Source organism: Ixodes scapularis, unplaced genomic scaffold (genome assembly GCF_016920785.2).
Source record: "Ixodes scapularis isolate PalLabHiFi unplaced genomic scaffold, ASM1692078v2 PGA_scaffold1__304_contigs__length_218370807, whole genome shotgun sequence".
In the NCBI taxonomy this organism is placed as follows: Eukaryota; Metazoa; Arthropoda; class Arachnida; order Ixodida; family Ixodidae; genus Ixodes; species Ixodes scapularis.
In genome coordinates this window covers 63,808,673-63,880,761 of record NW_024609846.1, presented here as the reverse complement: position 1 = coordinate 63,880,761, position 72,089 = coordinate 63,808,673, and the positions used below count along the sequence as shown (strand labels likewise).

Sequence of the window (72,089 nt, the reverse complement as noted above, 5' to 3'; positions counted from 1 at the left end):
TGCCTTGACGGTTTCGAATGTGTTCGGTCCACATAGCGTCAGCAAGATAGCGCGCTTCTTGCCGCCGTCGGCGATACCGTTGACTTGGAAGTAGAAATCCAGTCGCTCTGCCCAGGACGACCATCCCTTGCCGGAGAATTCCTCCACGGAGCCGTGAGTCGCCATGCTTCCCTGGCTTTACCGTCGTAGAGTTCGTGCCGTTTCCTCGTCGCCAATTATTATATTCATCACGTTCTTTATTGCTACGGAACGGACAGGACCGGTATGGGCCTCCTGCGCTGCCCAGAGGGTGCTGAGAATGGGACTTGTTAGGACTTGTTTTGGGTAGTACAAATTTTAGCGTCTCAAACTGGCACGCATGCAGAAGCGTGCCTGCTCTGGTGCGGAGCGCGAGATCACGATGAAAATACAAACACAGAACAAAAATTCGAACGCCGTCAAAGCTAAGACGCTGAGAGCGTGAGCCAAGAGAGGCCGTTTCACGCGTTCCAAAGTAGACATCAAAAAGAAAAAAAAAATTAAAGCGTCGTGACACAGGTGTTGTGACGTCACCACCCAGAGATAAGAGACGCGTGCCCTAGCGGTGGTGTCATGAATTAGGCACTTTCGATTCTCTTGCAACATTGAGTTTGGCCGATTTCTGTCGTCCAAAGGTGTTTTTTCGTTCTTTAGCACCACATAGAACTGAAAAAGCTCGACAAATGTGCCATGAGTAGTGCTATGCTTAATCAGGTGAGCTTGTACTACCCAAAATGAGGGCGCTACGGTTTGTTCAAAGCTTCAGCGCAGGAGGCCTATGGCGCCCAGATCAGTTCCCAGTAGCTCGCTGCCTCGCGCATGCCCTTGCTCGAGAGCATGGCTCGCGCTGCCCGGTTTGTGTGGGCGACAGCTTGGTTGCTAGGTACGCAACAGTATGTCAGGATAGCGTCGGCACGACCCATCCCATTTTTCACAGATATTGGCTAGACCAAAATAATATCGGCACAATCTTTCCGATTTAATTCCATAACAGCGCGATACTGTGTGATGCCTAGCAGTGTTGCGGAATGGGCACCCCCCGATTCCATTCCAATTCGATTCCAGGTAAATAGGATTGGGGACACTGGGCCCATTCCCACTCCTGGATTGGCTGAATCGTTCCATTCGATTCCTCTAATTCCTAAACGTACAAATTGGGACTTGACAGCTATATTTCGCAATGTTTCCGGCATAGGCAGCATAAAGCTGACATTTTCAAGCGAATAAACAATTGCAAAAAAAAAAAAAAAAAAACGCTAAATGCCTCGAAAAAGCACTAATTTTTCTAAGCTCACGGTGCTGGATTGCCTGGAGCGAAGCGACCGCAGCGGTCCATCGCAGGTGAAACAAAGTATGCAGAGACTAAAGTCAAAGGAAATGAGCGGGCATCCGCTAGCTTGTTTGTAACCGCAACCCACTTGAATGTAAAAGATATAACACAGAAAACAAGCATTGGAACAAACACCAAGTAAAAGGTAGACTTACACGTAAAAATGCAGTATAAAAAAACAAGCGTCGGAGCAAAGCGCAAGAGGAGAAGTGAGAAATGAATCTCGCTTTTTTCGCACTTCAAAGGAGTGCGCGCTAATGAACGTGGAAGGCAGCAAGGTTGGCCACCTGCTAAACAACGCTCCTCGAACTACAAGAAAACTACAGTGTTAAGAAAACAATAACTGATCATCTTTCTGCGGCGGCGTGCGAGTCAACGAGTTATCAGAGCTCTGCGAGTTATGAGTGGCCCCCCGCTCCCAGATCTCTGTCTGTGCGCGCGCGTGCACACTCCATGCCGTCGCAAAAAAAAAAAAAAAGAAAAAAAAAAGAAAGTAATACAAGAAGCACGATGAGGAGCTGCGCATGGCGGCTTCTTTCTTTGCCGCTTCCTTCGCTTGGTGCTTGTTTTCTTGTTTCGTTCACATGTAACACCAGTAAAGCCCGCCGCCTATGCGTCTGTGAAAGGCGCCTCCGCCACCCCCTCTCCCCTCCCCCCCTCCCCCCTTTGGTCTTTGCTCTGACGCTTGTTTCTTGTATTGCTAGTCGTTTCCCGCACATTTTTTTTTCTGAGCAACTGACTCGCTGACTGGCTCCGTTTAGCTGAACGTAACCCTCCCCCCCCCCCCCCCCCAAAAAAAAAAAAAAAATAATAATACAGAACCGGGCCCCATTCTATTCCCATTCCATTCCGGGCAAATGACATCTAATTCCATTCCCATTCCATTCCGGGGTCGCGAAAATGCGGAATGATTCCGGAATCATTCCAACTTCGGAGTGGCAACTCCGCAACACTGCTGCCTGGGTTGTATATTTACACGTCTTCATTCAATTTTTTTTTGCGAGCGGAGATGATTTTTTTTGGGTCAAGGTTGAACCGATAAAACTGATGCACGCGCGAAACGTAATCTTAGACTTGTGTCGAATGAAGAGTTCAATAGGATTTGCAAAAACTATTCTCTAGCACTTCCTAATCATACGCGACTCCGTGTGGAGATTAATTATACTCGATGTTTGTACCGCCGTATACATCAACAAGAGTTTCACAAAAGAAATAAATATGAACGGCTATGAAATCATGGGTGTATTTGATAGCATCACCATTACGCCCCTTTCACGCCGTGTGGATGAAGGACGTAAAATTCGCCCATACACCCTTTTTACGCGATTTCATACACCATCGCTGCATGTGGGGCGTAAAGAGGGCGTGTAAAGAGTGTAAAACGTCAGCACACCCTTTTTGCACCCACCGATATTCAGAAATCGTGTAAAAAGCGTGTAAAAAGGGTGTTTTTTCTAACCTACACCCTTTTTACACGATTATGGGTGTTACAATGTTTAGTGTGTACTTACAAATGAAACAGCGATCTCATGTAGTCCGTGATAGATGCATAATCCGATTCGGGCAGCACAGAACTATCCACAAACACAATGTCGAGGATGAAGGCGGTCGCTCACATTCAGCGGAAGTTTCGCGGTCACCGATGAGCACCTCTCTGTCGTGATAGATGCGTAATCCGATTCGGGCAGCACAAAACAACGCAAACACAATGCCAAGGTTGAAGGCGGTCGATCACATTTAATGGAAGTCTCGCGGCCACCGATGAGCAGCTCTTTGTCAAAACGCGTCGAACAAATACAGCACAATAATTCCATGGACTCCTACGAAATAAACGGCCATTTCCGAAAAGTTGGCATGGATGTATTCCGGCCGTTCACGACGCAAAATCACGGCCGCGACTGTAACGCACGAAAAACAGGAATACACTGACGGGCGCCCCCCTTTTTGTAAACCGGACCTACGTGGCCCCTACAACTCACCATAACTTGGAATACGGCAAAGACTACGGCCTCAGTAGCCCATCAGCGCGTCAGAGCGAGTCACGTGACAAATTTTCGTCCTAGCGTCCTTGTCCTACGGAGTGCGGTCACGGGTTTCGCGCCACCCCTCTGATTTGTTAGAAGCGGCCTTCGCACTCACTCACAGCAACACGAAGACACAAAAGAATGTTTGGAGGCTTATCAGAAGACGAGGTCAAAGGGGGTTGGACAAAGCCGCTAATCTCCCTCTGCTGCTCTGTATTGCCACCTGCCCTGCCCGAGGAAGGTCGCTAAATCGGACTCGTCAGGACTTGCCTTGCGTATTCGCAACTCCAGCGCGCCGCTCGCCCTCCCGCGGACGAACGGACAACCAGAGGAGCGGGGACGGCAGCGGCGGCGGCGGCGCGGAAACGGTGCTCCACTTTGCAACAGCCTTGCACGAAGGACCGGGATGTCTAGTTTCATTAGGGACGTTTTGTATACCGCATATACGCTGCGGATTTCTGGTATTGTGCATGGCCGCCAGCTCAATCTGTGCGCAACGTGACGGCAAACGCTCCCGCTAATAATAAAGAACTCTATAGTACGGTCTACGGAAAGTCTATTCTTTGCCATAAGTAGGAGAAAACTCGTCGCGCAACGGTATGTCGAAAAATACAAATCGGGAATGGGTACTCGCTTTCAAGTAATTACAAAGCAAATGAAAAAAAAAAATGCTCGAAACATTTTAAGCGCGTATGTGTTAGCCAGTCGTTCGTGACGAGAGCTTGGAACGAGAAGTTTTGGCCAGAGAGACCGCAATGTTGCAAATAACACGGTACAAAAAATGTACGGTATATTAAAATATTTATTTTTGATAGAGCAATAAATAAAACCCCTAAACACGCCAATTATGTCAACAGGCAGATCTTTGCATAGGGCGCGACACCCCTAAACTTTAGTTGAACGTATACAGCGCACTGACGTTCAACCGGCTCTACCAACTTTCACGAGCGGCTTGATTGTGCAACTTATTAAAATAGCTTAAATAAGTGTAAATGACTGTAAAACAAAAAAGTAATCGGGGTTTTCTAGGCTTTACTGCAAAAGCTCAGCGTTTTTTTTTGTTTTTTTTTTGTACTCTTTAATGCGTATTTTAGCTTTTTAATATATTATATTGCGCCGTCATCAAGCCTCGCATAAAAGTTGGGGCCGTCAGTTTGACGTCAGTGGGCTGCACGGCGAACTGAAGTTTTGGAGTGTCGTATGTGTGACAAGGGGTGTAAGAACTACAACATTTTTTTTTTTTTTAGAGTGACGAGCACGGCAACGCTCCAGGAGCGCACTGAAAATTGTGCTTCAGAGACGCAACGCGAGCTTGAGGTTGTAATGCTACACCGCACGGTAGCCTGCGGTAACAAACTTTCTATCAATAACCATAGAGCAGTTTGATGACGTGTTGCAATACACAAAAACCGAGACAGTCGACAGCAGCGAGTTGTGAGGCTGTGACGCGAAGACACCAATACTGTGAACGCTGCTCTTCCAAAGCTTGACGCGGTCAACGTTCGCGGCTCTCTTTTTAGAGAACCAATGGCCATGCAAAGCGCAAACATATCTTCATCACCCTCAAAAATATTCTGCCACAAACAGTAACGTGGCCGGTGTCTAAAACGCGCTCGCTTACCACAAAACTTCGCAATTTGAGGTTTCTGCAACTTTTAAATAATAGCATGCTCGTTTTCCTAACGTGCATCAACATATCCGTCACCTGTAATATGATCCCTCCCTAACCGCTTCGCATTTGTAGACAAATAAATCATTTCTAGCGCGCTGAACAGTGTCAGCGAGCGGGCGCACGGGATATCCTGGAGAATCTATCCCCGTCTCTTCCGCCATCTTGGAACTACCGTCCCGCCACCTATAGGGCGTCGGAGTTGCGAATAGTACAACCTTGAGCGTCTCAAACTGCCACTCATGTAGACGCGCATGCTCTGGTGCGGACCGCGAGATCACAAAATAAATACGAAAAACAATTTTGAACGCCGTCGAAGACGCGGTTTCACGTGTACCAAAGAAAAACCGGAAAAACAAATGCGTCGGGAAGCTAGATATTTTGGTGTCATTACGTTGAGATAAGAGTAGCGTCCCTGGGGGTGTCATTAACCCGGCACTTTCGATTGTCTTGCGACATTGTTTCTTCAGAGCTACACTCCAAAATAAAGTCTCAGAGAAGGTGCTATAAGTAGTGCGAAATCGAGTCAGGTGAGTTTGTAATATCCGAAATGAGGGCGCCACAGTTTGTTGAAGTCTTCAGCTTAAAAGGTCTTTCTTAGGTTGAAAGTAAGCAGATTCTATTTCGCTTAGTCTTGCTTTGTTTTGTTTTTTAACATCGCATTTTAGGCAGTCAAGAAACAGAAATACCTCGCCGGCATAGCCGATTCACGCAGGACACTCTTGACAGTTAACCAAAAACGGCGCCACGTACGGTATGTCAGGATAGCGTCGGCGCGACCGATCCCATTTTTTCACAGATATTGGATAGACCAAAATAATATCGGCACAATCTTTCCGATTTAATTCCATAACAGCGCAATACCCTGTGCTGCCTAGGTTTTATATTTATACGTCTTCGTTAATTTTTTTTTTTTTTTTGGCGAGCGGAGACGATTTTCTTTAAAATCAAGGTTGAACCGATAAAACGGATGCACGCGCGAAACGTAATTTTAGGCTGGTGTCGGACGAAGAGTTCAATAGGAGTTGCAAAAACTATTCTCTAGCACTTCCTAATCATTCGCGACTCCGTGTGGCGATTAATTATACTCGATGTTTGTACCGTCGTACATCAACAACAGTTTCACCAAAGCAATAAATATGGGGTAGAAGCTGAGCTAGTTGGTGGTACATATTACAACGGTTAAACCAGCTGAACTACGAAATTAGGGAGAAAGGAGTAAAGACAAGTGATCGCTGGACTACCAACTATTAATAGTTGGTAGTCCAGCGATCACTTGTCTTTACTCCTTTCTCCCTAATTTCGTAGTTCAGCTGGTTTAACCGTTACAATAAATATGAACGGCTATGAAATCATGGGTGTATTTGACAGCATAACCATTACGCTCCTTTCACACCGTGTGGATGAAGGGCGTAAAATTCGCGCACACACCCTTTTTACACGATTTCAGACACCATTGCTGCAAGCGGGGCGTAAAGAGGGCGTGTAAAGGGTGCAAAACGTCAGCACACCCTTTTTACACCCACCGATATTCAGAAATCGTGTAAAAAGCGTGTAAAAAGGGTGTTTTTCTTAACCTACACCCTTCTTACACCCTTTTTACACGAGTATCGGTGTTACAATGTTCATTGTGCACCCAAACTAGATTCCAAACACGACTTTTGATTGGGCTAGTCGGTTCATGCTTAATATTATTAAAACATCTCAACGTTAACAAGGACGAAGAGGCACACACGACTGGACTGCCGCGGTGAGCAGGCAGCTCCAGTCCTTTCCTTCTTCAGTTTCGGCCATTTCATTAATGATAGATGTTAGAAACAAAGTAAGTTAAAAATAAATATCACGTTTAAGAAAGGTGATATTTATATCACCTTTCTTAAATACTATAAAGAACTCGCGCAAAGGTCTGTCCTTTTTCAGCGTAGAACACTTAAAAACATATCTGCGAATGGGTAATTATGCTTAAATTACATTATGTTAAAATTATCTGGGAGGCCACCAGTAATCTTTTTCATTTTTTCTTCAGTTGAATATTTTCCGGGATACTGCGTCATGGTGAGACAAATCCCAACATAGAAAAACAACGGCGGTTTATTACCTTGGTAGCGGCAGTCGGCGAACGTTCCGGTACATCGCGTGCCTGGGTAGCAAGTCGTCTTCTTCGAGCTACGCAGTCTGCTTTTATAGTTTCATACCACCGGAGACGGAACATGCGTCAGCGGCAGTAGACGATGACACTGTGGTGGCTGTGTGTCTTATCGGCCACGCAGTGTAGCGCGCGGTCGCACTTCGCCGGAGTAGGCGACGACGAGGCGAAGGCTGCGCCGAAACGGTGGGGATAGTACGTCGCCACATTAACCCGAAAAACGAGTGGGAAGGGCTGTAGGTCAAGAGTCAGCAGCCGATTGCTGCAGCGGGACAAATTTCGACAACGCGTAGACAGAGTGTGCCACATGAAGAAATGGAGATTCTTGGTTGGGAGGGGGGCGGGGGGGTTGTTTAGAAAAGAAAGGAAACAAAACAAAAAATGTCACACACTAAAAATGATATGCAAAGATTATCTCGTGATTCAGGCACACTTAACGTAAGATTGCTCGAGCTCACACCCTATAAAAGTTCGGGGGTTTCAAGATTACTGCTCTGATGCGAGAAAAACATATCAGATGGTTGTCGTCTGTCCCTCGCAAGACCCATGTTTGACTTCACAGCCTTCATCTAAAAAAAGTATGTTGGCAGATTTGTATGTACATTGGTGAAAACTTAAATGAAGGTCAATTTGGGAGTTTGTAGATTTGAAAACGTTTATTCAGAAAGGCAACCGGAGTAGTTCGCGAAGTCTTTTGTTGCAAAGGGATTTTTCAGAATAAATAGCCTGTTTTGGGGAACCAGGTGACCAACAAACTTCATCGGGCAATTCTCTCGAACTTGTTTATAGGTAATATATCTGATTAGATTGGGTTTGCCACCGAACATACCCCTTGTGCGTGTCTGGGTACTTTTTGTATTTTGAGGGGGGGAGGGGGGGAGGAATTCATAGTTTGTGGCGTCCAGACGGCCGCAGAATTTTACCTCGCGGGCTGGATGTCGCCCGCGGGCCGACGATCCGCTTAAAAGCTCCTGAAAATAAAATAAAAATGTTTACTTTTTAAAGCAGTTAGGTTGGGACACGCGTTTCAAAAAATAAAGTTTTGGAATGTCATTCGGTCACGGAATGGTCATTCGCGCTTTCGAGCTCAACGAGATGGTCATTCGCCCTTTCCACCTCACCGTGAAGGCGAAGCCGATCCGCCTCTTTTGCACGCGCCCGAAATGCCCAGAAAGTAACCAAGTGGAAATGACGTGACAACCGAATAAATCGCGTCTCGCACCTTCAATATTGCTCTAATTTTTTTTTTTTCGCGGAAGATTTAGTTTTTAGTAGGGTACGTTGTGGGGCTAGTTCGTTGATCTTAGTTAAACATGTAAAATAGCGCGAAAAAGACAAGGACATGAAGTATATACTTCTTGTCCTTGTCTTTTTTGCGCTATTTTATATGTTTAACTAAATTTATATTTTGACACGAAAATTCCGCCAGACTGTTTAAAAACTTTCTTTTTTTCTTTTCATGGGCCTTATAAGGTGATAATTTGAATAGGTCATAGATAAGATGTCAATATCTTTTTGTACAACTGTCAGGGCATCAAATGTTTTAAAAACAAACTTGCGCCACTTATTGATACTCACTTGAGACATTTTCGCTGTAATGGTATAAATATTCACTTCAGAAGTTCTGCTTGTGTTTATAGTACACGAAACTGTCAAATATATGTTCGCTTTTAACATTCGGCATCTTTGAAGATAACCACAAAATAATTGCTAGTTTGGAGGTTAGTCGCCATTACCCAAAAAATATAATTAAAAAGCTGTTGACGCTGGCTTGATGGTGTTCCGAAAAGGATTTCCAAATGGCGATGCTAACTCGAGATACATGTATTCTTCATAAAAACGCGACCTGTTAAAACGGCGGATCAGTAATTTTTTAGAGCGCAGCTCTGAGGTGCCCGTGTCCGCCTACTGCAGCGTCACCGTCGCCGTCGCCGTCGCCGTCGGCGTCACCACGCGCGTTGCATTATGTGACATCACGTACCTATACACCAGTTCAATTCCCCGCTATATCTAGCGAAGAAACTGAATTGGTGTGTAGGTGTGTGTTGTTCCATAATGCAACACTGCGCATTGAGTGACATCACATACCTATACATCAGTTCAAGTCACCGCTAAATTTAGCGAAGAAACTGAATTGGTGTGTAGGTGTGTGTTGTTCCATAATGTAACACTGCGCATTGAGTTTCTCCGCTAAATTAATAGGTAAAACTGACGTCACATGACCTCAACAACAATTCAGTTTCCCCGCTAAATTTAGCGGGAAATAGAATTGGCGTGGAGGCCACGTGACGTCAATTTTCCCGCTAAATCTAGCGGAGAAACTGAATTCGTTCATGGGGGACGTGAGACGAAGTCTTGTGACGCCGTTTTGCCTGCTAAATCTAGCGGAGAAACGGAATTGGTGTTGAGGTCATGTGGCGTCAATTTTACAGCAAAATTTAGCGGCGTAGGAGATGGGAAGAAGGAGGGGGAGGAGGTATGTCGCAAAATAAAATACCTAAAAAAGTGCGCTCTAACTTCTCATTGCAAGGATTTGTAAACTTCTTTTATTTTTTCTTGTTTTTAATGGCGAAGCTCAAATAAAAGCAAAAATTTTAGTACAGAGTTGTATAGAAAAACTCGTACTTTGAAATGTTGTAAAAGTTATTTCCAGTTCGTTCCGAGGCGGCCGCACGCAGACACCTTTCTGTGTCTACGTTGAAATAAAGTTTGGAGCGACTTGATCATAAGGCACGCATGCCAAGTACTCGAATTTCGCACAAAAGCTCCCCAGAAATAAGCTTACCGGACAGAAGCTCACCGGAGAAAAACTCACCCATTCTTTCACAGACCCGGACAAAAGCTCACCAAAAAAAGAAAAAATGTATGTTGTTCTTTACACGAGTGCGGACAACTTAGGTGCATGCGTGCGACACTAAAATGCAACGATAAATTAAATCTGACAGGCGCGCGGTTTCATGATTAGAGTAGAAAGAAGTTTATTTTTCGATTGGTTAGAAGCGAATGCAGTCTCTTACTAGCTCCAGCAGTCTTCGTAGATCTGGAGGTGCCTGGAACTCCTCGAAACTATTTTTCAGACGATTCTGCAGGCGCAGGGTGGTTTTTCGCACCCGCTTTTCTGGGGGTTCACCCTTACGGGCTTGTGTCAATGCCGTGGCATCGAGCGCCTGATTTTGCTGTAGGCATTGAATCATTCTCCAGACGCTTGGATAGGCGTGGCAGACAAACTTCAGGAACCCAGTATTCCATCCTTCGCAGGTGTTGTTCTTTTGGTCTTTATCTTGAAGAGTGGCGTCGCACATATTCCACCGTTCCGGAGGAAACTCCGGTCGTCGTCGGCGCATAGTCAGGTAAATGGAAGAATTCGCTTTCGGTGCCGCCGCAGAAGCAGAAGCATAACGGAAGGGGCCGTTGACATGCGTGCAATGAAAGTAGTTCAGCAGGTCGCCGATGTCACCGGTATAGACTTTTCCCTGCTGTAAGTTAGTCCTTCAGGCACAAGCTGTGATGAAAGGAACGCCAGCATTTTCCGAAATCCCACACAGCTTTTCTAAATTGGTCATCTGTCTTGTACTTGTGTAAAAGGCCCAACTCCCGTTCGGTCAAAAATATTTTTAAAAATTCGCAAATCGACGGTTTGTATATTACTGTGTTGCTTGAGTTTCCCTTTCACATTACCCTGAGATAATTCTTGCTTTCAAATACATCTACGACGCTCAATGACGGAAAAAAATTTAATTTTTCTTTCCATTCACTTTAAATATTACCCTGATCCCCCCAAAAAAACAATGCATTAGTAATTAACAGACATTGTGCCTAACCTTCGCGCGTTTAGCGTGACATAAGCACCATAAAAAAAGCGAGGCCATCGAGGTAGACTTCGCTTCTTCGGTCACTCTTCGGGTTCAAAAACTTCGGTTCACGAAGTTTGTTGGGCGTGACACAAGGGTGCTGCGGCATAGCTTGAGTCAAGCAGGCTTGATCTTATCAGCTCCACTCAGTTTCAGTGACCTAAATTTTGGTCCAAAATCGTTGCTTCCCTGCCTGCCATGGCTTATATGTCGACACCTTTCCATGGGATTGGATGCCAGTTCTCCTAAGGATGGTGCAAAGTCCATCGCGTCCGCACCTAATCCCAACTCGTGTTTCACACGGATACTAGAAAAAAAAAGTGAGCTTTTGTTCTTGTTTTTGAAGAAAAAAAACGGGTGAGCTTTTGTCCGGTGAGCTTTTGTCCGGTCAGCTTTCGTCTGGTTACCGAAGTACTCGAACTACGTTTTTTCTTTCTTTTTGCTTTTTTTTCCTTGTTCTGTACTTTTAACCGAGGTACAGTAGACTCATGTGGGGCCGGTCGCTAAAACGCGATCTAATGCAACGGGTTTTTGTGCGCGCGTAGGCCGTGCGCGTCACGGAAATGCGTATTTCGTGACGTCGCGCTGATTCCTTGTTAGAGGAATCAGCGCGGCGTTAGAGGATTTCTACTTCTTCTGAACGCGCACGAAACCGCGCTGTGACGTAGTACACTCTAAGAAAAAATGGAGGAAAAAAGTAGCAACGGCGCGTCTTGCTCCCTTCTAGTGACGCGCCCCCAAGCGGACACTAGAAAAGGGGAGGAACGAAACGTTTTCCTCCTCCTCCAGGCAGACGGGAGAAAGCTTTCGCCCTCCCGACTCATCTTCTTTCGATTTCGTTTTTCGAGCAGGTCGCGCACGTTGTTTAATAAATAGCTGTTGAGTTGATTGAGCTTCAGCGGCAGCGAAGGCCGCCTGTAATTCCGTCTTCTAGTCTAAACGTGCAGAACATTTCGGTTGCATTGACGTTTTTATCACTAATTTTATCAAACGAGCAAACGAAGCCGCTAGAAACAGCGAAGTTCCGGAGCACTGCCAGCAGCGCCACGTACACTGGGTAAGATGGCCGTCTCCGGATTGCGGGACTCACGCGGCACGGAACTACAGTAGCGAAACCACGCGGAACTGTGTCGACGTTTTCGAAGTTATGGAAATCGCAGGAACTGCGTCCAAGACAGGCAGGTTTTGCTGCCGGGTGCCTGGGTGCCTTCCGTGCTGGGTTCGGTTCTGTTTTCCGATGCCGAGTGCAACCGGCGTTTAACGTGGTTCTGTATTTGTGCGTTTCAGCAACATAGCTGCAACATCGTGATGGCAGTGTTGTGGGTTGTGAACAGAAGCCTGGAATTATCGCCGATGTGACCGTGTGTTCGCGTATCACTGGTGTAACAAGAAGATGAGATCGTAAACTGTTGGGCATTGATGCCGCTGGTCGGGCCGTGATCGGAGGGGGCGGGGTGTCGCAGGTTGACATTCCGCTTTACATTAAAAAGTTCAATACCACTTGAAGGATTACGTGCAATCGATCAACGTGCGGATAGTCATGTTGGAACGCTGGTCTGAAGAGTAGAAGCCCCTATCGCTATCGTACAGTGGCCAATCTGACTGTCGGAATTGTCTCGTGCCCGAGTGCGATTGCGCTCTGGGGCAAGGACTGAACAGTACGAAATCGTGACGGAAAGCACGTATATTTACAGTATGAAATTTCGGCATTAAAAAACAATAGTAAGTAAAATCGAAAAAAAAAAGGTACCCTTTATTTTGCTGTTTAAATATACTACGGTTCCTGGAGAAATTTCCCTCCAAGTGGCGCGTTGGGATGAGCGCTAGAGGCGCTAGAAGTTTTCGGGCACGCCACGGCGTAGCTCCGTACACTTAACACCTGCCGCAAGTCGCTGCTTTGACTGCTTTCAAGTTGATCGAAAAGCGATTTCTCAGCCCGTGAAGCATCACTTCCAGCTGAGTCCGCTCTACAGAGATTAATTCAAGACGACAATTGCAGCTTTGCGCGAACAGCACAAATAGAAAAACCGATAGAAATACAGGCTACGACGTGCAGTGTGGGGAAACAAACTCATGGCTTCGAACCGCATTGGAGCAGCTTGATTTATTGGCTTTCAGATAATTACGGCATGATCGAGCGTTTACTTTTTAATAAGAGGTTCATCCCCTGACCCATTCAAAATACTCTCAGAGGTATGACATTGCTGGGAAAAAATCAACATGCTGGGAATATTTTTTATTGCTTAGGGAGTCACCGAAAAGGTCCGTACGTTCAAAACGACCAGTATAAAAGACGGAAACGCAGAGTGCTGGTGTAGTGTTCGGGTTAGCGTGGTGTTCCATTGTATTGATATTTGTGTGTGCCGTGCATGTGCTCAATGTATGTTCAGCTGATGCTTGTAATAAGCGTAATGTATGTATAGTAGAGGATCCCTAAGGCGCAGTTATGGCCTCAGGAAAGAAAATTATTTTTTGTAGAACATGAATTGGGCGGTACCTAGCGCCGCCTAGCCTAGCTACTTGCAATTACTCTGCTTCTCCCCGTCCTCTGGTGGCTAGCGATTTAAACTTCTTTCACACTACGCGACAAACAGCGGCTTCAAGTTTCTTTTTTCGAGAGCGGCTTTTGGTTTCGCGGATTGAGTTTGCCATTCTCCGTGATGTGCGGTTGACGAAGGAATTGTGACTCGAGGAACACCAAAGGTAAGACGCAAAGTGCGCGAAGTAACTGGGTGTCGGTTGTCTCCGTTTAACATCGCAGTGCTGTCGACGAGAAGACTGAGGAACTGCTTTCGAAACGCAAGTTTCTGTACCTGTGGGGGGAACCTGGCTTCGGAAATAAACACAGTTCGCGGAAAGCTCGTGTTACGCTTTTATTTGCTGCTTCTCTCGTCCCGTGCAAGAGACGTAAGGTCCTCGTTACGCCTTATTGAGCTCGATTTGCTCGATTCAGGGCCGCCATAATGAGATGCAGGCGACGGAGGAACTAGTTGCTCCCCTGCTTCATAGACGAAAGTTTTTCCCTTTCTAAAGTAACATAGGTTACAAGACCGTTCCTCCCCCCTAAGGGAGGACTATCCATACCCTTTATTTCTAAGAGTGTACGACGCTCCTATCCCGGCCAATCGGTAAAGGGCACCAGTTCCGGCTCCGCGTTTGTTCGCCGTCGGGCGCAGATGCTCTCCGCTCGCCCGAAAGCCCACCGCCCTAACCAACGCGCACGGTTGTGACTCAGAGAGCGCACCAGAAACAGCAAAAACGTAACAAAATATGCAATTTCCTTGAAGCGCATCAACTACCCGTGCACAAGAGCGCGTTGGCTTGGATCACGCTTAACAGGGCAGGCGTCGGTGTCGCCGCTACTTTTGCAGCAGACAACGTTAATGGTGCCCATCAGAGTTGTCCAATGAAAAAAGTCGGCGAAAAATAAATTTAGCGTATCTAAATAATAAAAAAAAATTATGTTATCGCCGAAAGTAGTCACCCCTGCAACTGTCACAATAAGCCAAGCTGCAACCTATCGCGCAAGATCGATGACTATTTGAGTTTTTTTTTTATGTTTTATTCGTACTTTTCGCGTCGGTATTCTGTGCCCAGAGGCAACTAGTGCCAATATGCCTCCTGCTCCCCTCTCCCCCCCCCCCTCCCCCGGTTTTTAGTTACTTCCCTTTCTCGCCCCTCATTACAATCTACATGGATATATATTTTGCCCTCTGTGTATGTTCTTATGTTTTCTTTATTTTCTCTCGCCTATTAAAAATCGCTACCTGATTGGGCGAGATAAAAAACTTTCCCAGCCATGCGAGTCCAAATATTATTTTCGTTCTTTTACGAACCCACGCTCTAAACAGATTTCTTTTTTCTTTTTTTTTTTACAGCGATGTTGTATATGGTTAGGGTTCCATGCATTTTTGGTATCCCCGTGCAGGAAGTAAATTGTACGTAAAAGCGCCCCATTGTATAGAAATGCATATACACCCCGTCATCACTTCGATATGCATTTTGATTAGGAAAGACGCCGAAACGTGTGATAAAGGAATTACATCGGAAAACAACGGGCCTTCTCCCGCTCGAGTCGGGCGACGTCACCGCTTGACATATATAAAAGCGGCAGCTTTTATATATGTAAATAATTATATGTATAGATTTAAGTTTAGGAAAGACTCTCAGCAAAGTTGAAAGGGAACCCATTAGTGTATATCACAGTGATCGCACAGCAATCATCATTATCGTTTCAAAATTATATATATATATATACTGTAAATAAACATTTGGTGAAGTGCTTTTGTGTGTCTCTTGGTGAATCTTATTTGATGATGCTCTCCAAGTTCGCTGGCCAACCACCTTCACAAAGTGGAATGGCTCACAATTTTTAACGGATCGTTTTATTTGCCGCGAAAATGCCTTTTTTAAACAGTTCCTTTCATATGATGGGTTATTTCTTGGAGAAATAAGTCGTTTCTACTCGTTTTGGGCTTTTTCGTTGATGTGGGTGTAAAATAAAGTTTGTTACCTAATAAATTACTCCGCTAAATAGGCGCAACAGTCATATAAAACTCACAGCTGCGTTAGAAAGCAACGTATGAAGCGGCTTGGCAAGCCGAAGAACCTGCGGGTTCAATGCAACCGATTCCGTCACAAATAACCATGATGCTGGCTAAAAAAGGATAAAAGAAAATTGGCACCAAACTTTACCTTCAGAGTCCTCTAATGCATTAAATACATATTGGAATTTTGAATATTGAAGTTTACAAGTGAATTTAGCGCAGAAACTAAATTGCTGTATAGCTTACGTGACATCAGGCTACGGGATATAAATTTACCCTCCAAATTTAGCGTGGAAAATGAATTGGTGTATAGATCACGTGACCTCAAATTTCCCGCCAAATATAATGGGGATTCTGAATTTGTGTATATTTCATGTTACATTAATTTTTTTAGCGGGGAAGCTGAATTAGTGTCTAGGTTATGAGTAGGGTTCCGCGTTTTCGGTTTCTATTTTTTCAAAATTCGGCGTACTTTTTTCGGTGTTTATTTTAAAATTAAGTTTTCGGTTTTTTGTCGGCGTATATTTATGCGCACAAACTTTTATCGGCTTTTTTCGGTAAATATAAAACAAACACCAACGGACACCGAATGGGATGATCCTTGTAGCTCTGATATTTCTGATCACTCAAAGAATAAAGGCACAGATACATTGAAAAAGAAATGGACACTCTATTTGGCAAATGTGTGCAATTGTAAAAAAAACAAGAAAAACAAAACACAGAAGTACAGACAGGTCAGATATGAAGCTTAGACCAAAAAAAACATGGAACTTCATCCTCTGTACATCAGGATTACGTGATATTATTATAGTACACACACATGTACTTTCTCATGTTCTCCTCGTTGATCAGCACTCTTTCTTTCCTGTTAATATGACCCTGAGTTTCGACAATGCCCCCTCAACGCTAGCACTGGACACTGGCAGGCTGAGGAGATTAAGCGCTGCCTGAGCCAAAATCGGCCAATCAACCAATTGTGACCGCCGAAAGAGACACGGTGCGACGTTTTGAAGCACAACCCAAGCAGCACCAGAAAGTGAATTTCGATCGGCCGACGGTTGGCCAGTGTCTGGACAGCTTGGCCACTTTAAGTGCTTGGCCACCGGAGACATAAACAAGGCCGGCAAGGGTCCGGCCACAAACTAGCTGTTTTTAGCTTGTCCGCCGGAGACATAAACACTGCCGGCAAGCGCCTGGCCAGAAGTGCTCATTTTCAGCTTGGATGCCGGAGACATAAACACGGCCGGCAAGTGTTCGGCCAGCAGTGGTGATTTTCAGCTTGGCCGCCGGGGACATAAACACGGTCGGCAAGTGTTTGGCCAGCAGTGGTGATTTTGAGCTTGGCCGCCGGGGACATAAACACGCCCGGCAAGTGTTTGGCCACAAGTGCTGATTTTCAGCTTGGCCGCCGGAGATATAAACACGGCCGGGAAGTGTTTGGCCAGTAGTGCTGATTTTCAGCTTGGCCGCCGGAAACATAAACACGGCCGGCGAGTGTTTGGCCAGCAGTGCTGATTTTCAGCTTGGCCGCCGGAGACATAAACACGGCCGGCAAGTGTTTGGCCAGCAGTGCTGATTTCCACCTTGGCCGCCAGAAACATAAACACGGCCGGCGAGTGTTTAGTCAGAAGTGCTGATTCTAAGCTTGGCCGCCGTGGACATAAACATGGCCGACAAGTGTTCTGCCAAAAGTGCTGATTTTCAGTTTCGCCCCAGGGACACCCATAATCTAAACGTTCATCGCGTTGACGAAACTTTGGCATAACGACGGGCAGCGAGAGAAGCATCACGAGTGAGTGGTTGGCAGAATATTAGTGCGTGCATCGCGCGAACACTGTTAGCGCAAGCAAACGATCACCGTTTTATTCAGTTTTTTTTTTCGTTAGACTTAAAAGGCTATTGTCTTAACTAGCACTGTCGTGTGATATGTTCATTTGGAACATTATACTAGAAGTGGGAAAATATTGTGCCCGTCGTTGTTCTATGAAAATAAAATACGAAAGCAGCGCCGACGTCATCTTCGCGTTAACTATACCGCTCTGTCGCCGCGCGGCACTCTTAGCGCGAATGCCACATCCGCGATTTTTCGGTTACTGCTCCACATATTTACATCCCAACTGCACTCGAAGAAAAAAAAGTTGTAGTCGGGTGCATCGGGCGCAGATGCTCCCCTTTCCTGGAAGACGCACCCACCGTTACCCAGCCAGTGTACTTGTATACCGACCATAAGCCCCCTTCTCTACCTTAAAAACCTATAGGTGTATCAATGCACTCAGCTTAGTAAACCGCCACGCTAGCCATGCACCCCGATCAGCTTGTGCTTGAATCGGATAAGATTGGATATTTCAGACTTCGTGTTTTGGAAGAGCCTAAACAAGACGTCTCTCATATATTGATTAAACTTAAGCTAGTCTCAGTAATGTTTTAATTAGGTGCTAGGATACTGATTTCCTGAGCCAAAGAAAGCTAACAGCTTCGGTTAAAACCGCAACGCAAACGTTGAAAATCGAGCCACACGTAAAAGGAAAAGAAAATGAACATCTCGACCTAGATGTGCAGAACGCTGGTTTTGTTGTTAACAACGTGATTGTTGGCGGGTGGTGGGCAACGCCGTGACGCTATTGACGCTATCGTGGTGATTGACCCCAGTGATGCTCGGCCGTACTACACAGTAAAAGTTTTACACCTTTAAGGGTGTAAAAGGGGTGTTGTAGCAACTTACACCCTCGGCTACACCTTTTTAACAACCTAAAACTAGGAATACAACCTCATAATTTTACCGAAAAAGGTGCTGTTTCGTGTTACACCCTACATTTAGTGAAGAATGTGAGAAGGGTGTAGAAGAGGGTGCTAAATAAATAATGTGAAATGGTTTTGGAAAGCTTATATATGGCTCTGTACATAATGTACAGGTAAGATTTCTGCTTGAAAAGCAACAGTTGTTAGCAGTCTAGTTTCTTATAATGTCAGTTGTAATTCATGCAAATAGCTGATAATTAAGTGCCTCTTTTGCATACAACTTTTATGTTTGAGAACAAAATTTTATATATGAGTTCATATTTAATTTTCTTACAAATCACTCCATGCTCAGAAATCGGAAAGTAGGGTGAAATGCTCTACACTAGCATTTTTTACAAATATTGATCGATGGAAGTGTACAGTAAGAAAATCAGTTAGTCTCGAGTTTATATCTGGCAACATGATATCAAAATATTGTGAAAATGTTTGACAAATATTCATGACATGCTGCTAGAACCTGTCTCATGACCATGTCAACCCGAGTAAAATATTCCTTTGAGAATATGGTGACATGCACAAAAACTCACACACATAAAGAGGCAAATCCCATAATAAACCAGTCCGAGACATCCCATAAAAAATGGCCTATGGTCGTCTATGGGAAATTCAATGGGAGGCTATCACCCCCTGTAGCTTCGCATGGTCGGCCTTAAAAATCTATAGATACAGCTACAGCCAGCTACAGAAAAGTTTAGGGCCCTGTGTCTAAAGTCTCAGGGCTATGTTTCAATAACAACAATAATAATAATAATAATAATCAATAAGTTAGTGTTTTAACAGTGTCCAGGGACATCCAATTGTTCGTCTTGCGGGCACAGTGCAATAGAACGAACAAACAGACGCTTGCGCGCTCGCAGTCGCACACATACACGCGCGCACGCACGTACACACGCATGCACACGCGCAAACCCACGCCCGCGCGCAGACGCACACGCACGCACAACCAGAAACGCACACGCGCATGCACGCGGGCGCATCCACACGCGTGCGCACAAACACACGCACGCGCATGCACACACGCACACGCAAACAATTACGACGAAGGAAACGTTGCTTGAGTTAGTTTCGGTTTCGGTTTACACAAAAAAGAAACAACCTAAAGTTTAAATAAAACCTAAGATTTACTCACTTTTTGTAATGTTTTACATTATTATTTTAGTGAAATTCTTATTGTTACTAATATAATTTATTTTGCTTAGTATAGTTCTAAAAAAAATAACAATAAATAAAAAGGAAAAGAGACTCTTGAAGACTGCGCAAGACCATCGCTATCGCAATCAGCTTCCGTTGGGCTCGTTTGAATGGTTGTTGAAGTTCCAGAAGCTTCGGAAATCTCCTTTTCTTTACGTTTTAGCCGTTTTAGTGGATATTTTAAATATCTTCCTTACGAATACCGTGTTCAAGAATAACAATCGATGACTGAGAGCTGGGAGACGCTGCGTCTTGGCAACGCCCGTAAGTTCAGAACCGCCCATGCACGACTCGTGAAACGCCGGTTAGCAACTTTCTTTTGTTTCTGCGAAGTGGGCTGCTGTTTCAAACTTTGTCGTGTACCGTGTGCTTGCTAAGCTATGCTTGATTCTAACTATGCTTCTGCCCTGTGTTATTTCGTTATTTGAAAAGAGCGTATCTTCTTCAAAACCTGTGGCACGCTCCGCAGTGTGAGAAAGATTCCCGCGCGGCGGAACCTTGGGCATGTTCTTTGCGCCGTTGTGCGGCGCTCGTCCGACGACGCTTGTGCGGAGCGTTCAAGTGTCGTCTGACGGCAGTTCAAGCATTCAGTCGCCGTCCCAAAGCAGGGGGGGGGGGGGGGGGGGGGAGGAGGGAAAGGGAACGCGGCGCAAAGCGGAGGCTGCCATATTAAAACCGCTTACGTTGCCAGCATAGGTTTTGCAGCGGAGAAGTTGCTGCCATATACGGCGGACTGAGTTTTACTTTCTTTTTCGTTTTGGAACGAGAATGTATTGTTGTGTTACATAAGTCCTCCTGCATACAGACAACGAAGTTGAATTATATTTGTCTTGTTCACTTGGTTTGAAACCCTAGAAACGGGTTTTTGACGACTTATTGCTTTCATCATTTTGGAGTACGCAAGGCAGTTATCTCACTGTTCTGGTTTTGGTTACGAAAGCAAGGCAAAACGCTCGTAGTTCCCGCCCTCAATACACGTTGGACACCTTCCATACTTTGACACCGGATAACTGTATGAACAAGGATTTACATTTACTTCAGAGGTAACTTTCGTCGCTTCCCCACCGTCGAGCAGCCGGATCAGCTGGCGGCGAGCCGCAGATGAAAGGCTTGAGCATCAACAGCCTAGAGCCACTACAACAGCCCAAGTGCACTCAGTGCCGATGCGGGCGACGCGGGCTTCTGTCAACCCAGCGGCGGACCCAAGAGGGGGGCGACCCCCCCCCCCCCCCCCTGCCCCCTTCTTGGAGGGCGATTTGACATGGGTGGATCCCCCGAAATAACACCAACTACCGGCCTGCCAGGTGGTAGGAGGCTCGGTACTCAAGGACGAGGGTTCGAAATAGGGTAGGCCGCACCCTAGCAGGCACACTTGTACTCTGAACTTGGAGAACCACTCCGTCGCTTCAACCGAGACTGAAGTCCGCGGCGGCGGTTTCAAAGCACGGCTTAGAACCAAAAGTCGGCGCAGCGGCGGACATCTAGGGGCCGTCGGTGCACTGTGGTTCTACGGCGGTTAAAACAAAAGGCGCAACCCGAGTCCTGTCTATCTTGCTTTAGATTTTCCCTCCCCCCCCCCCCCCCCTCCTCCCTAAAGAAAAAAAAAACGGAGTTCTGGATCCGCCTTTGGGTCAACCGGTAGCCCAGCACAATCCGTGAACGTTCCAGCTCTTCGCCATGACACGGTGTTGCAGAAAGCAGGGTAAAATACAACTACACGGACCACCGAATCAAATGCACTGTTATCGTAAATATTGGCTTGTGACTGCGCCTTTGTAGATCATCTTATTCGTTTTGCTGGAGAGACGCAACCGACGGGCGTAACAAAATTGTTTGTGTATTCCGCATACCTCGCAAAAGCGCTTACCCAGCCACCTTGCGAAAAGCGCGAAACACGGAGTCCGCACCGCCCCGACTTAGCAGTCTTTTACCTGCTTTAGAGCAGTTTTTACCTGCTAGTAGGCATGTCTACTGAAACTTCAACTTGAAACTAGGGGCACTGCCAGAGAGAAAAGAAAAGGGAAAGCATGCTCGCTCTCTCCAATTTTTGAACTCTCAAGTGATTGTACCATAATAAATTCCCCAACACCTTTTTCCAAAATAAAGAAAAAACGCTATGTTCACTACGTAAAAAATGGTCTCAGTTCATGCATCTGCAGGCAGGTAGGAAACGTTGCCCTAATTTATTCACACCACATGACGAGCCCAACAAACTCACACGAGATTTAAAAGAAAATATCGGTGAATTAAGTTTCCATGAAATTCTGTATGACCGGTCGTTTGCAGGACCAAATCATCTACTCGGGCGGTGTGCGTCGCTGTGCAAACGCTTACAACACGAAGCATAAAAACGGCAGGTCTAGGACAACAATCCGTAGTCCATTGTTCAATTAAAACGACGTAATTTTGTTGAAAACGCCCGCAGCTTTTTACTCGCGGTATGCGTCGAGAATCTTCCACATTTTGAAACGGAACGAAGGAAGATTTACTTTTAAAAGCGCTCACTGCGTCCTCCCGGACCAGCTGGACCGGATCAGCTGACGACGACGAGACTGAACCCGTCGAATTTCAACCCCACAATAACCAATTTGCGCTTCGTGTTAGTATGGGCTTCTACCTCCAAGCACCGCACCACACACCACGAACGTTTCCACTCTTTGTCGCCATCGCCGTGTTGCGCCAAACCTATCTCTATGCACCAAACAGAACGGGATCGCCGAAGTCAACGGAGCGCTGTCGTGAACCTTGGCTTGTGGTTGCGCACTCCTGGACCCTGTGACTCCCTTCGCTTTCAAAGCACACACGACGATTACGAATGATACTTTCCGTCTTCCGGGACCATCACAGGGGCACTTCTCCGGTCACGTCTTCGCTACATGCGCTCGAAAACCGCGTCAAACGTGGTCAAACCGAAGCTGCCGAAGCAATACCGGTGCCATGTTGAACGTGGGTTGTTGCTAGATTTTCTCCGACCAAACAAAAACAACGAAAGCAAACCGGCTCTAGCTTCCAGCGTACATCGGCGTTGCGCCGTGGCCAGATTTTCTTCGTCAGCTCTAACTTAAAGATGACTTACAGATGCAGCAACACTGGTATCAAGTTTTAACATGGCGGCCTCCACGGAGCGCCGTAAATTCTGAGGAGGGTGCATTGGAAGCGGCGGCACCTTCCCCCCCCTGTTCCAAAGTGTTAATCACAGGTCATGCTAGATCTGACATCTTGTCCTAACAGCCGCTCGCCACCGATTTGTTTGATAAAGCGGGAGCGAGAAAAACGTTAGAAGAGCGAGCATGCAGCATTATTTTTTGCATAAGCTAATGCCTGTGCGTAGAGACGCGCGGTCGCTTCGTCATTATTCTGAGGGTAAAAGCGCTAAGAACAACGGACAAACAACGCCCTGTGTTTGTTTCTTTTACTTGTCCGTTGTTTTTAGAGGTTTCACCCTCGGAAATTAGGTCTCTTCGCGTTTACCGAACCGGCACACTTTTTAAGTTTACGATTGTGTGATGCAAAAAATAAAAGGAGTTTAGATGTCACGTTTTTTAGTAGTGGCGAAAGCCCTTACAAAAATCAGAGCAGCTAGAAAAAACAAAAACATGAAAAAAGGCGGAAAAAATTAAAGGGGCCCTCCGGAGCTTTCTGCGATCGTCTGTTTATGTTGTTATATTGCATAGTAGGTGCAAGTTAATATGTATACAAAGTTTTAGATTACAAAACCGTTTATTAAGCAGATGGCAGAAAAAATATATCGGGACTATTTTCTCTTGGAAGACAATCCCCCCCATTCCCTGCCCATCGCTAAAACTTGACCAATAGAAATGCTGCATCTCGCGGTGAATGCAAACGTTATTATTGCAACACTTTTTAAGCTTGTTGCAAATTAGAGTTTGAGAAAAACGTAAACTGATTGTGGTGCGGGAAACATAGTCCGCAATTATCGCTCCAATACCAGCGAACTATGTTTTCTCCCCGCAAGCTTGTTGCTAGTGGGCGATGCGGCGGCCCGTCGGCTCGTCTGCTTCCCGGGGCGTCTGCAGGCGTGCGTTTGCGGGACACATGTTCCTCCTTCCCGTGGATCCTGACTCCGAAGCCAGCTTTGCGATCCTTCCACGTCAACGAGTCAAACTTTTCCTTGTCATCTGTGGAATGCGACTGCGTATTGCAGTAGCAGCGCGACGGTGCGGTGCGACGAACGACGACTGCCGAGCACGAAGTCCGGGTTCCTTGACGACGGTCCGCGCGTGTTCGAGAGATTCCTCCGCGGGTCGGCGGTCGGCCGCGTTGGTGACGCGCAGTGACGCCGGAATCCTTCGCTTGCTATTGGCTGACGCGTAAAGAGATGCCCCTCCCTTTTTCCGGGCTCATCTCAGAAAGGGGGGCGTGCCGTGGACTTTGATAGCAATTTTAGTAGGGAAATCCGCCGCGCATGAGCGTAATTTTACGATTTTTAGGATCCTTAGGGCCTGTAGATTGAGTTACCGCCATAAATAGATCATTGCATAACGATCCGGAGGGCCCCTTTAACTAATGTCAAACCTGAATATTTGATGGAGTTCAAAGACTACCACCGTACCAACGCGCCCGGTTATTCTTTCTGTCAAAGAATAATAGCCAATAGTAATAAACAAATAAATGCCAACTATTAATTGGTTACAAAGACGTAATTGGTGCAGTGCAGCCCTACCCTACTCTACTCTTTTGGTGATATCAGGTAATGTGTAAAGGTATAGGGCAGTTCATAGCAACCGTTTATGCCCGACCCATTATATTGAGATTTTTCTTTATATAAAAGTTATATGAAAAAAGTGCTATTCCTAAATTAAGCCGCAGCACTGAATGTACAATATCGTGTAACGTTTATGTATGTTCTCAGCAAAGGAAAAGGATGCATTAAAAAAAGGCCAATCATTTTGTTTCCTCTCTGTTGGAGCTTCTTTCACGTACACGCAAAATGTGGGTGTCTACGTCTAAAAGAGTGGAATTGACATTTCCTGCAGGGCTGGAAGGCCTGACTCAGTTTGGCTAGCAGCTTGAAACCTATGGGAACCTGGGGAACTGAACCACAAGAGTGAGAGTGACACCCGCCTTGCACTTCCTGAACGATGGCACCATGAGGAAGGGGGAGCTGCCCTAAAGTGAATGCAATAGCACATGGGTCGTTCCAGCGAACCCCTATACAGATGATACCAAGCAGAAAATTATTAATAAATGTGTTATTAAAAACATGGAATGTGAATGGCACGGACAAGAAGGAGGAGATCAACACAGCGCTGTGTTGTGTTCATATCCTCTGTTCCCATATTCTTCATGATTTCTTTTCAATAATTGGCTACTAACTAGTCTAATCATCAGCACTAGTCAATAGAAGTATGCTGCTATTTATTAGTATGCATTAACACGGTGCTTGAATCCTACAGTCATCCTACAGTTGAATCCTACAGTCATTTATTAATAAACAAAAACGAGGGTGCAAGCTAGCCAAACAGGCAAAAATAATTTATTAAAGACGGGTTCTCTGAAGGATGACACAAACGCAGAGAAGTATCAAACACAGATGAGTATCAATGGGCAAAACATGAATAGGCGACTCAAAAAAGAAAACGTAGGGGAAGACATGAAGTCATGTCTTTACAATTTCTCTTCTGCTTGCCACCACTTTACAAAGGGAATTCCTTCCTGTGCCTTACAGCGTTTTACTGTTCACAACCCCTGACATACCCAAGGACAGTAAACATAAAAAAGCAACCTACTAACATTTGGGTAAATGTGATTGAACAAACAACAAGGAATGCCTTCAGCTTTCAGCCTAGGAAATAAAAAATATGCACAACATCAAGATTTAAAAAGAGGGACGCATCACACCTGTTTCTAACAAAAATATAGGCCAAGAAACTTCTTCCACTCAATGGCAAAACACAGGGAAGGCACTAATAGATTTCTAGGTTTCATCATTGTTAGTGATTCTTTCAGTATACCCTTGTGGTCACTCTCTTTAGTCAAAATTATTTCATCATCATCATTCATTAAATCATCATCACAGTTGTGTTCTTTAAAGGGGTACGGAAACAAAAATTGAAATATTCAAATTTCGTTCGGAAGTGAATCAAGTATGAGGGATAATAACCGTAAATGATAATCGCACGTTTGTATTTTGAACGACTGGTTATATTTTTCGTTCCAAACGGTGCACTCGAGCAAGCGCTCGAAGAAAAGCGAACGGAGAGCGCGATGCGTCATGGGATATCCGGCGCAAACAAAACCAGAAAGAAAAGATTCCCCGCGTTCGTGGAGTAGCAAGGCAGGCGTGGTTATCAGCTTTGCCCTTGGTGGCGCTGGCAGCGTTGTGGTGGTGTCAATAGCGTCAGCGCGTTACAACCGAGCCGTTCAAAGTACCCGTGGCCTGACGAGCGTGTGGCTGGACCACGTGGGCTGGCCCAAAGAGCACGTAGCTTCCACAACACTGTCAGCTTAGGGCTGAACGGGGTGGGGAAAGCAACTTTTGTTCGAGTTTTGAGCGACGGGCTAATCTTCTACACAGTAAACTTTTTTACACCCTTAAGGGTGTTTGTGAGTGTCTATAACTCACACCCCTACACCTTCAGAAAAAGGTGCACAGTAAACTTTTTACACCCTTAAGGGTTATTTTGAGTGTCTATAACTCACACCCCTACACCCTCCCAAAAAGGTGTGTTGGACTCTCGAGCACCTTTTTGATGGGTTTTATTGTCACCATTACACCCTTGCACCCCCAGAAACGTGAGTAAGGGTGTAAGGGAGTAACATGCACATCACAGGCACCACACATGCATGCACTGAGAAAAAAAGTCAGATTAACTTGGCTGTATACAGCCAAGTTAGTCTGGCTTTTTTCTCAGTGCATGTGCGCTGTTCATGATGTGCATGGGCTGTATACAGCCAAGTTAATCTGACTACATGTTCATACTTTTAGATACATTCCATAACATCCAATGTCTGGCCGTATGATGTTTATGTTACTTGTAATGTTTACAGTGTCACAATTAAAACATGTTTGTGCTGCTGAAAACCTTCGAAAGCACTTCATGTATTCTTGCTTAACTAAGTGGTTGCCTCATGCATGCATCCACTAAGGAATAAAGACAAAAAAAGTGTATATGAAAGTTGAATACTCTTTTAATTTGAGCGTCTTGCATATACAACCTTTCAGTATGCTAAAACTCCCAGCGTCGAGTGTTTGTAGCTTACCACGCGTAGCTTCCTCGGCGTATACAAGCACGAGCTCATTCAATGTCCATGCTCCCTATAGAGCGTGGTGTTCGCACTCGCGCCAGAGGGACAATTAATTAATAATTAATAGTTAATTAGTTATATGTCATGAAGTACCGCACTAATTAGTAAGTATCGCATATTTTCTGACGTCTGCCACCATGAGTAATGCTGTCCCGAGGAAATTACACTTTTACCTTGATTACACTAATTTTAGGAATTTTTGTCAGTCTTTGCTGAAACACCCGCTATATGTATCGCTCACCCAATCTTTAAAGAAAGATCTGCTCAAATTAAAATGAAACATCCTGAAACAAAGTTAGGCAGTTAACGACGACTTGTTTTTCGCAATAAAGCGTTGGGCGATGCTCCTCGGCCTTGAAATCGGAACCCCTTAAAATAGGTGTTCCCAAACACAAGAAATATTAAACGCTTTTCTGTTGTACCTTAAACATCCACTGGGCTTTCATGATTGCTGTGGTCCCTTCTACTGCATCTATGACGCGCAACAGTCGACTTTTCTCGATGTAGAGGAAGAGCGCTTCGGCCTCTGAAACTCGGGCCCGCAAATACGATGCAAGGGGTAAGTGGCTTCTCTGCCTCCTAAAAAAGAAATGAAACACAGAATTTTAGATATACAGTTCGCAGTCGCATGGTGTAGACCTGTATATCTATTTATAAAGGCAGAATTTTCTAGCTGACTCAAGTTCGTTTGTAATGTGAACACAAGTCGGCCACATAAAGGAGCTTTGACTAGTACTCAATACTTAAATATCGGCTGTTATTTCTGTTGAGATGAGTGAATGCTTTTTGTTTTCTTTCATGGGTATGTCTGTTGAAAAATAATTGCAGTTGTAGTATGATGAAGTATCTATGCTGAAATCCCAATTATGAAAATATATTCGCATTTTAAAATATTATTTTGGCTCACTGTAAAGGACTGTTAGACATCTGATTTCCTGTTAGAAATATTTCATTATAAGCCTGTAGGCTTTTTTTTTTTTTGCTGCAAAAACTTTGTGAGATATTCTTGAGGATGGTAAAAATGGCCTTTGCATGGGGTGCCGCTAGACCTAACAATGTCAAAAAGGATTTTCAGTAGTTACACCACAATCAAGCAAAATTAGAGTCTGTTCATTTTCTTTTTTTTCCTTTTTTTATGTGACCACGGGAAACTGGAAACTGCATGGGGGCCTTACACATACTTACAATTTTGTTCTAATGACCGAAATATTACCACTTATATATCATTTTGTGCAACACATACAATGTTCTAGAATGACGGCTTTTAAGTAAAAGCTTACCGAAGGCAAAAACATCATGTGAGTTGCACTAGGCTGCTTAAGTCTTGCCAGGAGTTCCACAGCACGTACGACCTGAACGTCTGCAACAGAAACACATAATAAAACTAAGCCATATGTCATTCGTGCTAAATTGGAAACAAATACATTGCACGTCCAAAACACGATAATAAAGGAGAGCAAGGTTTTAAAAAGCCCATGGCATGCAAGTGAAACCGACGCATTCATCATTATTGTAAGAGTGCATTTTTCAATGAATGACCTTAAAAATAAGATTTCTTTTCCTCAAACCTTCCGAAAGACGATTGCAGGCGTGGCATCCAGCTGGTGCCCCATGAGTGCAAGCGCATCCAGGGTGTGAGTGAAGGTAACTTAGACAGGCATCTAATTGCAAAACCTGCTCACATGTGCAGACATGGTGGTGACTAAGTGCCTTGCTTGCAACTATTTATGGGGAATCAGTTTCTTCGCTTTGACTAATGTACATAAGGCTGAGAAAGGTACAAAATCTTGCATCTGCTCTAAAAGATAAACAAATGTGTTGGACGAAGACAGGCACTGCTGTCCTTCAGAAATGACAATCTGTAAAACATTGAGCAAGCGTCCATTTAATATTCGGTGATTTTCTTGAAAAACGGGAGGATATGCGTTTGTTAGTACATGACATGGCGGTCTTCAACCACTTTGCAGCGACGTATTTGGAGAAGCTGATAACACAAAGGAGCGTCTCATGTACTTAGCTTCGAAACATTTCAGATGTAGCTGGTGGGCGCTTATTGTGAAATGAATGCATGCTTGGTGCTCCATGGTACGTTTAAGATTCAAGAACTTAACAAGCTGACTTTGATATTATACATTTTTGTAAGAAAAATATATCTTCCAGGTACGCTTCGTCCAAACATTTATATGCTGCATAAATTATTGTGCCCAAATATGGAATATTTTTAAATTAAGGGAACTCTTCTTTCTGTCCTCGGAGCTTTCTCTTTTTTTTTTAACTGAAGTACTTACATTTACACTTAGCTTGCACCATTCGAGAAATGCATGTGCAGCAGCACCTGTGATGTAGCTCAATGCACATTACTCGCATACTGTTACAAAACCTTGCTTGATCTTAATTCTTTTGAAGGAGCACTGAAATTAAATAGATACATAGAAACCAGAACAAGCATGTGAAATGACTATAACAGAAGAGGTACCTTCATTCCAAACTTTCTCTTCGAATAAATTTAAGCCCTGAATCCAGGAAAGCATTTCCCGTGACAGAAATATACTGCACTATTCACAAATCTTTAAGCACCTGCCTGCTCTTTGCACACAACACTCCTATTTTATGGAAATAAAAAAAAATGCTTCGCACTTCCATCTGTGTCTAAGGGAACGATTAGTCCGCAATGCACATAAAAAAGTTATATTAAATACAACCATTCGTACCGTAGCACTGTTGTTTTTTGTTTGACTATTCAGATTAAATCGATGGCACACTATTTAATTTAAACAATTAATACGTAAATTAAGCTGCATCCATTTAATTTGCACAATAATTTACACTATACAAGCTAACAGTAAAATAGGCAACATTTTAAAAGAAGTGCACAATAAAAACTGATGAGAAAAACGGTGTGTTGAAAATAGTATCCCAACAGATGGTGCGTTTTACAAAAACACACATCGATTAACCTTAATAGCAAAGATATCCAATAGAGAAGGCACATCATGTCAACACTAATCTGAATATCTGCGCATTTTTAAACATACACGGTAACATACCATCCTTCTGTTCGTATATGTTATGCTCAAAGCGGTATAGTACTGCTTTGAGCAGATCATAGCTATGCCCTTTATTCCTATACACGAATCATCACTTACGTTTCTTGCGTCTTGCACCGGTTCCTGGCGGATCAACTTCAAGTAAAGGCTTCAGGTCTTTTTTTGTAGCCCCCTTGGTCTCCTCTTAGAGCAAGTTTCACAATCTTATTAAACGCCGCCTCGACCGCTTCATTCCCATCTTTCTTCAGAAGTTGCTTGAAATCCTCAAGGAACTGAAACATTATGAGCGTTTGAATAAAACACATGCATCTGTAAGAACAGTGAAATTCTTAATGTTTTTTTTTCACCTCGTTATTAAATGTCTTTTATTAGCCCACTAACACATTTGAAGCATTCTGTTGTGTAGCACAACTACTGTAAAGTCCTTTACTTCGTGCCCTCAATTTTTTTTACAAATGTGATGACAGACATAATCATGACCGCTAACCTATGAGTATAAAAGTTGGAATTTGAAAATTAGACTGAAGACATGCATGTACCTTCAAATTACGCAAATTATTGGCTTCGTGAATATTTCGGCAATATGGAACTTGCGGACGTTAAAGGGATACTACAACGAAATTTCGGCGCTTATTTTATGGTCTATATGTGTTCATAGGAGCAGTATCACATCAAACACACCAATATCTCGTTAAAAAAGTCACGAAAAGTAATTTTAAAACGAATGAAACGATTTGCATAAAGTCCCTGGTGGATGTTGCTAACGCATCGTTTGTAATGCCCGTCCAGGAACCTTGACAGCTAGTAACGGTGAGTGTCTCGCCTCCGGCCACGACGAGAGAACAGGTGAAGGAAGAACTCACGTCTTTCCGGGAATTCCTTTTGTGTGTTCCAGATGTACCTTTTGTCCCCTACAAGATTACAGAAGATTAACCCGTCACTCAAAATTCGTACAAAAGCAGCCGCTTCAGTGGCGGGGATGACTAGGCCATCCCCTCGACGTCAGCCTCGCCGCAGCTTTAATCGTCCCAAGACGACCTACGTCACGATTCCATCAGACGTCACGTGCTCGAAGCTGAGCCTTCTCCGAGCGTTTGCTAGAGTGGGGCATTTATAACAAAAAATACAGTCACCGGGCTCAAAATACAATTGTGCAATTGTCATTTACGGATATTAAGGATCGTATTCAACCTATTTTTGAATACGACGGATATATTTCAGATTTCGTTGAAGTATTCCTTTAAAGGTTGCACTGTACTACTGAAGTAGATTGCTAATAGATATAGTGCAGCTCCGAAATGTAAAAAATGATCAACCTTGGTTCAGGCTAGTTACTTTCGGTAATATTAAAGACAGAAACGTCATAATTAAAATGGTGTTTGACTGAACAAATTATGCAAAGCATTAATTCTGAGGAGTAATTTCGTAGTATGTCAGAAACCGTTAAGCGACAGCTTGTGCCAATATTAACCTAAAAGAAATTTGCTGAAGCACTCTGTGCCCCTGATTTAAAGTTTTCACAAATGTTTTATAAACAAAGAGATAGGACACAAACTAGCTGGTGACGGTTGAACATATTTTAGGACAAAACTGAGAGACTGGGGAAAAAAGAAGGACGGCACAACACAGCCCTTGAGTATTGCCATCCTTGTTTTTTTTTTCAGTTTTGGGGTTAAATTTTAAATTATCTTATGTATGCTAAATTGTTTCAGTGAAAAAAAAATGTCTATGGTTTTCAGAGAACACGTTCGTAAAATTACAGCTTACAAAAAGAGCAGCTTTGTCTAAGCTGGTTCTTCTAAGTACAGCCCTTCTACAAATTGCATACAAAAGAAACTACTCACCCATTCAATGTCCCTGAGATAGGGATACTTGTCTATAGCTCCAGCAATTTTTAACTTGCACAAGCTTGACCCTTGCGGAATGCGACAACTCAAGCCTGCAGCACATTTGCTGTCTGTCGGGGTTCGGTTTGGTCCACTTCGTGACTAACAAGGCCTCACGCTGTGTGAGACTGTATTCGTCTTCTCCGCTGAGAGCCAAGCCTTGGGATTGCATATGGATTAAACAAGGACGATTATTGTAATTTTATTAAAAAAACACATGTGCGTTACACTGAGCTCTGAATCACCGACCAGTGTTGCGCCAACTTTGCCCCGCTATAACTCCATTGATGCGGCGTCGACTGCCGCCCTTGCTTGTTTCCCACTGCTGCCGAACTTTGATCGGTTTGCGCCCACACGGTCAGTCTCCAGCTTCCGTCTCTCATTTTTGAACTTTTGGCGGATGAGCATGACCCATGAATTCTGGAGTATTAAGATTTATTTATTTATTTATTTAAAATATCTGAAAGGCCTGTCCGGCATTAAATCATCCATACACTTTTCAATGCAATTAATACTGTTATAAAAAAAAACTCAAAAAGTGCCAAATAACAAATGATTTTTTATTCAAATTGTGAAGTTTACTTTCATCAACATTAACAATAGCCCAGTGCAGCAGCTATAGCATTTTCTTCTGAATTTTTTTTTTTTAATTCCAATAACATTTGTATATAATGAATAATAAAAATTTCGCATACAGCAATCAACACACTAAATGAATTTACAAGACTTAATGCCCGTTAGTCAGCCATTTGAGCTTTCGAACAATCCTAACAGCCACATTTACAGCAGATAGACTCGGTCCATAGCGAAACGAAAAAGAGGCAAGATCAGCTATATTCAGTGCAAAACATTGAATATAGCTGATCACTGAATATAGCTGATCCGAAAACTATTCGGTTCTTGTAACAAATGCATGCCTTTACTTGGGTTAGTGCTCTAAACTGGTCTAGATCTTCTAATTAATACTTTATACTTCATAGCAATCACAGTAGCAAAAGAAAGGCCCAGGTACTTGTTCGATTTTTTTATTTGTTTTCCAATTATGTAACATGATAAGAGCTGAAAACACGAGACTGGCGTATAATCACGACTCTGCGAAAAATTACGAAGTATGCACAGTTCGCCATACCTACTGCAGGGTAACATTTGCCCCGCACATCAAATCAAGAAACACCGTGCCGAGAAACACATATCATACCATGAAACACATGTCAAGAAACACAAAATCTTATGTTCAAAATAAAATTATAGAAATTATAGGGCTTGGAGCGAAGGGCTAATAATTGCGCTAGTCAGTAATTCATGACCTCATCGGATGAGGTCAAGAGAGGGACACAAACACTTCGCCGTGTCTCCGTCCCACTCTTGTCCTCGTTTTTGCGCCGAATTTGTTGTCAAGTAGACAATTTAAGAACTGGTGCTGAGAACATTAACTAATCGTTAAACAGCGACGACGCGAAAGCGGTACACAGATTCGGATGGATGCATAAACTTATGACGCAGAAAATAAAAAAAAGACACCTCCGCTTCAGCTTCCCACCGATGAAGCGATCATGTTTCCAGACTGTTTAGTTTCGACAGTTCGTGAGAAAAGAAGCGACGGCGTAAATGCGAAAAAGAAAACAGGAGCACTTTCGTCACTCCAAGGTAGTTTTAGCGATTATGGCTCAAAAGAGAAAACCGAAGCCAGCCAGCCGGTACATAACACTCGCTACCACCGCATTTAAGCGTTGAACAAGTCGAATACTGTGTAAGCGGTATCAATAGTCACTTACTGAACACCTGGACACATCAAGAATGTTCTACAAGCATGCTGCATAAATATTCTCACCTTTAATTGCGTCCACACGTGGAAGTGTCTCCGGTAGCAGTTCCGGCGGTTCCAGCAATAACCGAAAGCAGCCATCTTTAATGAGAACGGGGATTGGCTACGACTTACGCCTGCCCTTTCTAAAAAGATTTGCTGTAGTTTCGGTTTCGATATCTTGGGTGGGGGCTCGTTTGCATTTTTCTTAATTCGCGTTTCAACAAATTTGTTTTTAATATATTATTTTAGGTTAAAACTTAGTTAAAGTTAAAGCGAAAGCTAAAAGAAAGGAGTGTCTGTATGGCTATTCCACTTAAACTTTTAGTTTGAGAGAGGTTTTCGTTTTTTGTTTTTTTTTAAATGCTGCATTTTCATTGTTTAATTGGGGTAACACTCGTAGGCTAAACCGACGGCTTGCATTGAGGTTTTTTTTACGCTTTCGCCTGCGTTGTTTAATAACCAAGTTCATGTAAGGGATTGTACCAGTCTATATTCAATAATCCAAACGATTTTTATTTTCTGCGCTAAAAACGATTTCACAGTGTTGGCAAGTGCCTCAAATCGCTTTGTTTAGTATAAAAAAAAATCATAATAAACAGAGAACCCCAAATATTTGTGATATATCTGTTCTCTAAAATATAATAGAGAGATGCTCCGAAATATTATTTAGATCCTATTATCTCTCCGACACTTTCCGATATAAGTACACCGAAGAACGCATCACAAAGGTACACGCCTGAACATATAAGCCACGCCCTTTGTTTCAGAAGCTGTGAGTGCTTTCACAAGGTTCATGTGCACTACCCAAATAGATACATATTTGTGTTATTTTATTGAACCATATTTTTGTTTCTTTAATATATTTAATCGTATTCATTGCTTTAGTTGTGTGTTTTTTTGTTTTTTTGTTTCTTTTGCTTTTTTTTTGTCCTAAAACAGCACGCCGTAGAAAAGTTACCTCGAAATATTTGCTCCCAATCATACTGAAATGTTCGCTGTTTTTTTACGTAAATCAGATTTTAGTTAATGTTGTAATATACAAATTAGTTTTCGGAAAAAGACAATTATTTTTACAAGTTAATATTCCATTGTTCGGTTTTAGGAGTCGCGTTAAAATTTAAAATTTGTAAACATGAATCTGCATTTCTTATCAGACCAAAAAAGCGAGGCTTTTTTTTTTTATCTCAGAAACAAGGAACAGGACATTTCAGCAATGGGAATGTATACCAAATCCTATAAGCACGCATCGTAACTAAGTGAACTTGCATTACTCATTTATTTTATTTATTACTCAAGCTGTATATGTATATACACAATCCGGCGGTTCTGGCGTCACGCCGCTGCGGCGGCGCTGCTGACCACAAAGCGGATAAGCGGAAAATTTACCTTGAGCGAAGATTGTTTTTGCGAATGCGCAGTGACCTCACCTGGTGTGAGCAAACGCGGGCATGTTTGTAAAGAGGCGTGTTGGCTCACATAGTACATTTACATGTGTGTCATCCTGACTAGCTCTTATGCCCGTGAAATGCAGCATACACGTAACCTTGGCATTTCAGGTTTCGAGTATGTCTATACTTATGTCAATATTAAGTACGACCACAGCCACCTGTGAGGTTAGCTTGGGCCGAGTAGACCCGGAAGGAATGCAACCTCTCCAGTTGGCCACAAGTGCCCGCACGGAACAACAGAGCGGCGCCACCGAGTTCTTGAGACTTGGTCTCGCCGCCCTCGCCTTGTGGCGTTTCCTGCCGAACGACCGGAGCTTGGAGTCCAAAGGTATACAGCGGCGTAGCGGGACTACGGAGAGAACGCATGGGAAGGGTGAGAGCTAACCATTGAGGCCTTCGCTTTCTGGGGATGTAAGAGAAAAGAGGTACAGTCGAGTACCGAAGAGGATGCGGATGTATCGAATACGCGAAACCCCCGAAGGGAGTAATGGCAGTCAAGAACACGGAAAGGAGACCGGCTGGGGACACCTGCTGACACCTGCGAGTCAGCAGCCAACGACGGGACCACTCATCGCTTGCTCATCCTTCGAGGCAACGAATGCAATCGTGAGCGAGCACACCGACGAACATATGAATATAATATGATGCTCAAAACAGCAGCCTGGTCTGTGTGCTCCGAACTCCTAAACTCAGGGTGAACCCACAGAACCAGTTATCTGTTACACAACGCCACGATCCCACTGAGTCAATCAAGCAGAACCAAAGGTGCATCGTCATGGCACTCGTCGCCTTCGTGCATTTGCTCCTGCCGGCTAGACCAATCAAGCACAGAAAGGATCACTGTGCCTGATTGGTCTAGCCGGTGATTGCAAACTCACAAAGGCGACGAGCGCCATGACCGTACTGTTATTTATTGGCTTCATCGAATCGTAGTGTTTCAGATTAATGCCGCAGTCGGCATTAATCTGAAACTGCTCGGCATTGTTTTCAATGATCAAACTCCAAACACCCTTACACCCCTGGCGGCATCATGGGGTGTACCTTCATTACTTAATCCCTTTCTTGCAACCTCCTAACACCCTTCTTACCCCCTTTCATTATTTAAAGGTGTAAGAAGGGTGTTCCAGTAAGGTGGATACCCTTCTAACACCCTTCACGTTGAAAATCAGGGTGTTAAAAGGGTGTTTTGAGTGACACTACACCTTTAAGGGTGTAAAAAAGTTTACAGTGTAGGGGGAGAATGACTGTTTCCGGTTGCACGAACGAGGGTCCGAGAATGAGGGGAGTCCTTCCTTTCCGTCTTCTTGGACCGTTTGGTACAATGCGTGATTTGTGTGTTGAGCCAGATGCGCGTAGGAGACAAGTGATAAGCGAAGCGTGGGTTGCCTGCAATCCTCTGAGACAAACAAAACATGTCACTTGATCTCCAAACAGGAAAGCTCTACATGCTTCGTTTGTGGCAGACCATGATGTTCACAATGGTTCAGCCATGCAGTGCGATGCTTGGGGCCATTGCTTGCTCACTTAGAGTTCGAGAAAGGGGGGTGCCGTAGCACTTCCCAATTGCCCACGGGGTTATGATGTGGCTTGGAAGGAGCTCTTTTGTATTACTTCATGAAGTGAGTTGTGTTTAGTGTGACTAAATATTTCTTCATCACATGCCTCGTATGTGGTGATCTGGCAATCCCTCTAAGTGAAAAAAGTGTAAATGTGTTCAGTAAACATGATAAGCTGTAAATCACGTAATAATAATATAAGAATATGCAATACCATATATGATTTTTGGACAATTTACAAGTTCTGATATGTGTATTGGACACATTCCAATGAAATGTTCACTGGGTTTCACCCTTCGTCCGAGCGCGGCGGACGCTACCAGCCAATCCAGCGTCGAGAGAGCGTCATGTGACCTTGTACTCCACATAACCAAAACGTCGCATGACACCCTCCCGGCGCCAGATTGGCTGGTGTGGCCCAGCATCCACTGGGCCACCCCAGCAGGTGCTCATTTCATGCCAAGCACCCTTTACCAAGGGTGTTAGCAAGCACCCTTCATGAAGGGTGCTTGCCTGAACGCCATAAGGGTGTTAGCCGTGGGACAAACTGATTTACACCCTTAAGTGTGTAAGAACTTTTACTGTGTACTCAAGGCTTCTCTTTCCCATTAGTGCCAGTAAGCTTGTGTAAAGTGAAAAGTATTGTAACCGAACAGTAGAGAGTTTTAGTAGATCGCTCCCATGACTCCGATAACGATACCCGATACTCCGCTACCGCCTCCCTTGCGCATCCATAGTACCGTTATCGGGGCTATCGGAGGTATCGGACCGATCTACTAAAACTCTCTATTGTTGCACTGTCCCTTCACCTAAAGTTACTTCTTTTTATTTATTTTTTTACTGCTGCACTACCGGGGGATCTTAATGGTGGGACAACATACCATCCCTAAACCCACGACGACTGGAATGGTGGTCGCAACCAGCGTCGTAAGACTTAGTACTCAAAAAGTCCAATAAATATTGAGCAGCCTTGCATCAGCTTCGCGTGTCATTACCATGTAAAAGTTTCTGGGGTTGAGTTCTCAAACTTGACCTCCCGAAACTCTTGACAGTCTTCTGAGCAACACCCAAATTTTCTGGCGGTCTGTGATAAATTATGTATTAAGTGTATAACTACAGCCACTTTCGGCCAGTGACTGGCCGGAAGTCAATGGCTAGTGGCTGGCCAAACGTGAATGGCCAGTGGCTGGCCGAAAGTGACTGGCCTTAGGTGAATGGCAAGTCACTGGCCTAAAGTGAATGGCCAGTCACTGGCCAAATATGAATGGCCAGTCATGGCCAAAGGTGAATGGCCAGTCTCTGGCCTAAAGTGAATGGCCAGCCACTGGACAAAGGTGAATGGCCAGTCACTGGCCTAAAATGAATGGCCAGTCACTGGCCTAAAGTGAATGGCCAGCGACTGGCATAAAGTGAATGGCAAGTCACCAGACGAGGACGAAAACACTGCTATTGCCGAGCACTTTGGCCAAGCTTGGGCCATCGAAAATCTGGTTGGCCATAGTACACTTGCCAGCGATGGTCCATTCACAACGTGCTGCTTGGGAACACAACATGCAGAGCTTGCATCATGTCAATCTTCCTTACAACGAGTTTGAAAACACGCTCGTACATGGCGAAGTCATGGGCTATTTCGGACTTCACGTTCCGATCGATGATGCCCACATTAAACCAAAACGTCGTGATGGCATCCTTGTATCCCAGTTGATTCGGACACGTTTCGATAGACACTGTCGTTCCACTTTTTCGCCACGGGTCTGCGGTACGCCTGGAAGGTCAAAGTGACCTTTTCCAATTAAAAATGAATTTGAGAAAATGGATTCGATGTACTTTTATCGGTTTTTATCGGTTCAAATCGAAAATGCCGAAGCTAAAAACTGACCTTTTTCGATTAAAACCGAATTTCTGAAAATGGATTCGGCGTACTTTTATCGGTTTTTATCGGTTTAAACCGAAAACTTCGAACCCTCGTTATGAGGCATAAATTTACCGCAAAATTTAGCGGGGAAACTTAATTCATTTATAGATCTCGTTACATCACATCACCTGACATCAAATAACCCGCTATATTTAACGCGGAAATTGAATTCGTGTATTGGTCACGTGTAAACCAAAATCCCCTCTAAATTTAGCGGGAAATGCACGGACGCGCGGACGGACAAAAGTTGTGGGGGAGGGGGGTGGGTTGGGGGGGGGGGAGAGGGGGTGGAGGTGGGTAGCTTCAAAAAGCATTCCATGCTTTAAGAAAAAAAAATTGTAGTTTACGCACTTCGCCACTAGCTAAAATGAGTCGATCGCGCCTTCTCAGTACAATTGTCCTGCTGATGTAGACAGAATATAAGCGTAAATATATTCCCCAAACCAGTGACGTAGAATATTTTGCTACGCTCCGAGTCCATAGAGCGGCAGCTCAGTCTGTGCATTGGTACTGAAATGGAATATTTGCTTTTATACACTCTCACTGCGCCCGGTCCACATACTATTTGGGTAAACGAGAGACAACTTTTCAAGTAAGTTGCGGAACATAAATAAAATAATTTATTTATTTATTTATTTATTTATACATACTGCAGCCCCACTGGGGCTATGGCAGGAGTGGGAGGTAAACACAGACGGTCCGGACATCACTGTGGACCACTGTCAACGGCACACAGAAATTCATCTGGTTGTAGTGATCAATTAAAACTAATTAATTAAAACTAAACGCTAATTGACCTCCATAGAGCAGTTTCTTCATAGTAAGATTTTGAATCGTTCAGGAGAGACTTTGGCGGTAGGAAAACACATATGACAACGTCATTGTTATTTGAACCTTGAATATGGAAATAAATTACTTTTTCTCGTTGCAGCAAACTAAAGTTAGGGCAATCATATAAGATGTGTACACAATTTTGATGCCGTAGTTTTAAATCTTCAACTTATTCTTAAAGAAGCACTAATGGTTATTTCGAGATGATCCTCTCACCTCGCAGCCGAGTGGAGGTATGCCACGCATCCTATGTATACAAATCTTATGTCCTATTACGTAGTTCTAAATTCTGTCTGGGATTTCGCCGTTGAAGTTTGGTGGAGAACTTTATGATCTTCAAGTCATTTTCAAAAGATGTGGCAGACCTTAGTTAAACTGTTCGTAAACAACAGCATCATGATGGTTTTAATTATATTGCCATTCTAATAAAAACAGCGAACAGCTTGTCAAATTCGAGTTCAAATATTTGGAATTCCTTTGTACAAAAAGGCGCTTGTCCATCACTTGAGAATTGAGAAGGGTGTTCTGGGCGACTAAGTTTATATCCTAACTCGTTACGTGAACATGTGTAAGTCCCATACTGGAGGGGAAAATGCGACCCTCGCTATCATGTTTTTTTCTTCTTCAATTTGTGAGTTTATGAGCATGTTGCTCTTTCTGGTAGGCAGAATATCAAAAGGCATCTTATAATCAGTAAAATATATTTAAATTTATTGTTTTTCGAGAGTGCAAGTCACCAGTCATAATGTGGGACTTGCAATTTGTTTTAATGGCCGGATCAAAGGAAAGAAACGCACGATGATGTCGTAATATTGTTCATTGTGGCGACTTAGTAGTTTTTGGTTCTCAGTAACAAAGCATTCCTAAATTCTTGAAGAACTCAGCAATTGATTGACGCTTTCTTCGTTTACGAGAGCGGTATGAATGAAAACATCTATGCAGACTGATTCACTCAACAAATTGTTTTACAGGAACTTCCTATCAGCAAACAAAAAGAACTAAATCGTTACGACCTACAAAAGCTACGAAATAAAAAAACAATCGACGAGGAAACACCGAACGAGAAAACCATATGAAATTGCACTTCAGTAGTGCCAAAGAAGTCTGTAACGTAACTTTATAATTTTGGGGTTTAGGGGTGATGTTGGACCTGCAGTATTGACGATAATTTTTATTAGAGGTTAGACAAACAGAATACTTGCGAAAATGTAATATTCTTTTAGATATTATTTGATCTACTTCGGCGTTTTTCAGTCCGATTTAAAATTTGCGCTCAAAAAGAACACAATGAAGCTTGGAAGAGTGACGTAGTTGTTTCAGTCACGTCGTCACTTGCGTGGTCGGCGCAACCACCAAGATTGCGGTGCCGAGAATGTGACAACATGATTCAAACGTCAACGTCACTCTTAGTTCCAAGCGTTATTTTGGGCGGGGCTTGAAACGCTCTCTTAGAGCGCTATTTTTAAATCGAGCGAAAAATCGCGAAAATTGATCGATCATAGTTAGAAAAAAAATGCACCCCCTTTTTGCAAGGCACTTTAATTGGTCTCGACTGCAGTTTCAGTATGAACCCTAAGATTAATAATTAAAATGCCAGTTAATTTTTTTAGTTAATTACTCAACTCACCGTTAAGTTTATCATCTCAGGAAATCTCCGCCAGCCCAATAAGTACAATGTGAAGACACATCTTGAGTAACCCTCACCTCCTATTTTCATTTTTAGTCTGTTTGAACTAACATTTTGTTACTGCAGGGCCTGGTCGCTCACGTCCAGTCGATACAGCAGAGACCCGAATGATGACCACCAGACCATTTTCTTAGCGCCGGACGCCCTTTCGACAATAAAGTTTTGGCAAACACACACAATTAAAATCAGACACCCTGTTTATGAGCAGCACTATCATAAGGATTTCAAGAACGGTGGTACGAGAATATCATTTGTCTCTTGAACAAGTACGCCGACTAGGGCGGTTAAAAATGCATTCTTCATAACATGTTTTATTTGAACAATACAAACAAGAAGCAAGCAGTGACACACCTCATTTTGTGCTGTCGGTTGAGTGATCCACAGCAAAACCGTATAAAATATTCTAGGCGAAGAATTAAAATCCTCTGGAGACATATCAACATCATTGATTCATCCAAATTATTATCTGGAAAGAATTCGAACCTTTCCTTTTTGGCATTGTTTCTATTCTTGCCTACTCCGGCTCATCGTCCATGCATTCGTGTGCCTTCTTTCTACGCACACAACTCCGAGGATGAGGGCGGCAACTACCAGTTGTATTCCGCCATGAAGCCTATACAGACCATCGTAACTTTCACGGGAGTCTCGGAAGAACCCTGCAATGATTAAAGTATCAACACTTTTTAATCCTTTGTAAAAAAAAGTCAAAGTTAAGCAGAATGCTTCTTTGCTCAGATCTTATTATACGTTCTTATGCGCATATGTTGGTTAGCTCTGGAATTACCTTGTTTCCAAATACACCCATGTATGCGGACTAAACCGTGTATAATGTATTCTCCGCTAAAGTTAGCGTTTATTGGTTTAACTTTTTTTTTTTTAACGAACATAGTAATTAAAAGGCCGAGAATAATGCAAAAATCCACATAAGGGGAGGTGTGAAAATTCAAGGAAAAAAAGAGGAGTTAAAGTCAATATCTATTTTTCAAATTACCGCCATTCAAAACATTATGCCGTTCCACATATAGTGTCCCAAAGTGAACACAAGATTTACTTTTTGCAGGGAACGTATCATTTATTCTAATAAGGCTGTTAGTGTTGTTTTACTGCAAAGTGCGCACTGTGTTATAACTAGACTCGTTTCAAAAGTACGCTCCCTCAAGTAGCCGCTCCGAGTCTGCAATATTTAGGCATGCACCTTAAGCATATGCATTAGAGACCAGTTCGCCAGCGTTCGGCGCGAAATCGAATTCATAACTCTGTGACAGGATTGCGGCGTCAGCACTCAACGAAAGCTGTGATTCAATCACAAGGCGCAATGCTAAAATAATTTTTACAAAACCAATAAACAAAAATATTATGGCGGCCACCAGTGTTGCTTGATGAACATTTTAAAAGAAAATGTTTTTTTTTTATAACAAAATAACACAATAATAATACTTAAAAAAACACGCGAGCTGGTGATGATTCATGGTAATAAAACCCGAGACTCAGGAACACAGAAGGTTTTTGTTCGTTGTTAGAAGGTTTTTGTTGTTCGTTGTTTGAAGGTTACTGTTGTGTTCGTCCCCTTCTGTGTTCCTGAGTCTCGGGTTTTATTACCATGAATAACACAATATTGACAAATGTCTTGACGACCGTGATGTCAAAGGATATTTTCATAATAATCTCGACAATATATTTCTCCATAGTTTCATTACAATTTTAACAATGACAGGTGGAATCTCCACCTTGAGTTCCTGAATTGATTGTGGTTTATAGGCGAAGACAAAAAATTTTATAAGCCCTGAAAAAAAAAAAAAAAGAAGTCGCACGACGTAAATTGGCATGATTTCGGTGGCCAATGTTTGTGACCATCGCGTGAAGTGAGATGACCAAGAAAGGCATCTTGAAACATCAGAAAGAGTGTGACAGCGCAGTCGTTGAAACATTTGTAAAATATTGTTTTCAACACTTAACTGTAGTACGTCCACCTTGTATTGAACTACAAATATCAGCCCTTTTTCTATTGTTATGCGCTTTAATGCTGAATTAAATCTTGCGCTTTTTTTAGAACGCCCAATGTAATGCATCTAAGTAGGCCACAATGGAACGAACATAAGGGCCGCTAAAATATAAATGAGGCGTTTAATTTCCCGAAAAATAGTACAGACACTCAAAAATAAGGACCTTCCTTCAATATTTAGACTTACCTATTATCGATGGACTGCAGAAAGTAAGAGGCAGTAAGACCAACCCCGAGAGACCGTAGCATGTTGAGATCCATTGGACACCGATGTAATCCGCCATGAGGACGCTCCTCATTGAGATCACGCATCCGTAGGAGAGGTATGCGCACAAACACACAAGAATAATGTGCACATGAAGAGATGAATGCGGAAAAAGCATCATTGAACACCCCCATATAAAATGGCTTGCCATGACCAGGGTTGTGCGTCGAACGTATCTTGTGTCGGCAATCAAGGGAAGGAAGACCCGCCCTACGAGTTCACCGCACGACCCGTAAATTATGAGGGACTCTGCATCTTCTCTCGACAAGCCTTTATCCACAGCATAGTCGACTATAGTAGAGACATACGCAGCTCCTGTAAAGTCTCCCACAACTGCCAATGTAAGGACAATGTAGAGCATAGGATTGACGAATAACAATAGGACGGGTCCATGATCCTTGACTTGTTTTCGCGCAACAGTGTTTGAAAGGTCATGGAGTTCTGGAGTATTAGGCGCTGTGTTCTGAATTTCGAATGAACGCTTCTTAGTTGTATTCTTCGCGTCCTCCTCGATGCTCTTCAAGCACGTCCAGGGTGGCTCCTTGGCGAAAATACCGATTGCCGAGACATGCATAACGATGCCTCCGCAGATGAGAAGAGTGCCACGGAAGCTGTATTTCTCTTCTAAGTAAGCGAGAAGCTTGGGAAAAACCAGACCTGCGCATGATGATCCAGCGTACTTCATTCCCGATGTTAAGCCTCTGTACTTGTCAAAATACATTGTAAGGATTATACTATACGTCACTGTGATAACACCAACTCCGATACCTGAAACAAAGAAGAAAGAAGTTATTACGAACTATAAGAATTGACTACTTTACACCTTAATAACAGCCTTTAGGAAACAATACGTTTAGCGTGGGCTTCGCTGAGTTGTGTAGTCCATATGAACAGGTGTGTGCAGCGCTAAGCAATAGGCATGGAGGCGAGCCCGTGGTTTTCACAAACGCTGCCTTATGACGCGAGGGCCTGTGCTTGAGTAAAATATGACCGATGGACAGTGTGAATACAGTTTTAGACGAGGTACAGCTCACGCCATGATCTTCGGCCGCCTGAAACGTACCGATAAAGCAGAAATGGATTGTTCATATATTGTGCTTTATGTTTTCGGTCTTCAGATATGTTTGATGCCTGCCCACTTTTATGCAGACTTGTACCGTACGCATTACAAGTAATCAAATTACTTGTAATCGATTACTTTTGGGAGTAATTTTGTAATCAGTTGATTCCTTTCATTAAGCAGTAATCATAAGAGTAATCTGATTACTTTTTGAAGTAATAAAATTACTTGTAACCGTTACAATTTGTCCACGGGACACCCCCCCCCCCCCCCCGGCACACGCCTTTTTTTTAATGAATTGACAAAACTATAATTTGCTTTTTTTTTTCGAACGGAAAAAAAAAAAGATTTTTTCCGGAGCTGTAGGAAACGAGGTCAATCTCTTTCTATGCACAATTTCTGTGGAATATCCGTTTTTTTTTTCGAGCTGGGACTGGGAGTGGAAATCCCCAGGGAAGCCACAGTGCGTGACAAAGCCGATTCAGGGCGAAGTTTGAGGAAGCAGAATGTAGCTTTGTGAGTCCTTCGTTCGAACTAGCCCCCTCACGCACACACACAGAAATAAAAAAAATCCTGCTTAGGGTACCTACTCGCAGCCCGTAGGAGAACCAGAACCGAAGAATGCCTAAAGCGGATGCAAAATATGACAAAGGCAGTTGAAATATTGCCCCATTTCCCCTACGTGGTCTTTGTGACAAGCAATGTTTCGAGTTGAGAAGTGCTCGGGGCGATCTCTTCCGCTAATGGATACTACACATGAACCGTTTCAAATCCTGGAGCTGCTGCTCTTTTGTATAACATGCGAGCTCATCCACATGTGAATAATAAAATGAGCGACGCAAACTTTGAGCGACAACCCTTCCCCCCCCCCCCCCCCCCCCCACACACACACACACTGGTGAACGCCCAAATCATTAAACGTCTTCAAACGAATTTTATGCTTGTGTCCGCATTGTGAGAATGCAACGGCCCCGAAGAGGGAGCCAGTTTTTCTTCTTCAATACTTGTACAAATGTGAAATATAGGTTGGAAGTAGTTCATTGTTATGAGCTCTAAAGATGCGTCTTCACGCAATGAAGTAATCGGAAAAGTAATGATTACTTCTTTAAGTAATGTCCAATTACTTTTGCCGTCGAGTAATCAAGTAATCTAATCGAATACTTTTTAGCCAAGAGTAATAGTAATTGTAATCGATTACTTTTTTGTAGTAACGTGTACAAGACTGCTTTTATGTGAGCTCAATACAGGAACATCGATCTTTTTCTGGCTCACGCTAATTGATAGTGAAGCTTATTCATCTCTTTTCTAGGAAACGTCCTGATAATTTGTTATTACCTAGGCTGTCTAGAGGAAGGTTTTACAAGCACTCATCTATACATTGTTAGCAATGTTACGTATGATTGTTGGAAATAAATTATGTCGATGAATTTTTATATTTAGTAGAAATGAATGTTTAAAAAAGGGTTCAAACTGCTAGCTGAATGCCGCCATCGCCAGGTGTTTTTCGAGTTGGGCGCACATTATAGAAGCCGATACCCGCCATAGTCTGTTAACTAATGAACTAAAATTCGGTAATTATATTTTTTTAATTTGTGAAAACAAACATATGTTTCGAATTAAAAACGTGGAGCATCATAAAGAGCCTTATTCAGTCAACTTTAGAATAACTTCAAGAACGTGGGAAATGCGGGGGTGCTTTAAATGTACCACGCGTGAAGCAGGCGCAAAGCTAGCCCTGGGGAAACGCGGATGACATCCGTGTTTTCCCACGATAGCTCTGCGCCTGCTGAACGAGTGGTCAATTTGATGCACCCTCGCGTTTCCCACCTGCTTCAAGTTGCTCTAAAAATTAACTGATCTAGGGATGGCAAAACAGTTTCAAATTTAAATATATACTTATTTTCAATATTTAAAATGTTAATACATTTTGTTTAGTTAATTACCCGACTTATCGCGAGAATGAGTAGCGTATACATGTCCTTCTGGCCGTATGCCTCACCTGCACAAACCGCATTAGTGTATTCCTTACGGAATTTTCGCATAACATCTGTTCGCATTAAAATCAATCACCCTGTTTAGAAGGGTTGTCTGTTTCCTCATGCGGTAAACCCAGGGCATTAGTGAAAAGTTTGAGGACAAGTTCAAGAACTGCCTAAAATATGTTCAATATTACCAGGATTTTACTGATCACTTCTTCTAAAGGAGCAGACGTTCAGCTTTGTGTTTTTTAGAGCGCAGCTTTTAGTCGCCCGTTTCCGCGTATTGCGGTGTCGCCGTCGGCGTAGCCGCCCCGCTAGATATAGTGGGAGATTGAATTGGTGTTGAGGTAACGTGACGTCAGTTCAACGGTAAAATTGACGCCAAGGGACCTCAACACCAATTCAGTTTCCCAGCTAAATTTAGCGGGAAAAACGAGGTCGCATGACTTCGTGTAACGTCACCCATGAACAAATTGAGTTTCTCCTCTAGATTTAGCGAGAAAACTGACGTCACGTGACCTCAACACCAATTCAGTTTCCCCGCTAAATTTAGCAGGGGAAACAACGTCACACCACTTCGTGTCACATCACCCTTGAAAAAATTCAGTTTCACCACTCGTTTTAGCGGAAAAACTGACATCACGTGACATCAACACCAATCTCATTTGTATGGAGGAGGACAAGGGGCATACCATTCTTCTCGTACCCTCCCCTCCTCCTCCTTCTCAAGAACTGCGCTCTAATTTCGCGCTCAGTTTTGTAAACCATTTTCATAGCGCATATTAAAAAATATCGATCTCTCATGACAAATTAATTTTTTTTGGCAATTCGATATTAAGTAACCATTAACTTGACGATAAGAATGAATAGGGGTGAAAAGCGTGAACATATTTGAGAGCTATCATTTTCATGAGGGGAAAGATTAACAGTCACCGAGATTAAGGCAGGGAGTGGGTTCAGAAACGTCAGGTTTTTCTTTTATTAGAATATTTTTATTAGGGTTAGGTGTATGTTCCCATTGTGAAATAACCATATATTGTAATTTTTATGGTGTAGTATCACCTTTGCCACAAAATAAGGTTTAAAAAAAAAACTGAAATTCACGTTAAACTTCGCTCATGACCTGTTGAGCTGCCGTTAAGTCGACTTTGGCTGACATGGAACGCGGTGCTTTTAGTGGGAGCTTACGATCTGATTAATAAGTGTGACTATACAACAAAGCATTTTTTAAGTAAATGATTGAGGAACCTAAGACTGTAGGGGAGAAAGCTGGCGTAAATGGCTTTTTATATTAATGTTCCAACACTTGAAAAAATTATTTCTAGAACTTAATTCTGTTGGTATTTTTGTTGAATCGATACGTACTGACTAGTTATAACAAAAAATATAAACATGTGACACATAAACAAAATTACTTGTGTTCTCAAGTTGAAACCCTACCTCGAAAACTGTTTTGGAGGTAAATTATTATACTATTAAATTATTATACATTGGCAAAAGAAATGGTGCAGGCTTCAAAATGCATGCCATGTAAGAAAGGCCTCATTCATCTCGCCTGGATGAATACTTTCAGACGCCAGTTACCGTGCAGAAACGAGGAGAAACGCTTAAAAAATATAGTTTATGAAGGCGAAAGTCTTCTTACCATAAATGGCGCCGAGAGTTACCGTCATCCATGTGATGTTCGGCACAAATGCAGATGCCACAACTCCTGTCCATGCAAAAAGTCCTCCCAGGGAAACAATTGCGAACAGGGACATATTCCGTTGTAGCGGTGCCACCAAGCAACCTGAATACAAGTCGCCCTGATTAGGCAAGTTTTCAGTAAAGGCGGTAGATGTTGAGTTGTCTGTGAATGCTAAGGTCGCATAAGGCACACGCATCTACTCATGTGTAAAGCTGAAGGACTTACACAACTTGATCGTGCATCGTACTTAAGTTTGTTTTCCCTAAATACCGATAAACCCGAACAATTAACCCCGGAGCCCGTTTATATGAAAATCGGGGAAAAATAATGAGTCACGAATTGGAGCTGTATTTTATTGAGAAGAACGATCGCGGATAGAAAATCCTTAGCTACTGCTTTATTTTTATTGTTTTCCCCAAAACGGAGCCTCGATTCAACTCTCCGTGAGGCTTTTTGGTTTTATCAAACCACTCCGCTTATCTCACGCGTATGTTCCGTGCAAGTTGGAGATACTCATTTTCGTGTCTTGTTTTCTTTAGCATAATTATGGTCCCTCTTTTTCGGGTAAAATCCTATATTTCCCGATAATTACACCCCGGACATGCTTCATGAAAGTTTGGGGTAAAACCGATTTTCCCCCGAATTCAGAAATTGAATTTCAGTATTTTCCAAATTACTGGGCTCCGAAAATATTTTCTAGAAAACAAAGAGTTAGTAAGGACGCATACGCTAACGCCCGACCTCGGAAACAGTCCTAGATGTTTTTTTTTATTAAATGAACTGCAGTGACATAAATTGTAGGATCATTAGGCCTTATACCTTACCCGATTTGATCAAGCAACGCTCCAGTCGTTTCCAAGAAAGTCACACAATACAGCTAGTGTAATCAAACAGTTTATCAAATCACATTCTGTCGCACCAAGACCCATTCTCCTACGGTGGCGGATGCAGCTGAACAGCTCCCTTCACAAGGACTTCAAACGAGACCCTCTACTAAAGACTACCTATGGGACGAGACCCTCTCTACTCAAGACCTCCGATGAAGCCTTCCGATAAAGACCCCATGGAGATTGTGTCTCAAAGACTAACTGAAGCAAAGTCTTTCTGGATAAATGACTGATTTAGTGGTTTCCGATGACGCTCAGCACGTTGCTAATCAGAACCATCTGTCGATTTTCCTTAATTAAAAACTTAATAAACGAATTTTAATTAATTAGCCGACTGATCGTTACGATTAGCTAATGTCCCCCTGGCCGTATAACTCACCTGCACAAACTGCATACGTGTATCTTTCACGGCTTTTTATTAAACAAATCTCTAAAGCGTAAACAAAAAAGGCTCGAGGTGTGCCTAAGCACTTTTTATGAGTTGTGAATGCAAAAGCACGCGTGCCGCTCTTCGCTCCCTTCTTTCGTCTGCTGCGTGCGGCGCGCTGACCTTGGCCGTGGAGCTGCGTGTCCGCTACCTCGCGGACACGCAGCGCAATCCGGTGAGCAATCGTTGAAACTGACGCGCAGCGGCCAATCGGAGCCTCGTCGACGCGCGCCAGCCAATTGGAGCGAAGCCGAAAATACATCAGCTTTACTTCACTCCTTTGGGATCGTGGAAACTGGGTGCCGTGTCTAGACTTTTCGCGTGGTTTCATAGCTGGGAGCTGGCTTTACTTGGAAAAAGGATTTAAGGTCCCGTTTTCGCGCTTTAAACTGATGACGTCGGCTCGCTCCATGAGGCAGCCCGACTCCTTTGTCTCTGCACCCTCTCGCTCCTACCGAGAAACTTATGGCAATGTAAGACCGAGGGTGAGCTCCACGGCCCCTGTCTAGTGAGAAAACCCGCGTTGGTATGGTACCGCCAACCTCAGCAGATGTTCCCCGGTAGGCAAGTGGGCATGGCATCCTCGGCGCTGTTCACGTGGCAGGGTTCAAGGGACCCACACTACCGGAGAACGTCGGCTTCGGCACTCGAAACGAAGGAGGAGTCAACAAACATTTACTCCGGCGGGGAATGTGGGCTTCGGCACCGAGCACGTGGAGGCAAAGTTAAGGTTTTCCACAAAATCGAGCCCTCAAATGTTGCCTTTAAGCCCATTGTGAAGAACCCTTTGCTCTTCTTTTTCCCGCTTTGACAAGCGGCAAAATAAAAAAAAAAAAAAATGTTAAAAAAATATGCGTTCCAAATATGTACGTACGCTGTAATGGCGAGAGCCCGTTCTGTCAATTCAGATGCTGCCGGAAAACTAGACACGTATCGGATGGAGAAAGAGAAACTGCGCATGCACAATATTATGTAAGAAAAGGTTCGAGGCACAGCTAAGCACTTCTTAGGAGTTGTGAATGCGAAAGCATGCATGTCGTTCTTCCGCTCCCTCATTTCGTCTGCGGCGTACTGGCGTGGACGGCGGAGCGCGCCCTCTCCTCGACGCTTCGTTTTACCAGCCGCTCGCGGCGCGGACAGGCAGCGCCATTGGGTGCGGTCGTTGAAACTAGCGCCACTGTATATGGCTCCCGTAGGGAGCCAGAGTAGCCTCATTGAATGATGTTGGAGTCTGCCGACACTCCGCGCTCCCTATCGGCTCACGGCGATCACGTGGGCAAACTTTTCCGGCGCTTTTGCAAAAGGTCTTCGCGGTGTTGTTAATGTATAGGCAGTAGTTTTTTTTTTTTTTTTTTTTTTGCAGCATTTTGAGCGGCTGAAAGGGACCCAGATGCCTGGGTGCTGCGCTTTTGGGTGCGGTAACCGGCATGAGGCTGGCAAACAGCTGTTTCGTATCTTGGTTGGCGAGAGAAATCGCAAACCATGACTGACGCGGATCAGCAGAAAGGGATTCACTCCCACTTCTTGTACTCGGCTGTGCGAGGTAAGTTATATTATTGCGATGATTCATGCTAGAGTTTGAAGAACTGAATGAACACAAACTGCGATGTTCGTAGGATCATTTTGCCGAGGACCAGCTTTCTGGGCGCCGGAACGACGGCGAACGTAAGCTAGCACGAGATTCCGTGCCTTCGATCTTTGCCCACAAGCCGAAGAAGCCGCCGCTGAGAGCTCCTCTTTCACGAGGAACCGAGAAAAAGGTGTTGTATGCGTAATATTTGAAACATACGCGTTAATCGGCGGCTACTGTGCAGGCTTGCCGCTAACTGGCCGTGAAATTCTTTCGTCTGATAACTATATCATGTTTTCTACGCGCACATACAATACCACATTGCTTGTCACGCATTCACTATACGCTGGTTTTATTCCGCATCTGTGACTTCATTAGCGCATCTTAGCTTGGAGCACATGGGACGGAAGTTCGCGCTGCAGGAGCCAGAGATACCGTGCTCAATCGTGCACCTCTTCTTGTTTCGATCTTGATTATCATCGTACCGGCAGGCTTTCGTGTATCACTACTCCGTGATGCACATTACAGACCCCTGGCTAGCAGTCATCCTGCACTGTCTATATTGTTCATCGAATGCGGAGACCCTTCACATCATTTCAGTGACTGGCCAACCCTCGTGCTGTCTAAATACTGAATATGCATATTGTTAAAAATCTATGTAATTTTATTCAGTTGCTCATGGAGGCGACGGCAAGTTCCCCAGTCTGCCCGTCAGTGAACTCACAGGTAATTTATTAATTAATGGAAGTTAATTTCACTGAATAAGACTCGGTATTCGGCGATATGCTGCGAGTTGGTGGGTAATTAATAAAACTAAGGCACACATTACATATATCTTTTCAGGAGCCTATGGAACTGGTTCAAGAGATGTCGCCAAGCAGCAAGCAGCACTCAACAGCGCTAAGAAGTTTTGCACAATCTTTCCCGTCGAAATTCGGCGAGGACATGATCGTAATTAACGTTATGAGTCATGACCAATGTCGACGAAGTTACGACGTTATTTTCGCCAGCTTCTCGCTTCGGATTGCAAGTAAAATAAAATTATAGTCTACCGTAAGAACACCTTAAAATACTGGTAGCGGTAGCAAGGTGCTTTGACAATTTGTGCTATCAATGCGACCTGCATTTCAACAATGACCGAACCCGCTCGACAGCACCTAGCGATTCTATTAGAAATGAAGGGTAAAAAAACGCGCTAATAAAAAAGATCGTCGACATCCCGAATAGACCCGCCTTTGTACTGGCACGGTTTCCTTTGAAAACTGGGGAAACTTTTCGAAAAGTTGGCGGTAGAACCGCAGAACTACCGCCTACTCTCCGCGGAACCCGTTGCGTCGTCTGCTACCGTAAGGTGATTTGGGCTCAAAACAAGACTTCTTCGCCCGCTCAGACCATAGAAAGTGGTGCAAATGCTTTTGGAGTGCTTACCTACGATATTAAAAATAGTTTTCACAGGATGAAAGGCCCAGATATTACAAAAGAGCCGCTTTCTTCTATACCCGATACGTTCACCATGCAAGACTTGGATCCTTTTTGACGTGCGCCGCTAGTCGCCGAGTGGGAGTGGAGGCGCTACGGTTGGCGTTACTCTGCTCCCTACGTGAGCATATACAGTGGCGCTAGATGAAACTTACGCGCAGCGGCCAATGGGAGCCTCGTTCCTTGGAACTATGACACTCGCCAGCCAATGGGTGCCCTATACATCACATTTCGGCTTCACTGCGCTCCATTGGGAGCGGGGAAACTAGATGCCGTTTTGCTAGGCTTTTCGCGCAGTTTCAAAGCTGGGAGCCATCAGATCGTGGCTTCACTTAGAGAACGGACTTTAGGGGCCGTTTGGAGCGGCTTCAAAGCTGATGACGTCGGCTCGCTGATGGGACAGTTAATGCTTTCGCAGTAAAGCAAGGAATCATAAAGAATTTAAAAGGCCATGTGAGCTTTTACCATGTTTCAATGATATCTTGTGCGCAGTACTTAAATAAAATTAATATCTGTATTCAAACCGTTAAAATGTTAAGTATTCTTGCATATTTTGGAATATAACTAAAAACCCGAATTTTATAATAATTAATAAGAAAACTGATTTCTCCCCGATTACCATCTTGGATCAAAGCGCCCGAATTTTAAGGCCGTCGATTTTTGAAACGAAAAATATAAAACCCGAAAATGAAGGACCTTAAAACACAACCCCAATAAACGCCCATCTTTTCTTGTTTTTTTTTTTGTTTTGTTTTGCTTCGAAATTAACAAATTGTTTTTGTTTTTTTTACATAGGCCACAATAAACGCCGAGTTCTTCTGTTGTACCCTAAAAATCGATACTCAGAGACACCTAATTGAGAGAAGAAAGGGGGGGGGGGGAATAAACCGCCCACGCAAGGAAAAAAACAAACAAAGTATTCCAGGAAAATAAACCCGGAAAACACGGAACCCTAATCATACACCTATTCTAGCGTGTATTTCTGAAAACGATGTTGTGAATCACAGACGGCATAAAGTGACAAAACGAAGTTTTGAAGTATTGATTCATTCTAGAAAAAGTAAAAGTAAACATTAGAAACAGAAATAAAAAAAACAAGTTACTTGATTTATTTGTTTGCCGTTAATATCTTCGTTCGTTATAAATGAAGGTTTATGACGAGGTACTATTTTTAAATTGAATTCAGAATTAGAATATCTTAATTTTTATTTAGTAAAGTAAAAAAAAGCATAATCGCGTCACAAGCTATTGATTTACACAACTTAAAAATACTTACAAAAAGCGTATAACTGAAAGCTGTGCACTCATTCGCGCACATGCTTATCTTACGTACTATCTTAGCAGTTTTCAAAGCTAGTTAGGTGATTCTGTACCAGACAAAAGACTCAACGACGATGTGACGCTTCTGGGCCATGTAGCGGATTCCCGGTTGACGTCAAATTCCTCCATGAGACCCACGTAGAAGAAACCGGAGTTGGATATTATCACCGAGACAAAGAAGCCTGCTAGGAATCCCAGTGCGGCGACGTGCCAGCACGTGTCTACTCCCGGTCCTCTACTTTTAGTACTCTCAGGTTTCAGAGGCATACTCGGATCCAGAGCTCTGGTACGCATTGTCCTGCGAGCGTAAAAAAAGCAGAAAAAAAAGCTATAAATGCAAGTTCTATACACTCCATTGCATTGTCCGATGTTTTATATTTTGGCGTGAAAAACAAGTCAAGTATAATGCACAAAAGAGGACAGTTTTAGGCTCTGTCCTTTACGTGTGCGCGAACTTGACACATCCTCATAATCAACGTAGTCATCATCGTTATCATCAAAATTGTTTTTATATTTTAAGGCCATAAAAACATTTTTGCAATGTGGCACACCGGAACAGAGTGTGAAACCCGAAATAAACAAAAAAGTTTGACGTCTTCTTAAACTAAGCATGATTGTCATAAATATCAAAGTGTGCATTCTCAAAATTATTTACAGGTTTCTGAATTCTTGGTATCGGTGCTGAAATATATAGGTTGTGAGGCTAAAGGTAAGAGCAGTCCTATTCAATTAAGCAGGTGCGCTAATGTTCCCTCTGCACACGAGGTCGGGTTCTATAATGTAACCGTAAATTATTTTGTAAAAAAAAATAATTTATATATAGCGTGACAGCGTCTTGGTGCATAGAATTTGAATATCTAGCTGATCAACTAGGTGTGTATACTTATAAAATTGCCTTCTACCAAAATATCTCCAATAAACTATGTGCAGAAAAAGTCGTTGAATTGACTGTTTGGGCTGCATCAGGTTCACTGATCGAATTCTACACATTTGAACCAGACTCTAGTCTAAACATAATAAAATTCAGATATAAATGAAGCATGCATGCGACAAAAAATCAAAGTTCGAGGCATAGGAGTGACCCTTCCAAACATTTCTGACTATCTATCGATGGCCAGTTGAAGCTAGGTTTTTTTGGCGATGACGTCTTTTTTTAACTCGAGATCGAGGACACAACGTCCTTCTACGTCAGCGAGAATAGAAGGGCAGGCTCTATTCGCTTTATTTTCTCGTTAGAAAATTTGTTAGAAATAAAGAATTTTCTTCAGTGCAATATATTACAATAAAATAAACGAAGAGAAATTCTCAAATTACAATACCAGAAAAAAGAAGAAAACACTACTGGGTGGCTTTATTTGAAATCGAGAACGCGTGTCGGGGTGGGTACTTTGCCTCGGAAAATTATATATTTTAGTCCCATTTCTTCAATAAACAAATGAACGTTTAAGAAAAAATTCGAAAAATTACGTTTCTCCACAGAAATTTTGAAGAGAAGCAAGGTAAAATACTACATTTGCGCTGCTTGATTTTTGTACCCAGTTTTGTTGGTTGTTATATATAAGTAAAAAATGGAAATACTCACACTAATTTATCTTATAAATATATGATGCGTTACTTATTTCTTCCTTTAAGTCGGGCTAAGTTTGGCGTATCTGACGCAAGAAATGAAATAAAAATGGCAAACATCGCATCTTTGACGTTTTGTGACATATTTCAAGCGTAGTATCTTAGAATTCATCATACATTTTGCTTATTAAATACTGGTTGGTACCCATTAGTTTAATTTATTCTCACAAAATAATCTAAGTCAATTTTGAAAGTTCGCAAAAAGTAATTTAGCCATAATTTGAACCCTTTTTATTAAAATATCTAATTTTTTTAACTTTTTTATAGTTTTATATTTTTTCCAACAATGTTAACTTTCTCTGGGCATAATCAAACTTCCCCCTTTTTTTATTTTCTGTAGAAGTGCTAAAAACACAGATGCATAATCCTGAATCGGCGAGGACGGTTTCGGGCAGTTTAGAAAGTTTACTTTACGGCAAGGTTTTTAGTATTTAAACGCGAAGGGCATGGGGGTCAGAAGTGTTTTGGAGGTGAAGAGGCGACAAAAAGTTGCGGTGGGGAGGAGGGAAGGGAGAGAGTTTGTGTCATTAAGCAAAATTGTCTGCCCCTGGCCCCTCCGCTGTTGAAACGCCATAAGCATGTTTCTTTTTTGTTTCTTTTGTTTTCTTTGGAAGGGGGGGGGGGGGCAGAGGAGATTTTAGTACACTTGAGTCGGGCTAAAAAATATTTTTATTTATATCAGTTAGTATTTATATTATTGAGAAGATAAAGAACGACGATGGGGCAGTGTCGCGCGCGACCACCTCACGCCGGCCCCACGGGCCGGCTCGCCCTCTATAAATCGTTCTATCTTCTGTCTGTCATCACCTGTCCTATCTTCTATGCTGCCGAAAGCTTCACCCTAACAATATATCCATATATGTATATATAAAGGGCATGGTGGCGGAGGGCAGATGCCCTGCGTATATAACTTGGAAGGAAAGAAAACCCTTGGTGAAAACAGCAACAACGGACGGTTTACTCTTCGACGTTTCGGCCGGAGTCTGTATATACATTGGTTAATTATTTTAAAGATTTTCTGGTTAGCTACTTGCTTGACAAGTGTCACTTTAGCCTTAGGTCCCTTGAATCTCAAGGCATGTCCAGAAGAGCGATGGAACTTAGTAGTGGAATATCTGTTATTCAAACAAAAAATGGTTCAGGGGTTGTACCTCGTTATGAAATCGTGCCATTAGATTCATTTCTTTTTTCGCCCCCGGATTTGCTTCCACCACTTTCGCAGCAAAGCGTTGGAGGTGGCGATTCTCGATCCAGTGCCTGGCCGTTCCTTCGAGCGCGAAGTGAAGACTCTGAACGCGCTGTTCGTCCATCCATCCGGTGTGCTGGGCCACTCTCTCATACTGCTGTAGCCAGTCCTTGACGTCTTCTAAGGTTCACAATGCAAGGACGCGGGCGTGCAGGCAGTGACGTGTCGGACAACGACGTGTGGAGTGGTCATCGACGCGGTCTTCTTCTTTAGCCCTCGTGGCAGAAGTCCGAATCACGGGAGTTGCTCTCTGGAACTGCGGCTTGTTCGGGCTTCGCAGTCTTCGGCGAAGGGTAGCCTTCTGGGGCTGAGCACCTCTCTTGGCCGGGGAGTCTTCGATGGGTTACGCTTCGCGGGCTTAGAATGCAATACGCCGCACCTCCATCAAAATGTCACGAATCACAAATGACGAGGCGGGGAATTAACTGGAGAAAGTAAACAATTAATGTTGCGAACTTGTGCCTAAAACAGCATAGAAAAAGGCTAGCGTCGCAGGCGTCGATGGCGGCGAAACAGCAGGGTTGGACGCTGGGGCGAGACTGACTGCGGCTCGCCACGCAAAGCACCTTTTGTACCCGCGTGCGTTTCTGGAACACTAGGCGTAGAATGTTCGACGCGGAGAACTTTTGTAGCTGGATCAGACGAGAAGGTGATCGAACTTATGAGAACGCCGAGCTGAAATAATAGATAAGATTCTGCACACTGGAATCGAATCTGGATGTTCCGCGCGACAACCAAGCACGGTAACCATTCGGCAAGTAACACGCTCGCTCGGCGACGCGCGTGGAAATATGCTCAGGAACGTTAAGAAAGGAGCCTCTGGCCGCGGACTAAACACGACTGCGCGAAGTTTTTTGGCGGCATATAACACAACATTGAAGCAGCCAGAGCTGAAAAAAGTAAGACAATTCTAGAAGTCGCATTCAGTTGAAATGTTTTTTCGGAAATTTGCTACTTTGTACAAGACAATACCAAAGAGTCGAGACTTCCCAGCTTGTTGCTCCTGTTTCGCGTCTGGTAAGATGTTGCCTATTGTGCGTTAAGACTTCCTCAAGTCGTTGCTCCGTCGGAATAGATGAGAGCTTCTGATACTCATTCCCCTCAGCGCTAAGGTAAATTCCCAATTAATTTTTGAAGCATCAAGACACATGCTGCGAAAATGGTCGCAACTGCAGACCCATTCTGGTGCGTGCAATTAGTGATATTTTTACAATACTGGGTAGGTTAGTGTCTAGGAATTGACTATTGGCACTGACAACTTTACAAGGACGATCTTCCATCAGTCAATCAATGAAAGTTTATTTGGACATAAATATAAATTACAATTGTCCTCGAGGTGCGGCTAAAGGAGACGAAAGTGTCTCCTGACGAGACCATCACACTTCGATATTGCATATCAGACAGCAAAACATGTTAAAATATTTATGCCTTCATGATTCTATTCAAATACCAAACATAAACCATGCCGTGAATGTAATTAAGAATTTCAAGACGAATGTCGTAATGAGAGTATACGCGATAAGGTCTATTTGGGAGACCTACGCTGGTGTTTCCGAAAGCCAAAACGAGAATTACAAGATTTTAATGACGCCGACTAATATAATAAAGATCGACCCCCCCCCCAAAAAAAAAGGTGTGTGCTTACTTATGCTGTACAACTTTCTGTATTTGTTTTTGTACTAACTCAAACATAAACTTTCTAAGGAAGAGGTGCACTCCCTGAGCGTTTTAAAAAGCTGACCTCAACAGATCCATGTTGAGGTGTTCCACAAGGCAAAAACGTTTACTTTGATAGATCTTTTCATGTCAGCCATCATATTTAGACTAGATCAAATCTATGGATGTAAGTAATTGTTAAAACTGGACACAAGTACGTTCGAGTGCAAAAACAGGAGAAGCTAGGAACTGGAATTTGCGACAACACTAGGTCTACCGTTTGTAGACACATAATGGTTTTAACGAACAGTTAGAATTGAGTGGGTTCACTATTCAAAAAAAAAGAAAATAATAACACGACCAAATATTATATATATTATTATATAAATATTATATTATATTTATTATATCAACAACATTATGCAATGCAAAAGTGTTCCAAAGCCGGGATTCAAGATTAAGAACAAATACCTTCGACTTGCATAACAATACCAACAATTTATAAGACGTTTCGTCTCCTATGAGGGAGACATCATCAGAGCGGCCTATGCACAAAAGAAACATGTAAGTTATTTTGAGAAAATAAATTAAACGAAATTGGTAGAAGTCAATAGGAAAAGAATGGGCCTACATGTTCATTGTATGTAATAAGAAAAATATACGCTAAATCCTAAGCTATAAGGCTTCAAATAGGTTAGCAAAACGACAAAGATGCCATATTTCGCATTGTTTTTCATTTCTGGCATGAAATATGACAAAGCAGTTTAGTTAAAAAAAAAAAAAAGATTCCATTTATCATAAAAAAAGAAAGAAAATTACTGAGTGTTTTTGCTTTCGTCTATTTATAACAACCGGCAGACGTGTCTACAAAAATGAAGCCGTTTATATGTAGCATTTCGCCTTGCTGCACTTCGAAAGTGTTGTGGAGAAAAAATATTTTTCTAGAAAAGTAAAAATGTCGCTTTGTTAATAGCGGAAATGGGACAAAAATAGAGCATATTTTGAGGCATATCAAAATACCCACCCCAAACCGCATATTCGCTTTCACACAACCAGCGTATTATCAAACAAATAATAAAATAGTTAACAATTTTTCACCACAAGTGACAATCCAACACGTCGGTCAACCCCTTCACGCCTTAAAGAGGCAAAGGGGATAGAAAGCTGCCTCAGGAAAGGAATCTTAAATTAGATTTATGTACAAACTTTTTATAGAAACAATTTCTACAAGCGTGCTGAATCCGGGGCACCGGTTGCCGAGTGTGTTAAAGCACTGCAGCTCGAAGCGCTTGAAGTTTCGATCTGGACTAGCATCGTACCGATGTGCGGTCGTGTACTAACACTGCGTGGTGCACGTAAAATATCCCAGGCTAGCGAGTTTGGGCTGCATTGGCTAAATTTCTCATCTACAGCTGTACCACCAGACGCCCTCTGAGGCAGATTTCAGGCTGTCTAAACATAGATATAGGATAAAGTGAAGAATATCAATGTAGTTTCATGAAGCGACACCTTTGAGGGATAATTTCCAGTTTTCTCCAAGAGATGTTGCCACCGCCCCCCAGTGCATATATCGTACAGATGAACGTAAAGCTGGCCTTTGTCGTCCGGGACACCGAATGTAATTCACCTGTTCCGGAGCCGTCCGGCGTGCCCAGAACAGAACAATCAATGTTCCATACTAACCGCGTCCAACATTGTGCGCGTACCGATATGACCGCGTACCGAAACCGCTGGTCTCGAAGCATACGCGTGGTCCAATCCTGTTCAAGGTCACCGCATGTACCAGGGCACTAATGCTGACTCATTAAAAAAATACCTAGAAAATCTTAACGAGAGGTAACTCCGAAAGGTGGCTACCACTTCAGAGCAACAACAGCCACGGTTAACGAGAAAGAACCGCATTATTCTTGAGTTACATTAACGCGTTATATTTTTATAAAACCCTAGTGTGTTTACTGTCCCGCAAGACACAAACGTGATCCGGTGACTGCAATCTATGTAGCACATCAAGGAAAAGCTGAAGGTAAAAAAACTGTTTGTCTTAGAAACGTAACTGGCGCAGGGGCAATGGGCATTGCGTTTCACTCGCGCCCAACACAAGTATTTATCGACATCTCCTGCATATAGAATACAAAATGATTCTTCACAATATTTCCCGAGTTTACCTATCACTACATAGGACCATTGTCAACGTTTTAGTTGTCGTTTATTAAAATGTGTATTCCTATTTGTCTCATAAACCAATATATTTTAACTCGCACAGTTTCGCATCGGTTATTCAGAACGACAACGTACGCTTATTATATTGAATACCTTGATTGTAGAAGACACAGGTTTTCCGACTGTTGCATTCTTTTGAGTCGGGTAGTTTTTGTTGCACTCACAGAAAGCCGCGACGTGCAACTGTCGTAATGCGCGTAGTACAAAAACGTTAGAACTCCCGTGTAGATGTTTAGAGGGTCAACATACGCTAAAACTGTAGAGGTTTGCTCCAGCTGGTGAAGCTGATTGCTTGATATTCCCGTGCTTGTCCTAATCAAGCTAAAAGGCGTAGACAGTCCTTCGTGCGTGTCCTACGCACATCCCTCTCGATATTTTCTTGATCGTACAAGGCTATCTCGAAAAAAACCATCAGTATCGATCTTTATAACGTACCTTTGGCTGAAGAATGGAACTTCTAGTGAGCGTGCGAGCAGTGCCGAGATGCGGATCGTTCAAACGGTACGTTTGTTTTACCCAGGTTAGAACAATTGTAACACTGTGAACACAGCTGGCGATGACAATGACATCGGCAAGCACTGTTGCGTCGTCTGCTTCCCGCCTAGCAGACGACCATATAGGGGCGGGTTTACAAACCTTAAGAATAATCAGTGTCCGAAAGAAATCACAATATTTGATTCTTCTCGGAGATTCGGTGACGCTGACAGTGTGGAACGGAGATCGATCGTGTGTTATATAGTAATAATAATAATAATAATACACTTTTATTCAGACTCAGTAGTCTTGGATGGTGGGGCAAAAGGCAATCTAACGCCGCCTGACGAGGCTCCACCAGCCGTGTACATCGTTCAGCAGCAGAGGGGAATAAAAACAGATATATAAAAAATATAATAAAACAATTAAAAAAAAATCAACAGCATTTAGACAATGATAGGACATAGTCTAAAATATTAGCGCTAGAAGTAATATAACTACACATAACACTCGGGTACCATCCAAGTCAAAAGTAATAATACATTCACATGAACAGACGTCATACCGTCTACGTCACAACTGTACAATCAACAATAGTAGAAAAAACACTAGCCAAAATTCAACAAGAAGTAAGCTTTCACACTTTTTCTAAAGCTATAAGACGATATAGCATCATTAATTATTTCTTCAATTTCTAAATACTTATTTAAAAATTCAGGAACTTGATGTGCTAATCTTTGTAAACAGTAATTAGTTCGAGATTTCGGTGTCATATAATTTTGGTCCCCGAGATTATAAGGTGTACTTTTACGTTGATAAAGAGCTCGTAAAATGCTGCCTGGTCACTGCGAATTTGTTTATATAATTCTACCGCAAGCTGAATATTGAAAAGCTGATTAATACGCAGTATACGATACTTCGAAAAATAAGGGGCTGTATGCTTTTTTGGATGAGACGCTTTCAATGGTGCGTACAGCTTTTTCTTGAATGGTAATGATTTTGTCAAGGTTGTTTTTTGTGGTTGAACCCCATACTAAAAGACAGTAATTAAGATGTGAGTTTATAAGGCTGTAATAAAGTTGGTACATAAGCCAGCTGGGAAGAAGAAACTTGACTGTATTCAGAATGCCAACTGAACTAGATATTTTAGAGCGCACACGATTTACGCGGCGTGTCCACTTTAATGTTTCGTCAAACCAAACCCCCCTAAAACTTGTGCGAAGGTACTTGCTCTATTAGTGAACTTAGAAATTTTATAGTCACAGTGGTGGTCATCTCCTTATTTCTGGGCTTAAAGATGATGTATTTTGTTTTACTTATGTTCAGTTTTATTTGATTTAATTGTAGCCATAATGATAATTGGTGCAGCCAAGCGTTCGCCGAGTTTTCAAGTTTTTCTAGGCTTTTGTCTGTGAAAAAAAAAATAACAAAAAGAAAACGTTAGTGTCATCGGCATATGGAATAATATTTGGAGTTGCTGGTATGTTGATTAGGTCATTTATGTACAAGATAAAAAGGAATGGCCCTAAAATTGAACCTTTTGTAACACCGTAATATATTTGCTTCAGCTGTGATTGAAAACCATTAATGAGTGCATATTGTAAACGATTAGATAAATAATTACGAATCAAGTCTAGTGAGATACCTTTTATACCGTATAATGGAAGTTTTTCAAGAAGAACATAGTGTTTAATAGAATCAAAAGCCTTTCTAAAATCAAAGAAAATTGCAATTGTATATAACTTGTTTTTTGAACAGCATCAATTAATTTATTTTTATGTTTAATAAGGTTATTTCGGTAGACTTGCGTTTTTGAAAGCCATACTGCTGTTTTGCAATAAAGTTCTCCTCTTCTAGATAACAAATCAATTTGCTATTTATTACTTGTTCTAAGATTTCTGAGAAAAAACCGGTAGCACCGATATTGGCCTAAAATTGTTCATATCATGCTTTGGCCCAGCTTTAGGTAAAACACAAACTCTAGCGATTTTAATCCTGTCAGGAAAAATTCCTCTAGATAAAAAATTTTTCGAAATGTGTGCCAGAGGAGCTTTTATGAGGTACGATATTGCCTTAATTGGTGCTGCTTCAAGAGGAAGACCCGCCTAAGCGTAGGAAGTGCGAGTTAAATTGATTTGATAGTGATACACCAGCGTATGCAACACCATCACTAGTGATTTCAATGTGGTGTCTAGTTGGTCGCGAAATAAGGCATGCCACTTCTTTCCATATTTTCTTGGGATCATTAGAGATAGCTGAAAACTTGTTTTGATCAGAATGCAATTTGGATTTCTTAATATCCGAGGCTAATTTATTTCAAAATTTTTTGTACTCAGCCAATATTTCTTCATCTCTCAGTTTCGTGAATTTATGGTACATACGATAGCGAATATTGATTCTTTTAAAAATATCTGGTGTTATCTAAGGATTTTTCGATTTCTTGTGCTTTCGAACTCTGTTCAATGCAAATGCTAGACATAGCAGTATTTTAACTCATTCAAAAATAAATCGTAAGCTGTACTAGGATCACCTTCATTGCAAAGATCATCCCAGTTCAAATATGACACCATATCATAAAAACAGTTGATGCAACTGGTATTAATATATCTCTTTAAAACTGGAGGATCTTTTTGATTTTTGGAACGCGTTCCAAAATCAAAAAGAACGAGGAACGACCTTCCGTTCCTCTTTTTGAGGAACGTGTACAACACTGCTGAAAACCCACATTTTTGAACTTCTACCACTAACCTTCTCTTGCTAAACGCCGAAAGTACTGAATAAGATTTTCGCCACTGTGTGATTTGCTGTTTATTATGTTTTTGATGTATGTGACCCACTACCCTCCATAATTCCTGTGGCTCTGTGGGTCAGTGTAAAATAAATATACAAGAACTATATGGGAAGTCTAACTGGCGTAGAGAAAAATAATTTTGCCCTGACAAGATTTAAAATTGTTTAGTAGTTTTTTTAGTTTTTCTATACGCTGTGATAAGCAAAGAGAGACAAAGGGAACGAATATGAATAGTAAAATGTAGGCCATCAGTCATGCTTCCACGTGGTACGCCACTGCACTTGAAGACAGACACTGAGAAACCAGCTGTGCCACAATGCGGGATGAGCTGTTAACGCGTAGATTATATTTCCCGCGGTAAGGATCTTGGTTGGGTGTTCATATTACTTAGTAGAGAGCGGATGAGGTCGCTTTTAAAATGAAGGCTTCCGGTCTTCCAGTGGCGGTGCTTTTTTACTATATTTAAATTCATGCCAATATTAAATATGACAGACATGGTTCTTACCAGCCGCTTCTTTATGCCAATCAATCGATTGATTTATCAATCAATAAATAAAAAAACATGACTCAATCAAGTAATCAATCTTTTTGTCAATCAATCGATCCCTGACTCGCTCAATCAAGCTGGGATAGACACTCTTATTTTTAAGGTTGTCAATTTATCTAAAACCATTAGCTTTCTCTTCGTATACCTCGATCAATGAATTCATCGATCAATTGATTATTTTATTTTTACAAGGTCAGAAGATGCTTTTTTTGAAAAGCCTAAAAGCATGAAAGGCGAAACTGCCCCACCTTACAAGGTACCAATGGCCCTGAATTTTCAGAATCCACAATATGTTTTCTGGTATAACCCAGCACCTACTTTTTGTTCTTCCAGTTTAGATATCCAAACCCAAAACTAAAAGCTGCGGAGCTTATACAACTTCCTAATACAACTCGGTGAAACAGACTGTGTCGAGAAGGTTATGGTTGTATATTTTTTTTTATTTTATTTCTAGAGAAGCAGTTTTAGACTACAGTTCGAAAAGAAGTCAATCACTCCAAATTAAAAATATCGGGTATTGACTGGAAGTTGTTAAATATGCAAATATAAACGCATAAGCTAGATGTTAAAAGCAAGTGAAGTTTGTGGGAGTTATCTTGCTAACACCCGTCTTGGAGAATGACACGACGCACTGGTTCAACAGGACGTAGTAATTTATTCACCGTAATAGCCCCCGCCGCGATCACGAAAGCCCCGTGCAGTCCGTGGCAGCATCCACTGCCACGGACTGCGTCGCCGCCCGCCGTAGCCCCTGGCAAGTTTCTTGGCTCCGTTTTTTAGAGAAAGGGAGCTTTGCTTTCTAATTTTACACGAGAAAGCCGACGTGTGAAATACTCCTTTGACGAAAAGTTTAGATTGCTACGTGCAGGCGTCGATATATATATATATATATATATATATATATATATATATATACAACACGGGCACTTCACACCATCGTATGTGGTCTCCGAGAAGGATATAAACGAATATGTGCAGATGAATGAACCGTACTTAATCCAATGAATCAAAGAATTGAAGTTTTCAGGAACCCGCCAATTTTTGGCTTTCGGCGGGTTCCTGAAAACTTCAATTCTTTGATTCATTGGATTAAGTACGGTTCATTCATCTGCACATATTCGTTTATATATATATATATATATATATATATATATATATATATATATATATATATATATATATATATATATATATATATATAGCGGGCATGGTGGCGGGAGGCCGAAGGCGTGGGTATAAAACTGAGAAGAAAAAACCCTTAGTGAAAAACAGCAACAACGGACGATTTAATCTTCATTAAATTTAAAAGATTAAATCGTCCGTTGTTGCTGTTTTTCACTAAGGGTTTTTTTCTTCTCAGTTTTATATATATATATATAGGGACAGCTGGTCCGGACAGAGTTCCTCCCAGAATTCCCCACTGCGGATCCGGTGTGATGGGCGCCGCATCGGCCACTGCCACCAAGTCTAGATCCACCCGCATTTCCGGCCCGAGAGGTGGACCCTCTGCAACGTGCTTAGCCACACAGCGCTTGTACTCGATAGCGTACCTATAGCGCTGCTGCAAAAGAACCCATCGAGCGAGTCGTACTGCGGGGTTTTGAAGCCCCTTGAGCTACGAGAGGGCCATGTGGTCAATTTGAATGCAAAACGAAGCGCCGTCAAGGAGCATATCAAAGGTCTTGAGGGCAAAAATAATGGCAAGGCCTCTTTTTTGGTTGTCGAATAATTTCGTTTCGCTCTGGTGAACGTGTGGCTGGCGAAAGCCCCGGTCTATATAGGCTGTAATATTTCTGAAAAAGAACCGCTCACAGGCCGTAATCGCCTGCGTTGGTTTGTACGATAAATGGACAGTTTTAAGTCTGGAGGACGCAGACAAGCATTCTCGCTCATCATCCTGGACAGTTTAGAAAACGAGGTTTGTTGTTCGTGTCCCTAACACCGCTTTGTTTTCTTGAGAAGCAGTCGATTGAGAAACTCCGTAATTTCGGAACACTGCGGAATGAACTCCCTATAGAAAGCAATCATGCCGAGATATCGCTGCAAAAGTTTGACGTGTTCAGGAGGAGAATAAGCAGTTATCGCTCGAAGCTTATGCTCGTTTGGGCGCACCGTATCAACAACGAAGCCAAGAAGGTTGATTTTCGGCGCGGCCAACTAAACTTTATGGGTTAATCCTAAGTCCGGCACGGCGCATTCGTTCGAGTATTCTCCGAAGATGTATAAAGTGTCCCTTGATTGCTCGTAAGAACACAACCACATCATCCATGCACGCCATGGCGAACTAGTATTAGCGTCACCGAGAACAACGTCTGTTAAGCGATGAAGGCTGGCGGGTCATTTGGACTGCCCAAAAAGAAGGCAAATGAATTCAAACAATTTTTTTTGTGGCCAAAAAATCGTTTTTTGGCACGTCAGCTGGGTGCACTTTGATTTAAAGGAATCCCCGGCTGCAGTCGAGCAATGAGAAAACCGTCGCATTTTCAAGCGTGTCCATAACTGAGGAAATCCTCGGGAAAGGGTAACTCTGATCGAAACCTCGTTTAGGTGCTTGTAGTGTACACGAAGTCTGGCCGTGTCATCCTTCTTTGGAGTTATAGAAGCACAGGTAAAGCCCGAGAGCTTTTCGGCGGAGGCATTGCGCTCGTGCCATTCATTTCCGTGAGCGCTGCATTCAGAACTTCACACTTGTAGGCACTTATGGGTATCGCGTTGCTCCTCTGGGGAGCACCGCCCCAAAGTTGCCCCAGAACATCAATTTTTCCGGGCCGTTCCGTGAACATCGGCGAGAACGGTTGTAATATAGGTTGGAGCCCCTGCTTCTGGCCGCTGCTACCGGGACAAGTCTGCACGGCCTTGTGTACGCTTTCTGGAAGTAAAAAAACCTGCCTTGCAAAGTTCACGACAATTTTCTTACCGAGAATACAATCCTCCCGTCTAGTAAATCGCGTTAGCTCAATTTCGTCCCTCTTAAGCGAAATCGATTGTAGCCCGCTACGTCACCATAAAATATCTTACAAGGATCATAGTCACTAGTAGCTTAAACAGGTAGAGGCTTCAGAGTTTTTAACCATATCGCTCGAGCGTCGACCAGCAGGTAGGTCAGCGCCTTATCGCGACGTGAAAGAGCAGGTCAGCGAGACTACATGCGTGTGGCAAAAGGCACACGCCTAGCTTCGCTGATTTGCTGTTTCACACCGCGATCAGGTGCTAATTTATACCGGCCGTTCGGCTTTCGCGCGATATTGTTAGAAACTGAAGGCTGTAGACGAAACGCTGCCTTCGCTTTGTGCGATAGAAGGATATTCGCGATCTAACATCACCGCCAGCAGGTAGTACAGATACCGACGCCACCTGCATATTTACATCTGCCGTCCTAAGGTTCATGTTTTTCTTTCTACACTACTCGAATACGGCATTCCCAATAAGCGATATGTTTGCGCCTGTTTCCACAATCGCGGCTATGGGGGCGCCCAGGACAGTCACGGTCATGCGCGGTTAACAGACTTGGGAGCGGGTTCTACTCTATGTACCTCTCAGATGAGCACTGCTGGTGACCCGGGCTAAGGAGGTGTTGTAGACCTGGATGTCTGGCACGGGTCTCTGGGTGCCCGGCCACTTAAGGTGACCATCTTGGCGTTGAGAGCTTCAAACCGCCGGAGGCTCCTGAAATCATGCCGCGACTGGGCCGCCCTGCATTTGAAAGGAAAGGAACCGCGTTAGGGTTCAATGCAAAGGCGGTCGCACCAGTGTTCAACGTCGTGGCGGTTCGGCCGGTTATTTTATGATTCAGACTGTCTTGTCTTGGCGTCTCCAGTCTCGACGGCGTAGCGTTCCAACCGGGTATCTTTTCTCCAGCCCCCCCCCCCCCCCCTCCCCCTTCCCCCCCGGGACCCAACGCCGTGGCGGTCCAACCGTGTATCTCTTCTCTAGGCATCCCGGGGATCGACGCCGTAGCGGTCCAACCGGGCATCCCTTCTCCTGGCCTCCCGGGGTTCGACGCTGCAGTGCAACCGGGTATCTGATGACTGACATTGTCGCGACAAGGCCTGCCGGGGTTGAACACCGAAGCGAGTGGTCCAACCGGCTGTCTCATGACCGTGAGAGGGCGGGGCACGGCCTCCGGGTGTGACCACTGTAGCGTGCCTACCAGGTATGTCGTAATCAACAGTGACTTGATCAGGCCTAGCGTAAGTAACTACACACTAAACACCTTCACACTCTATTGGTGTATCTTGCCTGGGCCACAGCTCACACCCTTCTTGGTCTACAAAAAAGCTGTAAAAAAGGTGTTATATCTCACGCCCTCAAAAACCGGCGTAATTCCTACCACCCTCAACTTAAAGGTGTGATTTGGCTCTGCACCATTTTGTAAGGGTATAATGTTAGTAATACACCCTTCAAAAAGGTGTGATTCTGCATTACACCATTTAAATAGGGTGCGATGTCAGCACTACACTCTTAGAAGATATGATTTTGAATTACACCATTTAATTAGGGTCTGATGGCAGCAGTACACCCTTCCACAAGGGCCCTACTCGTGAAAGAGGGCCTTGCAGAGGCGTACGTTTATTGAGCACGGCTATGATTGCGAAATGGTTTGGGTTACCGTTCGTTATGGCTGTCAGTCATTATTCAAAAGATGATTGTACGTCAAGCAAGTACTGATGTTCTTACAAGTTTATCTGGTTTTCTTCAAGGCAAGCAAGCTTAAATATTTTGCTCGTGTGGCATGGACTGACGACTTTAATTTGGCAGATATTGACTGGAACAATGTTATTCCTAAGGGTCCTTGGGAGCACTCGAGGCTACTTGTTAACATAGCTTTTATCAATATTTTGAGCCAAGTAGTGAAATGCTCCACGGGCAGGTTCAATAAGAGGGAATCCGTACTTGGTCTCGTGTTTTTATCTCAGGCCTTAGCTAAAAATATTGATGCATTAATCGAGAATGGCCTATCGTATCATTCAATAGTTGACTGTGACTTATCACCACTTCAAAGTACTTGTAGTGAAAATCAGTTGAAACGGTTTCATCATTTCACTCGGGCAAATGACGTCGACATCTTGATTTGCTAGTTGAATCACTTGAAGAGTTTTTTTGCGATTTGCGAAATGAACGAAGATTGTGTTGCCCCGTTATGGTTATCTTTTAAGGATGTTGTCCTAGCGTGCATCGGAAGGTTTGTTCCCGAGCGTACAACAAAAACAAAGAAGCAAAATCCTAACGTGACGTGCAATATTTTACATCTTAAGCACAACATACACTGCATAGAGAGATACCAACCATGCTTAAAGGCCATGTTTCCTTCACTTCGCCAACAATTACGCGTCCTTTTACGTACATATAGATATCGTTCTTTTTAATGTCACTATGCCCAACTTTTTTAAGAAATGTTGAAGGAAATTTTACACGTATTTAACAATAAAATGTCAAGCTATTAAGGAAGTCAATCACGATGGGCGCGCGGTCAACGACGAAGAGAGAATCGCAAACGAAATTAACCGCCCTAATTCTCCGATGTAGAGTTCTGATAACATTGTATTGTCAACATTTGCTTCTTACATGCATTGACAAATTAGTAATTTGGTGGTGAGTGTAGACGGTATTTTTGTGAGTTTACTTCGACTGGATGCTAAAAGGTCATGCGGACCAGGTAGAATTCCTAATGTGTTTTTCCAAAAGTATGCAGATCGTTGCTATAAGTTTCTTTACGAGATCAACTCTGGCAGTTTAAGAACTGGCGAAGTGCCACAAAATTGAAAAGTGGTCAAGGTGGTCCCTATACATAAGAGCAGTGACAAAAAAAATTGTCTTGTAACTACAGACATGTGTCGCTCTTAAGTACATACAGCAAGGCTCTTGAGCATTCTATTTTTAAACACATCGTACTTTTTGGAAACGGCAGCATTCTTGGTATGTGTCCATCATGGTTTCCGACGCGGGTATTCAACAGTAAAACAGCTTCTTCATACGTTCAATAAATTTTCTACCGTAGTGGATAATAATGACCAGGTGGATGCTATTTGTTTCGACTTCGCGAAGGCTTGTGACAGTGTCTCGCATCGTAAATTATTGTATAAACTTAAGCAAGTGCTGGAAAATGACTAGTTGTTATGGTGGATTCACCCTTACCTTACAGACCGTCAGCGGTATGTGACTGTTGGAAAGGCAAAGTCTATAGAAATGCCTGTTATTTTTGGAGTGCCCCTGGGCTTTGTACTTGGTCATTTGCTTTTTATAGCGCTTATTAATGATCTGTGGGAGGTCAACCCATTAAAACAGTGTCGTTTGTTGTGCTGACGATTGTATTCTGTTCTCTAAAGTATCCTGTATCTCTGACCAGGAATGTTTACATGATAGCCTCCACACAATATTTTCCTGGTGCTCTGCCAAAGTTCACAAATTAATTTAAATTAAAAGAAATGCGTTCAAATGAGACTGAAACAAAAAGGGTCTTCCTTTGTGTTGAATCATGTTATAAACTCAGTTCATTTAAAAATAGTTACTTCATATGAGTGTTTAGGAGTAGTAATTACGTCTAGATTAAATTCGGCTGCTCATTTTGTGTTCGTCTGGTCAATTTGTAAATATCATGGCGAATGCTTCCCGTAAACTGTGGTGTTTGCGAAGGAATATGTGTCACTGTACTGCGGAAGCGAAGCTCATGGCTTACAAGTCTTTGATTCGACCTCTATTTGAAGATGCGGATGTCCTATTCGACCCGCATTCTCTGACATTCATTGGTCAATTGGAAGACGTTCAGAAAAAAAACACTTCGATTCTTTTATAACGCGTTCGGCTGGGAAACGTTATGACATCATTGCATGTTTCATCCGCATTACCGCACTTATCATGTCGAAGGAAAGTCGAGCGCTTGAAGTTTCTGTATGATCCGATACACAATAAACTGGGTTAAATTGCTACGCCTATCTAAAATGCAACGAAAACCGTGAAACAAGGCAGAAACACGTAAGTTTGCTATATATATATATATATAAAATATAAACATAGAAAATATATATAAATTATATTTTTATAAATATATTACATACATTTTTATATATTAATTTTTTTTGTGATTGGAATAACTTGCCTCAAAGTGTGACAAGCCTTGGTACACGTGATTGTTTCGCTAGAGTTTTAGACGATTTTGTATATAAGTAAACATCCACAAAATGTTCGATATTTTTGTAAAATTTTTAATATGACATTTTGTATTGCATATTTTTACAATGTCTGCCGTGCAATTGTACATGCAACCATACCTTGGCCCACAAGAATGGGCCGGCAGTATTTATGAAATAATAAATAAAACAATAAATAAAATATGCGGTTAAGAGAGTGCTGCGTAGCAGATATAAATAGGAAAAGAAAAACTAACACCAATGTTTCCACGTGCTGCGCCGCGGCGCTTGACAACGGCCGGGACACTGAAACACCAGCTGTGCCTCCGTGCCGCAGAGCTGATGAGGCGTGGAGGCTGTATCCCATGGCCAGGAAAGTAGGGCGGTGTTTTCATGGTTCTGTTGTGAGCCGGTGAGGCCTCTTCGTAAATGAAGGCTTTAAAGCTGACCGACCATGAAAGGTTTTTGTTATATTTGAATTCATGAAAAGCGTAAAATGGAAGAATGTCTTACGTCATAATTACTCCCCGTTTATCGCTGTTGTTTTCAATGAAGACATGAAGGGTTTATGGTTTGAAATAATTCTACCCACTAAGCCCCTTTTTATAAACGGCAACTCGTACCTACCATTTAGTTTTCTAATTTTATGCCCGAGGACCACAAAGAAAACGAAATATTTGTGAAGCTTACATATTCATTTGATTG

The 72,089-nt window shown here is 43.0% G+C and overlaps 1 protein-coding gene and 1 long non-coding RNA gene across 2 annotated transcripts; both read right to left on the bottom strand.

Annotated features, from left to right (window-relative positions):
• Positions 1-28,166: 28,166 nt before the first annotated feature.
• On the bottom strand, positions 28,167-33,679 carry LOC115323382. Its single transcript, XR_006077719.1, has 5 exons — positions 33,609-33,679; positions 31,736-31,936; positions 30,755-30,802; positions 29,991-30,163; positions 28,167-28,204 (listed from the first exon to the last, which is right to left on the bottom strand). It is a non-coding gene; the product is annotated as an uncharacterized LOC115323382 (long non-coding RNA).
• A 7,846-nt stretch (positions 33,680-41,525) lies between these two features.
• LOC8024216 (monocarboxylate transporter 12-B) lies at positions 41,526-53,991 on the bottom strand. The gene is made up of 4 exons (XM_040218496.3): positions 53,751-53,991; positions 47,973-48,116; positions 43,211-44,056; positions 41,526-41,677 (listed from the first exon to the last, which is right to left on the bottom strand). The coding sequence occupies exons 1-4, from the start codon at positions 53,989-53,991 to the stop codon at positions 41,526-41,528; spliced, it is 1,383 nt and encodes a 460-aa protein (XP_040074430.1).
• Positions 53,992-72,089: the final 18,098 nt, after the last annotated feature.

Excerpts from the sequence above, each read along its gene's own strand:
- LOC8024216 (XM_040218496.3), bottom strand. The coding sequence starts at position 53,991 with ATGCGTACCAGAGCTCTGGATCCGAGTATGCCTCTGAAACCTGAGAGT. Across the intron at positions 48,117-53,750 it reads GTCGTTGAGTCTTTTGTCTG|GTTGCTTGGTGGCACCGCTA; the intron begins GTACAGAATCAC and ends ACTTGTATTCAG. Across the intron at positions 44,057-47,972 it reads AACTCTCGGCGCCATTTATG|GTATCGGAGTTGGTGTTATC; the intron begins GTAAGAAGACTT and ends TCTTTGTTTCAG.